We start from the raw sequence: 72,089 nt of genomic DNA on the forward strand, positions 1-72,089 counted from the left end.
ACAAAGATTCCTGGTGTAAAAGGGATTTTAATTAAGAATATGTTAACTGTAGGCTCAGGTTCAGCAAAAGTCACATTTCACATAACACCTACTGTATGTACAATCTGATTATTATTATTAGTTGTTGTTGTTCTTATTATGTATTTATTATTATTATTATTATTATTATTATTATTATTATTATTATTATTATTAATAATAATAATAATAATATTATATTCAGGACTGTTTGGCACATGCAATATGCAGGCCTCTTGAAAATGTGTCAATATCCATACTCTGTTTCATTTTATTCAGATGGACTGATATAACTACAACCTTTTATAGGTTCCATGTTTTATGTAAATGCTTTGGTTGTATATTTGAAATACCTCCACAAACTGCAAACCACCCCCTCGGAACAAACACATGCACACACAAACAGCCTGGAAGTACTCAAAAATATCCCTGCTTTACAGAAGAAGCAAGTCCCACCATTTTGAAACAGATGGCTGCACATATATTTCCCTTTTTTTCATCTCAATAAAGCCTGAGATACTAAAAACCCCATAAAAATCAAAGTTGAACAGATAGAGCTAATAATATAATCATTCAAAACACCTGCAAACCGTGCAGATGGGCAATTTCAGTGTGCAGAATCATCAGCGAGAGCCCGCCTTCCCATATGGGCAACTCCAGTGGCCTTGGACTGAGCGCTACGTCTGTCCCATTTCTTCAGACAACCTGCAATGAACATATGTAGTCTTTTTATAGTGTGCTAGTGGTGTCACTGCATATTCATTCAGCAGAATCATGACCAGGAGAGTGTCCCTCACCTCACCTCTGCCAAAAATATGTCAAGCTGTATTCATATGTTTCCTTCATCTCCTGCATATCATATTTAAAGGAAAAGAACATGCCAAATGCAGTGCTATAAAGTGCTGATATGTTTTTTTATGTAGAGAGAATATACATGACGTTTCAGAAATAAAGACGTTTCAATTAAAAGTAAAATCCATGATATTGATTAGAAGATAGAAAAATAATAATACATTTTTGATATTCAATCTTGATATTCTCACTTGCTGTCATTATTTGCATAAACAAAGAAAATAGAAGTCTCTAGCTGATTTTTTATTTTTTCCAGTGAGTTCAGTTTACAGGTTACAACATTACTGACCCTATTAAAAAGTTTTCCCTCCACAGTAACACTAAGAATAGTTTTGTTGCTGTATGTCTACTTTTTAGTCAGGATTTTATAACATCATTTTGTTTGTGCTCCTCACTCTGCAAGCTGCCATTGCGGTATGTTTTTTTTTTTTTTTTGAAGTGTAAATTCTCACTTCAGTCTCCTGGCCACTCAAACAGACCTCACGAATAAGGAATAAATCTCCAAAATGAGGAATGCTGTTTTTTGACAGCCTGTAACACCATTTGTCTTTCGTTGAGGCTTCTTTTAAAATTGGCTTAAAAGGCTCATGCAAGTTAATCTTCTTCAGATCTCAGTTCCACCTGATTTATAACTTTATTTAATCATCTTTTAAAAAGCAATTACAAGGTTGTTTTCCAATGTACAAAAAAGCTACTCTGAAGGGCTCCTTTGAAGATATTAGCAGACCGTACGCACAACTCAGGATCAGCATCATTTTTATGGTACAGCAATATTTTTTTTAAAGCGAGAAAGACACTCCTCACAGTCACTGTCACAATGTTATCGCTTTGGAATACACTCAAGTGTATCTGCCGAGGAACACACTTAAAAAGATCCAGTAATTTACAATCTTATAATCATATATCAAATTACTTAAGCAGCAACAGCCAACATACAGGGAATTACTGGAGATTACTGGACTTTCTTTTGCTGTAATAAGCCTGGCCCCCAAACAGGCCCTTATGTGTACTACATCATTATTAGCAGGCTACAGCTGTGCATCATAAAAGCAATAAAATGTGTATTTTATCTGTTTCATTACTACTTTTAAAATATATGAGTTTTTGTATATCTATGTCATTAAAACAAATTGTTTACTGTGAATATGATAAAATACATAGTGTGACTATGTTTAATGTCGGTAGGTAAATATATGCATACTTCTCCCATTAAGTCCTGCTAAGGAGATTATTATAATTATGTGATCTAGATAATCTGTAACTAACAAGTAAATCTACTATTTTGGGATGTTTTTCAATCTCTCTGCCAATTTTAATTAATAGAGCAAAAAAAGGTTTCCTGCAAATATAACCACATAACTTGTATGTAATTATTTTTGGTTTTACACAGTGGCACATACATAACCTGCAGTGTCCTTTTTCCATATTTTGTTTGGGAGACAATGAGCAATGGCTTGCACTGCCGTTTATGGGCCAGTGACAGGTGTACTTGTCAAAGGTGTGCTGTTCCTTTAAATCAAGTGACAAGAAAATCCAAGAGAAAGATAGTTTCTATTTTGGCTGCTACCGCCTGCCATAAATTTGCGATAAACAAGACCCTGCTCGAGTTTCCTTAACAATGCAATTAACAAGCCCGCCAAAAAAGGACCTGACCCTCAAAGGGTTAAGTATAAAAATAAACATATGTAACTCTTTTTTCTTTCTTTTTTTCCAAAGGGGAAGGAGGAAGTGTGTTTGAATCTGTTCCTTTTCCATTTTTGCCCTTTTCCTGGTGTGTTCATGTCTCTCACACTGGCCTTTTCTGATTGTGGGGCTTTACATAACTGCTGCAGCCCCTGCCCACCTGTCCCGTGTCTCCACTATTAGGACGAGCTAGTTAGCTGTAAGAAAGTGAGAACCTGTGGGTGTTGGAGCTGCCTAGCCAAGAGATTCCAAGCTAATTGCTAGTCCTAACAGGCACAATTAGCCGCTACAAGCCCTCTGAGATGGCCCTGAGCTCCATTCAGGTAGCAGCCTTCAGTGGAGGAAGGCTGAAATGTGCTCCATTTAGAGAGACGGTTGCAAGGAGGGATGTCACAGGCTGCCAATTATGTTCAGCCTGTACACAGTTTAACGCCCAGGAAGAAAAGCATGACACATACATCTGCGGATAAAAGGGGAGACGCTTTCGCAGTGCACTCTATCAGAATGGGTGCATTGACAGGCTAGCGCTGACGTTCCCGTCACTTAGGGTGCTGCGTCACGGGATGATGGTGCGAGCGCTGGGCAACTCGCCGTCTGTGATGTCATTTGCATTATTTTATGCTACTCCAAACATTCCCTTTGGCTATGGGAAAGGGGGATGGGGGGGGAGACTTCTAAAACAGCTTGACAGTTAAGAAAGAGACACAAACTTTGAAGGAAAAGCAGTGTGACCCTGACACTGAATTGCTCCATCTGGGGATAACAATGCGGGTTGTATTGTTAATTTTGAGTACTCTGTTATTTTTCATCACCTCCCGCCTCAAGAAGATCACCTTTGTGTGGCTGAAACAATCGTGGTTCTTAAATCATTCTATTTTGCTTTCTAACAGGGAAAGCATAAAGTTCTTTTTACAGTCATTATTTCATTTTCTTTTACCTGCTCTGTTCATTGAAATGTACTTTGTCTTCCAAGGAAATTAAATTATGAACACATAGTTCTCAACCCTTGGATGTGTAGACCATAGAATCAAAGGCAGAGAATGAGTTCTAGCTGAGAGAGCTAGTACAGTATGTTGTTAAATACGGCATTACGAAAAAGCAATTTACATTCCATCTAAATAACCCTGGGTTAGAAAAGACATTTCGCATTCACAAAAAGCTTTTGTTGATTTCTGTGAAGCAATATTTCAGCCACTGATTTGATCATTTATTTATGATTTTTTTTTTTTTAAGATTTGAATAGATTACACAGTACAGAAAGTTCTTGAACTATTTGCATATTATAATAAGAACAATAAAAAAAAAACTTAAATCTTCATGAATGTATACCTTAGAAACTTTGATTAATATATGTTTAATCAATCAGAGAATAGGAACTACAAAAGAGATTCAAATTCTGCCAGCAACAGAAATCAAGATTCAACTTTGCAATGGAGACATTTTTAGAAACACACCCTGTAGCAGCCTTCAGGTTATATTCTTTCCTTAATACAGTAGGGACCTTTTATATCCATCTCACAAGATGCTTGTTGCATAAAAGATCATCTTATGCCACCAGTCACATTTTAAATCAATGCACACATTAATGCTATAAACACTTGGTCCAATGCAAAAGTGCCCAGCTGAAGCATGACAGTGAATCTATTCATGAAACATACCAACTTCAAGAGGAAGGGGAAAAAGGAGAAAGGAAAAAAGAAAAGGTCAGTTTTCTAGATTATAAAAAGGATAACTGCTCCAATCGAGAGAATACTAAGATGCAGTGAAGATTTATTTTATGTTGATTGTTCTTTCCTATGCTGAAGGTGGTTTATGGCTGAAGGTGTTAAAAAGTGACATTGCGCAGGAAGAGTAATCTAGGTCAGGTTAGGGCTAAATTGTTACACTCACTCCTACAGAAGGAGAAGACAGGAAAAGTAGTCAAAGATCAAATAAAATTAACATTTTTTTGTCTTTGTTTTTTGCTACAAATGGTTTTCAAATCTGCACTGATTCACATGGTGAAGGAACAGGTTGGTTTTGGAGAGAGGACACTTAATACTGACACAGTAATTTCTCCTGTAGGCTTCTCAATTCTGAACGTTGATAATACATATGCTGAAACTGAAATATGGCCGTTCGTCATTTTGTAAAATAAAACAAAGCAAAACACCACCACAAAAAATATATAAACAATTGTGATATATCAGTAAATACATTTTTTTAAATAAAATAAAATAAAGGCATGCTTTTAACAAAGCTATCAAACACAACTGAAAGAAATGTGTTAAATGTTGCACAATTAATTATTAAACTCCTGACAGCAAAAATACAGAGTAAACCAAAAATGTTTTAAATGTCTGAGACTCTTTCCATAAACAGTGTCACATTCTGACTGTTATTTAATTTTTTGAATGGAATAAAAAATAAAAATAAACATTTTTTGTATTATTATTTGAAACATACCTCCTACATCTTATAATGTTTATAATACAAAGGCCCTGATGATCATGAAAAATAAAGTAATGAAAGACTTGATTGTTCCAAATAAAATTAATTAGTGTTCCTGCCTTATAAATATATGTACAAAAAGTTTCATAAAAAAGTTTGTAAATACTGTAACTCATTTAACTATAATGCAGAAAAAATTGGCTCTCTGGTGCATTATAAAATGTTTTATTGTAATCAGTGCAGAAGCAGCAGTTATAATATTTAAAATTAGACTTTAATATTTTATTAGTAGCAGAAACATTATTCTCATTAAACAGTCTGAGATTTTCTGTATGTTTAAATGTCAAGAGTGGAATATTTTAAGTTAAGCAGCTGCTATGTTGTTTATATCTCTGAGCAATATATTGGTTGTGCACACTGAATTTGTACAATGTGTATGCATGGAGCTAGGTACACACACTGCTTATGTCCTGCACATGTGATTAGAATGTTTAATTTATTCAATGTTCAACTTGAAACAGAAATAAATGTTGGTTATTATTTGTATGTATGTATGTATGTATGTATTTATTTATTTATTTATATTGTTTTCTACTTCACTAAATGCTTTATGTGTAGTTAAAAATGCATTAATTCCATGCTTACTACATAACTATTACATGCTCATTACATGTTTTATTTTACACAGAGAGAATAGACATTCTCCATACTGTGAAATAATATTTTTCCTAGTGCTAATAATTATAAAGCATATCTAAATATGATGCATACCTAAGACAACATTACATCGGTGCTTCAAGACAATATAGTGTACCACTGGCTAGACTAGATAAAAAATTACTTGCATGAAAATCCCATGAAAATTATGACTCATTCCCTAGCTTTTTCATGATGAGCTCTCTTTCTATGACATTTGTTTTCTGTTTATATTGTTTTTACTTTGGTTTATCCATGTTCCCTTCTCATCACAGTAATTAGAAAAACTTGAACATGCATTAATAGTGTACTGGTTAGCCTAAGATCACCAATACAGCATTTATTGTTTCTAATCAGGAACTCAGGGTCTCAGATCAGCCTCTAAATAATGCAGCTGTCAATAATGTCGGCCTTGTTAATCAGTTCTAAGTCTTTTGCACCATAAAGCTGTTCACTAATCATGCATTACATTTGAACTAGTTAAATCTGTCATGAGGTTTTTGACATTTTGGTGTGTTACAACCAGAAATTTTGATGCATTTAAATTGCAATTTACTTCCCTTAAAATGGGGGGTGAAAAACAAATCAATTAAAAATAAAAACCTGACATGTCTTTTATAGATAAGAACTCACCCCATTTGCTAAAACACTCTTAAATAAGCTCAGGTTCAACCAGTTGCCTTCAGAATTCACACAATGAAGTGGTTCAAATAATTTCAGATTAAATACAGCTGTGTCTGTAAATTCCCACATTTGGGTAGTGCATTCACAGCAAATATATTACTATGTAGACCAATAAAATAGGGGAAAGACACAGATCAATGGAAGGGTATAAACATATTTCAAAGACACTGAATATCCCTTAGAGCACAGTCAAGTTGATCACTAAGAAGTGGAAGGCTTACAGCACCACCCAGAATCTGCTTAGAGCAAGCCGTCCTGCCAAACTGAGGCGACAGGTAAGAAGGGCATTGGTCAGAGAAGCCACCAAGAGGCCAATGACAACTCTGAAAGAAACTACAATATTACCTGACTGAGATGGGAGAAACGGTCTATGTGTCAACAATAGCTCAGGTACTCCTGTGTGGCAAGAAATAAGCCTTTCTGAAAAAAGATGGTGTAAAAGCTCGATTGGAATTTAAAGAAAGATGTGGCTAAAGATTATGTGGTCTGAAGACACAAAAATTGAACTTTAAACACTGCATGTATACATATAAATAGATGGGGTAATTTGGAATTTCCCTTTGAAATATGTACTGTTCTTCAAACATTTTTTTGTAGATCCTACATCCTTCAATCTGTTCCTTATGAATTTGTAGGTACATTGTTTCTATATTTTCTCAATAAATGCAAGCACAAACAATAATTTATCATCTTAAACATACATTTGATTATAGGTTCATAAGTAGCAACATGTTTAAATATTTTGTTCTGACACAAACTGGAAACTTTATATATTTACTTTATTAATAAAAAACATCTTAAAGGGAAACACCCCCACACTGTACTGTGTAAAAAGACAATTTAAATAGAACTAATAAGGTCACAAGAACTAATCAATTTAGCTTTAATTTTTGTTCTATTTTATAGTCATATTTTTGCATAATCCATAACTGACATGATTGTCATGGCTCAGATGTTTCTTATTATTCATATCGTTTCTCCAAGACATCATATGAATCAGATTCGTCATTGCCATGTCCCTGACCATTTTACTTACTGAAATGTGTTTTTTTTTTTTTTGGAAGTATATGAATCCATGGACAACACATGAGTGTTATTATAGTTTGTATTCTTAGTATATGACTGGCAGCCATGCATTACAAAGCAAATAGTGCCCGACTGCATACACAAACATCCAAGGAAGAGCTGGAATACTAGGTTTATCTTTCTGAAATATAAAAAGGGTGGCTATACTGTATGAAAATTCTCAGAAGCATCCACTTTTATAATGTTTATTATTTATTTGACTAATTTGATAAGCTCTTGATATTTGATAATCTAAAATCAAGTATATCTAATATCTTCCAGGGACTATATATGACTTTGTAGGACAAAACACACAAGCTTTCACCCGTGCCAGCATACCTGTCCTCCACTTTTGACAGACCTGTAAATAAGGAGACAGTAAAAAAAAAAAATAAAGATAAAAATGCTGCTATGTGAAAGTGTAGCCATATGTCATTAGGAATAACATTATATCTGGGTGAATTACATGCAACTGTACTTTTAATGTATTTACCATGTCTGGATTCCATGAAAAGAGAAATTATCTAATTTGGGGGCAAAGCAATTCATTAACTCAGTGAACGTCTCCACACATGAGGTTTGGTTAAAAGGGAAGTGCTTCTTTATGCCTTTCACCAGCTGGGGATGGAAAAGGGTGTTTTGTAAACTTGTAGCAGCTTCCAATCATATAAACTGTAAACCTACATGCACAAAACTTACATCTTATAACAGGCTTGTTATGTATAAATGATTCAATTTGCTGAAGCTTGTTGGTTATAAGGGCAAATACTGGGATGTGCCAACTGGTAATATTTGTCAGCACCCATTTCAATACCTCCAATTTAATTTGAGAACTGCCTCTGCTTTCATTACTCTTTTAAATAAGGATATTGTTGGGTCTATCATGTCACATAGGTTTTATTTTACAAACACAATTAAAAGGTGAATAGTAGTCATGTATGTATCAATTCTATGTGGACTCCTTTATTTAGATAGATTCCACAAAAACGTAGCCACCGAATTTTGTTAAATAGCCCCCAACAATCACTTACTTACTTCTCTTTTTTGTATCATGTATCACTGTAAGCTGTTTGTCCATCCAGACCTTTGCCACTGTTCCATGGAGTTATTTGGTCTGGTGGCTGAAAGAAGTGCAGGAAGAACTACATGCTAAAGTAGGGTGGATCCAGCAAAAAGCATGGAGACTGAAAGCAATATATTGCCACCTGGTAATGAAACAATCATCTGACTTTTCCATACTATAGACTAATAAAGCAAATACAAAATATCCTTCTACTTAAATTAAAATGTAAAAACTGACAACAATATATTCAATATAAATTAGAACTTAATTTGTCCCTCCAGAAATCTGTAATTCCTCGATTGGGAATTTGCTGCTGAATTTGCCTTCTCACGCAGAATTCTGTTCCTCGTGCAGAATTCCGCAGAATAAGACACTTTTTGAATATAGGGAAAAATATAAAAAATTATAATAAAAAAATGTAGTACCATCTATAGCCACTAATTATCAATAATGTTACATAAAATAAGTATCGCCTATTGTGCATGTCATACACATATAACCACCTTTTGTCAATGATCTCCATTGTGTATTTTGGTTTTGTTTGACCTGCTTTTTCTGTCATAGGAGGGACAAAACTAAATAGCTTAACTTTGCCAACACGATCAGCTACCCATTGAGGCAGGATCAAAATGGAGTGATTTTTTTAGATCAATTATCGTTAGTTCTGAAAGTAAAGCTGGAAATGTATCAGCTAAACAGAGGGCATGGGAGTATACAGATCTTCACGAGGATAGCAGTAAGTTATATTGTACGGTCTGTAACAAAGTCCTTGATCACACAAGGAAATCAACAATTGATGATCATCTGAAATCAAATCAGAACACAAAGCAAAAGTCCTATAATGCTGGTTCCTCCTAGTCTGGACAAATTTGAAAATGCCAGAGGACAACATTAACCATACATAAAACGGTGGCTTCCGAACAGAGAAAAGGCACACACAGCTACCTAACGTTAACATGTTAACAAATGCAAATCGATTGCTTTCTAGCCTAACTTAGCTAAATCATTATCAGTCTGTTACGTGTTACAGTTGATGCTTAGTATTTCTGATTCCAAGCATCGCTGTGTGAAAGCCTTATGTCTCAGTCTAATGAAAACACCGCCATTTACTAACAGTGTTCACAATGCATTATCAAAAAAAGATTTAAACTGTAGCTTATGGTTTTCATTTGTTTTATTATGCAGTTACAATAGTCTGGTCTACTTTATAATAGACATTTAATTTGATTAAAAAGATTAAATAAAATATTTCAAAATTGAATAATTATATATTACAGCAATGCTGTCTAAAATATATGTTTATGCATTTATAGTTATTTTAATTGTATGCATTAAAATCAGATCATTATTGTTTTATCATTGTCATGACAAATATGTTAGCATTAAAAATGGCAATTGTAGTGTGGCATGTTCATTTTCAGAAATGGAAATTGTATAAAAGTGTAAGCTGCCAGTCTCAGTTTATGCCACTTACTTGTTCATTTCATTACACTAAACACTTTTTTTCTGATCTTAATCACTGCCATAGAATTCCACGGAATACCTTTTTAAATTGCAGAATTTGAAGAAAAAATTCTGCAGATTTCAATTAATTAAGCAAAGCCATGGTTCAGGCAGGAAAATCACCTAATCACACACATCAGGTACAAGTCCATTGGCTGATCCGAAAATGAATAGGAAAAAAACTGTATTTAACCCTCAAGAGTACTAACCTCATGGCGAATGCACTATGTGTCAGTACTAAACCAGTCACACAAATCACAGCACTTGGTATAGCATAGCAAATTACTTAATTTTACATAAAATATAAATGTTATATCACAAGAAACATAAGACATTGAAGTTTTTCATTCTTTCTATGAATTAATACATTTTTGGAATGAATACAGAAATGTGCATTAGCAAAGAAACATATGTTATACAGACACTACTTTTATTCTCAAAACAAAGCTGTTTTCAAAATTAACCGGGCTTGTAAACACATTCAAATTATATATATTATATATATATGAATCCCCAGCATGTTCTTTTTAAAATACAAAAAAACACAGATGTTTACAAATAGCTATTCAACAGATATCATCAGTTTTGCAAGGAGCACACATATCTAGAAGCTCAGCCAAACTACACGTCAAAAATAACAACAATAAAAACGTGTTTACCTTCAAAAGTAATTTCTTCATATAAATTGCTCACTATGTTTACCAATACATTTGCTGCATTGTTCCCATACCTTACATATGTTCGATCAAACTGAGAGCTATGAAATCTCAAGATTGTAAGCTTCAATGTAAATGAAGGGACACTGGTTTGCCTGTCAATTTAACTGCTTTCAAATTACACTTAATCTCATAGAGATTTTATACTAGATTAATAGACGAAGGGAAAAATAATCCTAGAACCCTTTTTTCTACTATTTGTTTCCTTTAAGATCCCGATAGGAGCTCCAATTTGGAGGAATCCACAGTTAAAATACAACACTTTACCTGGAGGTTTTTGACACAAAAATAGACAACATCAAAGGTCACATTGTACCTCATGATCACACTACCACTAATCTAAATTCACCTGCATAAAATGTTTCAGAGTTTGCCATGGTTTCACATGAGCAAGTCACCGTAGTGGTTAGAAAAATTAAACCAACTACATGCTCTTTAGATTCCTTTCTGACCATTTTCCTGTGTTCAAATGTGTCTCTTCTTTGCACAGTTCTCACACACATTGTTAATGATTCACTTGTCTGGGATTGTTGCTTAAAAAAACATTGCTGAAGAACTTAGATCCTAATATACTTAATAATTATTGGCCAATTTCTAATCTGCCTTTACTTGCACAAATACTGGAACGCACTATTGTCTCCCAAATTCAGATGCATTTAGCTGCCAATCATTTGGATGATCCATTTCAGTCCGGTTTTAGAGCTATGCATAATACAGAGACTGCTCTCATTAGAGTTGTTAATGATCTTCTAATAAATGCTGATTCTGGACTTTTATCTATTGCTGTATTGTTAGATCTCAGTGCTGTGTTTGACACAGTTGACCACAACATCTTATTGAAGAGACTTGAGCAGGTCGTTGGCATCTCAGGTTCTGCCTCGTCTTCGTTTAAATCTTACCTAGATGACAGTCACCAATTTGTGTAAATTGTGAAATACTCCTTATCACTAAGATCAGTCACCTCTAGCGTCCCACTAGGTTCAGTTCTTGGCCCAATTTTATTTAGCATCTATATACTAGTTTTATTTTATGTATTTATTTTCATTTTTATGCAGATGACACACAGATTTACATTTAATCTAAAACAGACTGTAGTCAATCAGTCTCTGATCATCCTGTCTTAGAAGATATCAAGACAAAACTTTTCTACTTCTGAATTCCCAAAAACCTAGTTATGCTTTTAGGTTCTCGAAAAAATTACGAAAGTGTGTAAATCTTAGTCTATCTATTGATGGTATTAAATTCTTACTGTGTGACCAAGTAAGGAAACTTGGAGTTATTCTTGATTCCTTACTTACTTACTTACATGCTCGAAATTTCACAAAAGTGTATTTTTTCCCCCTTCGCAACACTGCGTGCATTCCTTCTTGTCTGGCCTTACCTGATGCCGAAGAACTTGTACATGCTTTTGTTTTTTCATGGCTTGATTATTGCAATACATTACTTGCTGGAGTTACAAAGCAGACTTTGAATAGGTTGCAATATGTTCAAAATTCTACTGCTCTAGTCTTATCAGGAACATGGAAATATGATCATACTACTCCTGTGTTGGCACCTTTGCATTGGCTACCTGTGTGTTTTAGAGGAAAATGTAAGGTTCTTCTTCTCACTTTTAAAGTATTGCATTGATTATCCCCGTTATATTTCTGAATTGTTACACCCTCACACTCCTTCACGATATTTGTACTCAGCTGATACTGGTTTGCTATCCCTTCCCAACACTAAATGTTCTACTTTGGGAGATAGGGCATTTTCTTCCATTGCTCCAAAATTGTGGAGTGACCTTCCAACTCACATTAGATTGAATTTTCAATTTGCCTACAAGCAATTGCACATTACTGTAGTGACTGGTTTAAACCCAATGTAGCTACAGTAGATAAAAGCCTAACACTAAAGCCTCTAGTTGGTAGGGCTGTCCCAAAGTGTAAATTTTTACCTTAGATGGTTCAGACCACCTTAGCAAAGGAAGGTTCGAAGCTTCATTGGTGCTAATTTGCATAATTTTCAGATTATGTCACATTAGCTCCTGGTGTATAAATTTGACTGAAAATACTTTTTTATTATGATTTTTATAGGCAAACCATATAAACGAAATAAAACACCCATTTGTAGTTTAAAATAAGATTTCGCACAGTAATTACACGGTTTATGTACAGGTAATTGATTGTACTTGCGTTAAACATGTTAACCTTCCAGTAAAAGCACCTTCCTTCAATCAAACTACGCGCAGTGAGGTGTGCATGTTAACTTTAATTTGTATTCCATTCAATATAGTGGCTGAAATAGCGAATTGGTGTAAAACCCTTGACGAATATACCCCGTCATTTTGTAATGTGTTCTGTAAAATTACAATAAAACAACTATACTGAATGTAGTAAGTACTAAAGACACCAGAACACAGTAACTTTAACAGTTCAGTTGACTATAATAAAAAGGCTCCCGTTTACAGTTGAGTTTGTGTTAAAAATATATAACTTTCTATAATAATAATAATCCTAATAAATAATGCATCATAATTTAAACTTATGCTGGTCAAATTATCTGAGCCCAAACAGCAGATGGTTTTCGAGACATTTGTTTTATGTTTCCATTTATATTGCACAGCACAATGCTGTAAAGATGGTGGATAAATAAACAATAACATGCAGAAAAACACAGAGTGGTCCACATGCATGTTGGCAGGTGGAGGTTAGGGCTTGTTTTCAGAAGGAAAAAAATGAAATTATCAGTGTAAACGTATATTTTCAAAATACATTGTATAAATTGCATCTGGTCCAATGCCTGCTGATACAACAGTGGCAAATGAGAGTCTTGTTATAACTGTTTAGAATTTTGTTAAATCCAACAACTTTTTTTTTTTTTTTAAGTAATGGGCATTATACACATCAAATGTCTTAATTTAAATGAGGGACATCTGAAGCATGGTTTAGTATTCAAACATTGTCAGTTTCTGTTAACGAGAAAAGGAAAATGAAGTGATTGTCACATGACGAACCTGGATACGTTCTGGAGACAGAACTAACCATCGAACCTTCGAAGACAGCCCTGCTTGTTGGTATATTTTTGTTTTGTAATGTAGTAGTATGTTAATATACTACAGCTGAAAATGTAAAGAAAAATGTGTAACACATTCTATTACTTAGTGTTATTGATTAAAGTCACAAATAGATGCTGTGTATAGCTACATGAAATGCAGTAATACTCATAATTCAACAATGTCTGCGTTTGCTATAGTGTAATTGTCTTATTTTCTAATCATATCTATTATCTATGTTTTTGTTTTGCTTATGTTTATTATAATCATTTATGTTTTTTACATATCTTATGTGACTTCTGTAACTGGTGGTTCCATGTCCAACAATTTGGAGACATTTTACTGCTATCACTGTGCACAAATTGAACTACTTTGAACACCCTCAATCACAAAAAAAAATTACTTAGTATTTTTATGCAGTAATGAAAAGTAAATAATGTATGCAAATACATGTTTTAATTGCTATAAGTAAAATAAAAATACTAAGAAATGTATATGAGTGATACTATAATACATTTTATTTTTATTAAAGCATTTTATGTACTCACAATGTTTAGATTTTACATTTGTATTGCTAATAAAATAATTTGGTTATACTCTGCCAAAATAAGTGCTTTTCATCTTGTTTGATTTAATCAAAGTAAAATTTATTTAAAAACTTATATTCCTCTGACTCCCTTTAAAGAATGTGCATCTGCAAGCAAAACAACACCCTGGGTGAATTTCCCTCTTCTGAGAGTCTGACTGGTAATTATCTGGGGTATTAACTACAAACCGATGGATGTTTTTGGCCTGGTCGTCAATGTTTAACATTCATCTTTAGTAATCTACCATGTTATATAAGTCTGAGGGTTCCCTGTGCAGTTTATAGTATTAATTATCAGAGAATCTCTCATTAGCCATATTGGTATTGTAATTATCACTATTCCCAAATTAAATCAAAATCGAATCGGGAGATCAGTGCCGATACCCAGCTTATGGGAATGTTCTCCAGTTGAAGGAGATTGTGCCACCATTTCATCTATGTTGCTCCCTAGTCTTTGTTTAGAAATTGTTTGGACATGGAAGAATAGTTCAGATAGTCCCAGAAGGCCGGTTCCCCCACCCAATCTCTGATTGTTCCTAAAAAGAATGAATGTACACTACTGCAGCACAACCACCCAAGTTTCACAGGATTTCACCCCCTTCTCCAATGGAGAGTTCACCATTCCCTCTGGTTGGCAACTCCAGTGCTGTCCTTGCTGCGATTAAGGACATACACACAATGATAATTGGTTTCGCCAGCAGTCTTCAGGTTCTGAAATCTCAGAATACGCTTTCAAGCACTGCAGAGCTGGTCTACACTGCACCCAATGTCTTTACTTCCTACACACTATCAACCCCTCTACTGGATCTCCCATCATCCTGCCTGCTGCTGTTACCCGCTCGACTCCGCAGACAGATCACCTCAGGAATTGTGTTGTCTGTGCCCATACACAAGCCCATTGGGTTTTCCAAGCCTACCATACAACACTCTGATATTGGAATAAATCCAAGGCTAACTAAATATCTCCAGTCAGCTCAACAGTACATGAGAGTGAGCTTGGCTAATTTAACAATACATGATTACATCGGAAACACAAGGTACCATGATTCCTCATTAATTAACATATGACTACCACAGGATAAACACATCAATATGTCATGCACTTTATCAGAGTTCTTATGTTAATTACATGTATAACAGGGTTGGGGTTAGGCTAAGTGTGGGTTCATGTGTTCAGAACTCAGATGATTTATTGATGTTTAAATCCTATGGTATTTATATATTAAATCATGAGTAATTATTGTACCTTATTGTAAAGTGTTACCATTATGTTTCCACTTCGATTCAATTCAGCACCTCCTATTCATCCTTAGGGATTCCCAGAGTTCCCTTGGACACTTCTGTTGTCAACACTTTTTTGATACCCTGTTACGAACATTGCAACTTACACCCCTCATCCAAAGACTGGTTTCAGGTATCCAATTTCATGGCCGCTGCCTCAATCCTTCCATCCCAAGTCTCCTTAGTCATCCCTCCATCAGTTTGCTTCTCAAAGGTTTCCAAAAATCCACAGCTGCTTCTATCAACAAAAGGAAACCTTTAATGACCTATACAAACTCTTTTCTGAAACGGATGCTTTGACCGATACAGACACCTTATTGGAAGTGGTATGCCTGCTGGCTTTTTACGGTTTTCTCCAGAGTACACCTCCCGCACTAACAGCCACCCACGGACAACTTCATGAGATGCTGTCAGAAAGAGGGTTTCACATCTCATCAGCCTATGTCCAAGTCCTGATTTACCGCTAATCTCATTCACATTCTACAGAGATGTGATTTGTTTTTCTCTCCTCCTTGCCTGCAGGCTACTGCATTTCCACTCCCGTTTATCACCTAGTACAGTGAAAACTCTACTTCACTATTATGTACACTAACTATTAAGATACTATTTCTAGGCTCTAGGAGCCATACCACACATAAGTGAAGTCTAGGTGGTCTGATCGAATCAGGCCTCACTTTGGGGGTCAGACTATGAGCTGCAGGTATGGTTGCATTCTAGGATGTAGCGGGGACACCATGGTCCTCAAATACAAGTTGTGGGAGTCCCCACTTGTTTTAGGCAGGAGGTGGACATGCCACTGCTCTGCCTGTATCTCTGGCTACTAAGGTTGATCACTTGCTCTAGAAAATAACAGGAATCGTTCCGGACCACGGCTCACTCGGGGTCAAAAATAGGTACTGTTGCAGTCATCTGTAATGTACACAATGACAATGTCTATGTAAATGCTTGTTACAATCTACATAATTATCAGCAGGAACCTATATCAATCCACTGCTGGTTGAAGGCCTCCCCAAGATGTTTGCACTTGCTTCAGTATAAAGCTTGCCTTTTCCATTTCACACCTGCAAAGATTATTATTTAATCTTCCAATCTTGTATGTCTTTGAGGTCTTTTTAATCTCTTGGGATCCATTTGATAGCTTCCTTTGTCCATCTTTGATCTGATTTTCTTGCAATGTGTCCAGTCCAGTTTAACATTTTCAATCACATTTTTGTTTTTTCTCTGATGCATTCAGGTATTTTTCCACTCTTCTTGTTATTCCAATAATACATCTTTCTGAGCTTCTTTCACATCCACAGTTTCTGTAACATTTTTGCCTTTAGTGACCAGGTTTCACAGGCAGAAGCGAGCACTGGTAGTATGCATTGATCAAATGTTATTTTCTTCAGGCAAATGTGTAGATTTCCTTTGAACTGCGTGTGGTTTTGTCCTATACATATATCCAGTCAGATCTGTACTAAAAATTGTTTTTTTTTTTCTCAAAATAAAAAGCAATCTGTGTGTCACATCAGCATTACAGAGAGATCAGTTAGGTGCAGATCCGGGTCTTCAAAAATATATAACAATATAAAATGGGTTTTGCAAGGGACTGCTTTTCTGCTTTCCTTGTTTTCAGATTAATATTTTACATCAGTGTTTTCAGATATAACATATTTTTCTGTCTTTGTTATAATGTGTACATTGAGTGTAACAAATTCTGTTAACATATAAAAACATTTAACTACACTACCGGTCAAAAGTTTTAGAACACCCCCATTTTTCCAGTTTTTATTGAAATTTAACAGTTCAAGTCCAGTGAATAACCTGAAATGGTACAAAGGTAAGCAGTGAACTGCCAGAGGTAAAAAAAAAAAGTTTAGGTTACCAAAAACTGAAAAGTAATGTACATTTCAGAGTTATATACTGTGTTACTACATCATCTTAAGCATTATTTGGCAGTGTTGCGTGCAGCTCCTGTGCATAGAAGTTACACTGTATTGCTAAAACACGCACATTGTTTGAAAGCTTATTTTCTTGGCTACCAGTGTGTTTCATTCTCAAAAACATCCGATTTACAGTTTCTGTGTCGCCCGCTGTCATTCAGAGCCCAGGGAGTAAATGCTCAGTCTGCTCCGAGAGGGGTCTCATTCAATCGGATTTCTTTGCAAATAGGCTTGTTTTGTTCAGAACCTAACCATTAATTAATAAGATTAATTAACCAGTATATATTATTTGATGTTCTATCAAACACAGAGAAGTTCAGATCCAATTGTGTAAAATCATTGTGTATTAGTACACTGTAAACTGTTTTCCATCTTGACATTTTGAGCTCTCTACGGGTGTGTGTTGCTTCTACCAAAATGTGGATGGTCTTGCTTTGATCAGTAGACTGTCTGGTACCAGAATATGTCATAATTGTCAATTTTTTCTGAGATTTTGTATTCCTGCTCAGACCAAGTACCCCCACCCCATCATTTCAGAATGCAGAGAGTCTCAGCTTTCATGGCATACCAAACACTTGGAAAACACAACAGTGAAGAGTACACATGGGATTAAAGAGAAGCACACAGATTTGATCCCCTTTTAAGGGTACCAGAGTGGTTTGTCAGCTTAAGGGGTTACATTTTGTTAAACAAAATGATTCCATGATTTATTTTTATCTCCAATTGTTTATTTGTTCTGTGCTTTAATTTCAGAGTACACTGAGACATTTAACTGCGTAAATTTCAATAAAAACTGGAAAAATGTAGGTGTTCTTAAACCTTTGACCAGTAGTGTAGGCTGTTTCCTGTTGTGTGCTTTTGTTCTGTTTGGGTACCTACATAATGTTTTCATTTTGCATTTTGATATTGCAGTGGAAAATGTTTGAGTTAAATGTTTTATGGATATGTATAGATATACATATATTGGGGATGTGCATGACAAATATTTTGACACAGCTGTTGTCGACAACTATTTGAAGTCTGCAAATTGCAGTAAGTTCTGAAATTTATTTTAAAAACTTTGTTAAATAATAAATAAATAAAGTACGGAAGCCGAGGAGTGCAAAAGCAAAACAAACTCATTAATAGGACATTGCGGCAACCAGAGAAGAGAAAGGGGTGGAATAATTTAAAAAAACGTCAGCCAATCCACAAACATCGAGAGCGATTTTACCGTATCAAAACGGCAGAAATGGGAAACTACACAAACGTCTTGGAATATGTCTTTGCCCGCCACAGAATCCTATTTCCACCTGAGCTATTTCCGCCACGCGTTGCTGCTGTTTTCTCTGGGAAGTGTTGGTGTTTTTTTAATGCTGTTGACATTTTTCAAATGTTACCACCCCTTTCTCTTCTCTGGTTGCTGCAAAGTCCCGTTAATGAGTTTGTTTTGCTTTTGCACTCCTCGGCTTCCGTAATTAAGCAATGTAAAAAAATACTTTCCTATTAGGAGATGTACTGTAATGGCATAATAACAGCAACAATAAGCTTTACCTCTCATGCATGTCATGTCAGACTCGTATTTTGCAAGCAGGTGTTATTTTTTCTCAATACTGTCACAACCTTTTCCGTTAATTACAATTTCAAACTAACCATAAAGTTTGTGAAAAAGAATTTGAAAGCAATGCTTGCTTATACAATATGTGCATCTCCTGAAAATTAAGGCACAGTTGACACATGAGCATAAGAACAGAATAGTTTGCAATTACATCTGAAACCTGACCGACCAGAGTGTTTTTCTTTTAAAATTGGTATTCAATTATTTATTTAACCTTCATTCAATAATAATTTGACAATGTAAGCTGTGACACAAATGCCTGAGCATTGACCAGTGTCCTGGTCATAAAAACAGCGAAATACAAAATGTATTAGACAATCTAGCTACCTAATTTATATAATCCAATTAACTAAACTACTGACTTTTCCAAGATTTCCAAACTACACTCAACATATAGTCTATGCTAAAACAAATCAGAAACATACCTGTTTTTCCATTGAATTTCCATTGAATAATTAAAAAAAAAAAAAAAAATCACCAAGAGGCAATAGCTGTGTATGTATGTAGCTAGATTAATAGTATGAATGTTTGTTGTGATCCTCTTGGCTTTCCTCACATTGCTAGCTTCACAGAAGGGTGTTTGGCTTTTAAATGGGTTAAGATTGTGGATTTGTGGTAGTTTAATTGCACTGCACATATTTTACACTTTACTTTGTCAGAGTATTTCCATGCAGAACTATTCTGTGAGGAAGCCATCATTAGCCAAGGTAGGTTCAATCACAGACAAGAAATAACGAATCTCACGCTCCACTCAATCTTCATTACTGCTACATAAAGAGCCAATCGAGAGTATAGACTTTAAAATGACATCAATATATCCATTTTATTTATTTATTATTTTTTACTTTTGAATGTTAGATTCACTTTTTGATAGTGGCCATAGTTGAGTATTCGACTATTCGGTCTCATCCCTAATATATATACCGTGCATTAGCCTAATCTTTCAAACCAGCGCAAGCGAGTGGGATGATCCAAGTGATGAAAATGTTGGAATGCCCTGTGATCAAAGTGAAATCTAAGGATTGCCAATTTGTTTTTTCCTGTCTTTGAATGTGGGATTGTTTACTTTTACAAATGATCCCCACTGTCCATTAATCTCCTCTGTTGTTGGAAAGGAGAAAATAATAACTCCATCCTCACTTTTTTCCCACAGCTATGACACAGCAACCAGGCAAAGAACGTAGAAGTTACCATAATGTCTTGAACTTGTCATGCTATTTCAGGGCACCACAGAGAACTACAGTATACCTTTGATGTTGTTTGATATGTCCCACATAATTCATCAGGTATCCTAAAGCAATGCTGTTTTTAAGATTAAACCTCTGCTGAACACAATCAACCTGTTAAGTATAGTAAGCAAATCCTGTTTTTTGTGACAGATGTTTAGCAAACCTATACAAATTAAGACTACCATATTCATCCTAATAGAACAGCATGCCCCTATTTCAAAATCCGCCCCCACCCCCACAATATCCTATTTTGTTTACATTTTTCTTTGTGATTTTCAATTTTTTGGGTGCATGACCCAAGGTTATTGTTGCTTATGTAATGTGAACAGATTCAAGTAATGAATAAACACAATCTATTTATTGCTGAAGTAATTTTACTTAAAGTTGTATTTAAAGTAAGAACATTAAATAAACAGGAATACTTAATCACTGACTGTATCACCCACTGCACCAGGACTATCCATGCATGAACTACATATATCAGCACATTAAATGGACTAGAAAAAAGGCACTCCCTAACACTAACGTATTTAACATAAAATAGCACCTTTTCACCAATTTCTGGTTCCCAGGCTGTTTTGCAAACTTGATATCCTTGATATTGATATTCAATAGCGAATGTGCATGCGCATGTGTTGTCTTTTCATGATCAGGAAAACTCTGAAGGTTTCAGAGAAAAAATAAATATTGTCATAACATTCAAATGACGAAATACATATACATGTGCCAAAATACTGACATTGTGAGGAAACATGCTAATTTGGGGATTTCATACTTAAAGGGTACCTGTACTCAAAAACAACAAGGTGCTAGACATTTTACCCAGATCAAATGATTACGTTTGATCATGCTGGTATTGTCAATAAAGCACGAATGGTTCAAGTTTCTTTGTCAACTTTCCGGGTCAAGTAACACTTCAGGGTGCTACCATATTGCCATTTATTTACCCAGCTCAAAGGTCAATATGACGTATTGCCGTTGATAGCCCTCAAGCGAGATCTTCAGTGAACGATATGCATGCCGGGATAGCTGTCCGAGATATCCGTAAAGTCATGGTCTGTGATTGGGTAAAAATCTCTAGGCTAATGACATACCATAGCATCATCCTTTCCATTGGTCCATGCCCATGTTCCGCAGTGGCTTTCTAAAGTTAGGCAGTATGCAATGTGAACAAAACCGCACATGTTTCTTTTAAGCAGAATCTCATCTATGCAGCTAAAAAAATCGTCTTTATCACATATCGTTTACCCGTAAATTAATTATTAGAATTAATTAATACTAATTAATACTGTAATTCATGCCCCAATTTTGGGTGGATGCGTCCAATTCGTCCTCTGAGGGTTAAATATAATGCCGTGCAGGTTACTATGAGCGATTTTATGGTTAGTTTACCATTTGTGTCTGCATGCACAATTCAGAACTTGTGAAAGTCTACTAATATAATTAGACATATTGGATATTTACTACGTGGAAGTTTACCGATTTGATAGTTCTCCCGAATCATCACTGTCACCCTCATTATTTCCTACATTTTAAGTCTGCCCTTAAAGGTTCGTACAAGTGTCCAGCTGTTGAATCTGAATGTATTTCTTCAACCATATTATGCTAGTTTTGTTTATTTTATCACAGTCTCAGTACATGTCAGTACTTTGTTTACACTAGTTTCCATATACAGCATATATACATGTGTCAAGGACATGATATCACAGCACCGGCACCATTTTAGAGCTCCAGTGCAGCAAAGCTTAGCAAGCTTTAAGGACTTTGAACAGCTTAAACTATGCGTTGTTAGTAAATAGTAGGCTGTTATTGGTTGAATATGTATCAGGAACACCTGATCTATTGACTTGGCTATACATGATTGATCACTACAGGTACCCTTTAATAGACGCGCATGCAAAGGATCTTGTCTTCGCGCATTGGCATCTATTAGGGCTAATTTACAAAATAAATCTTCTCTCTGGAGCCTCACAAAGTATCTTCTATACCAATGCATTAGATTATTAACTGAAGAAGTCCCTATTTCTCTGTTTATATCCATGTCATTTGAAGACAGGATGTCTTGTTGCTCTTGTTGCCTCTCACCTTTGGTGACCCATCTTGCATAAGTGGCTGAGCAAGCGTAGTTCTGATGTTATGTTAGAGCTTGGTCTAAGGTCTCCCATCTGTTACAGTGGGTAGCTTAAAAAGGCAGCTCAGCTTCACACAAGCCATACAAAATAAATCACATAACTAGTGTTACTTTTTTAAATACATAAATAGTATTATTGAGAAGCTTCTCATCTCCCTGATTATAATCAATCTTTTCTTAAAGTGCACACAAGTCTAGAACAATGTAGCTGAGTTTGCCCCAGTTTCTGTCAACATATAATTATTGACATATACATGTCTATGCATTGCCTGGGAACACAGTTAATCAGCATTATGTTATGTTTAAGCCCTTGATGTTTCAAACACAAGCTCAATGCATCTTTTTGTAAAGAGCAAATGATCAACATTTTGTCCCACATTTGCGTAAACCCACAGGGCGTATTACTTATAATCCATGTCCTCAAGTGTGAAAAGTGTACTTTTCTCTTTAGTGGAACAGATGGATTAAACGTGAGATTTAATACTGCATGCATACAGAAATTATTTTTCAATGAAATTATCATCCAAATTATATGTAGAGAAAACAGAGAGGATAGCAAGATACAAATAACTGTTGATTGCCAGTTTGCCCAGGTTCTAGTAGTGAAAGCCATGCATACAGAACATGATGTTGGGGCAGTCTTTTCAATTAAATAATTGTTGGAATAATAAGTGTACTATCACTGGAGTACTATCCATTTATAATTCAAAGCAGTCCTAAAATAAAACACCCCCCTCCCACTGCAAATAAGCAAACCAAAAAAATACAAATAAAATAAATTAAAATAAAATCTGATCATACGATTGAAAACTATACTGAATGGAACCCAATGGTAGAACTCTGAGGTGCCTGCAAGGAATAAGACACAGGAGATTACAGCCGAAATGCAAACTATTTTACGAGCTCTGAGAAATGCTTTTTGATCTGTGATGATGGAATTAGCTATGGTTTATTGGTAATTTAGACCTGCTTTTAGAGCCATTTTTGAACAAATGTGTATAAAAATGTATATATGCTTTTTTTTAAAGAATAGTACTATTTGCTATACCACTGGGAAGAAGTGGAAATGCAGTTACTGGCTCATTAGATATATGATTGGAATAATGTGCTTTGTGCTACTGTAAGGCAGAAGAAATTGTTTCTCTGAGATGTTATTTTCGTCTAATAATATGCAGCAATTTCTCCTAAAACACTGTGTTTGGACTTAATAAAAACATATTCAGAAGTGTGTGAAGGCATGGAAACACAATGCTTACACATTAATTGTCAAAAAATATATTTCAAGCTTCAAAATATCGCACATTCATAGAAATTAATAATGACATAAATTAAACCTAAAAGGACTGCAAATGAACCTTGGCCTTGAGACATTTAAGCTGTATCAAATAAGGTTTTATTCTGAGGCTGGCCCTGTATTTCCATGTTATTCAGATTATTGAATACATCTCACACCATTAAACTGTTCATATTAGATTTCTTTTTTACTCACAGATATGAATGTTGCTCTTCAAATGCTATCTATTCATTTTTCACAGGACTACCAAAATGTTATATTTAATTACATCTCAAGGACCTTTTGAACCACAAATCTACATACTATTGGACATGCTCTAAAATAACATTATTTTTCCCATGACAAACTGTTTCTTTCTCCTTGCAACTTGTAATAACATTCAGGTTCCAACATAAACTGATGTTTTGATTGGTCTCCCTCCATTTGGCAGGGTTTTGAGAAAATGATTAAATCTAATGGTGTCTTCCAAGCCTATCTCTAAGACTAATCTCTTTCTATAATTAGTTATTCTCCACATCATGATCTCATTAGTTTTTAGCCTGCTCAATGCTATGGGGTACACTTTTAACGGCATTGTTATTCTCATTGTTTTACTCCAGTTGTACCCAGTGTTAGCTTGACTTGAGTGGCCTGTACCCATTGTAATGATAATTTCTACTTTATTTCAAGTGGTTTACTTAACACATTGAATACAATGATGCTTCTATCTTTATGAGAAACAGGTTATTGCCATCAAAGGTGAAGAAAGGGCAATCAGGTACCTTATTCCTACCTGACCTTAACTGTTAGAAGAAGGAAACATGACCCACATTTTCTGAAAGGAGTAATTAAATTGATTGAATGTGATAGTTATTATTTGAAAATAATACTAAAAGGGTTTTGTAATAGAAAAAAAACACAAATTAACAAACAAGAATTGCAAACGTTTAATACGGAAGGAGTATGACAAAAGAAAAAGTATAACCATCACTCTTCTGTGATATTAGTATACATTTTATCCAACAATTTCCAGATGTAGTTAAAAATATCCTACCTTGTATTATTCCTAATGTAGAATAGTACTACATTCTAAGATAGCATTTCAGAGTCATACAATGCAACAATTGGCATACGTGATATGTTCCTGACACTATAAATTGATGCATTTATTCCACAAAAAGTCTTCCACTTGAGGAAGTTAAATCAATGACTCTACAAGTAGGCTAGTGCTTAATATCCATGAAATGAAAATTCTGAATGCCACGGCCAGTGCCATGAAACATCAAAATGGTCATCTGCTCTAGGATCTCCTGCTGCATCTCTCTTTTGACCAAGTCAGGTCACAGCCAACATCAATTAAATATAATATCTGCAGAGAACATTTCACTTTTTAAATAACATCCCACAGGTGCTTTGCATTCATTGCAGAGCATTGGGGTTGTAGTAGTCAGTTACAAAGTCATTCAAAACCCTCATTGCTCATGTTCTTGCGAAACATTTCTCTAACCTCTAGATAAAGATCTGTGCATCTCCTTACCCTTTAAACAAAATGCTGCTGTTATAGCATGTAGAGAGATGCATGGTGTGCATACAAAAGCATGTACATGCACTTCTAAACTGTTTAAGTATGGAAGAAGTAATGTCTAATAGCATCAGGAAATGGAAAATTTGAAAAAAAAATCGTACTCACTTATATGATGAGAATTGGGCTCCTGACAGGTGAAGCAGAAAGTCATTTTTCAAGTTAAATGCCAAGTGGTTATGTAGCATAATATTCAGTCAAAATTAACCACTTCTCCCCCTGAACTGACAATAAGTATATACGGTATTTTTGGGAGTTAAAATACAGCTCGTCTGAACAATTTTCAAATACCCCGCGAACACATACATAAAATGTACATTTTCAATGCTTAGTAATAAAAATATATACACTTTGGAAATACATTTTAAATTTGATTCATGTTAAATATACCAAGGTGATATATTAAAAAAAAAAAAACGTATGTTAAGCATTCAATATTTTTTTAAATGCCACTATTTATATCTTCTTGAAATGGACTGGATACTTAAAAACTTTGCAGAGTACAGGACCAAAAGATAGATAGATGGATAGACAGATAGATAGATAATCAATATAAAATGTGAAACTATACTGAAATATTTTAAATTAAAACAAATGAATTAAGGCTGAAACCACAGAATTAGAACATCTAAAAAATAAAACCTTCATAGCAAATACACAATTGTTTTCCAATTGTGTATATCCTATTCACAGCCTAATTATGGAATAAAAGAAACTGATTTTTTTTTTTTCATTAGTTATATCTTGAATCTGTGTTTAAATAAAGGTACAACTCATAACCAATGCTGCCCACTGCTGGATTTTCTTACAGGACTGATAACTCATATGCCAGTAAGAGAAGGTTACCTTTGAATTTTTCATCCCTGATAATGTAAAATCTTACTTTTAAAAATTATAATTGTGCTATTGTTTATATTAATGCAATTTTTTGTCTTGTATATATTATACTATTATACTTCATGCACAGACAGACTTGAAGTGGCATTGTTTGTTGGTAAAGCGCCTTGAGACTGTTACGAAGCAACAATTACCTGACATTTGGAAAACAAATAACGGTTAGTCCCTCATTTAGATCTCTGAGATTTGAATTGCCACCAGCAAAGTCATAGCAGTTGCTATTTTCAAGTATTTTATGTATTCACTCTTTAATTTCTCTGTTTCAAAATGGTAAATAACTTCTTATACTGGCCATGCGTAACTTATTACTGAGACTAAAGTATGATTTTATGTTGATGAGGACTATGGCATAATAATGTCTAACTAGGTTTGCGTACACACAACTAAAAAGGACTAGAAGCTTTCCTTCTTGTTGGTTAATTTCCAGCTGAGGTCAGTAGGGATTGAAAGTACCATTAATCTATGATTGTTGGAGGACTGTGTTAAGTGAGCTGCAGTTTGTTGTCGAAAATGTTTTAGCTAGCCTGGTGTTCACTACTCAGAAAAGCACCACCATAGTTTCATGTAAAATAAAGTCCAGAGAACAAAAATGACAATCTTGAAAAGACAATCTATCCAGCACTGGCATGTTGGTAGGATAGTTTAAGCTATCTTAAAATGACACTCTGATCTACCTGATATTTGGATCAATAGAGGATTTCAGCTCCCTGCGCCATCAATCCTGTCTGTTTAATGAGCGCTATAATTCACATTTGAAAATATTTCATTCTCAGTTGTGACCTTTCTGTCTCCCTTATGGCAGTTGGGAAAGACGTCAATTAATGACATTTAGAAATTTCATTTCATTTTCGATCACTTGAGGAAGTTACTTTGGAATGGGAAAAAAGGGATGCAATTCAAACCCCATAAGCATCACACATGTGTATACTATGCAGTTAACATTAGTTCATGCATACAGTGCCATCATTTTGAACCTCAGCTTCAGCAATATCAAATAGTCTGAAAATTCATCACCATTGCCAAGATGGATAAATTAGTCTTGATTTAAATTGGATGCACATTAGCCAACTGTGACTGGGATTCCTCAAGAGGTGACACCCAACTGACTGGGTGATGTCAAGGTAAGGCGATTTCCTTTGAGCGTGTAGCACTATCAGGGAGAGATGCAGCAGTCATCCATCTAGTGTGAGAAGAGGTGGATCGCTTGATGTCTATATCTCTATTGTGCAGAGTTGTAGCAGTTAGCCATGTTGGTTAACTATTGGAATGTATTGGAAATTAGAAATTTGTACATATTAATCAACATTTAAATCACACATTAACAGTAATTATAAAATCATATCTACAACCAATGTTACTGCTAATATACATACAAGAATACGCTTCTTATTCAATTACTTTTCAAGGTGAAAATAAAAACTAAAACCAAACTCCTGTATATTGGTCGTGACTAGAAAGATCCCTGCATGCCACAGCTAATATTTTGATAGTGTTTATAAGATTTTTCTCAGACTTGGTTAGTGCTCATGTTTAAATGACAAGCTCAGGTCAGCGGCAACACAAAGTAATTTAAAGCAAACTGCACTCCAATCTTCCAGATAGCCCACAGCTACACCTTGCAATCATCCTGTTCATATTTTAAGCCCCTGACATAATAGTTTCGTAGTGTTTCCAATTCGGCGTTCCATGTCAGTGGTTGACTGTAGAGCTGAATATCAGTCCTATTTAAATCTGCTGGTAAATAGCTGGAGGTGACATAACCTTTCATGTAGTACCACTGTGTACATATACAAATAATTGAGGCCCTTGACCTTGTCTACCTACATACAACTGTAAGTACAAACTTGACATTTTGATACTGCTTGTAGCCTTTCCAGTTGTTATTTTCTATTTCAATAATCTATGCTAGGTAGAAAAATGAAAGAAGGAAGCATGAATGATTAATGCTGTCAACCTAAAATAATGTATTTGGAAAAGACTATAAATCTGTTTTTGTGACATTTTCGAACAGAATATGATGCACTCCGTTACCGTACACTATTTGTTTTGTACATAGTAGGCAGGTTTCACCTTTTTCTATTTGTTCTCACTTGGATGGCAGTAGCTCAGATATTAGAAAGATGCCTTATGAGAGACACACAGAACAGTTAGACAAGATGGTCAATACGTAATACGTTTCAATTTGCTAGCTACAGGACTATAATACAAGAAAACAAAAACAAACAAGAAAAAATAACAGACAGAAATATTACTTGGCAGACATTTGCTGTTATTAGCACAAGACACAGGCCCCATTTCAGTTGAGAAACTTATGGGATAGTATATAATGCTTTTATGCTTTGAAGAATCCCCCCCCCCACCACCACACCACATCACACCACTGATTGCATTTGTAGGTGGCATTTCTTTTTAGTGGCAGTGCTTGTGGTTCTTATCTGCTTGGGATTTTGTGTAATTTGCTCTCTACCCTACAGCTTTGTATATTTTTATTTCCCCCCACAGTGTTGTGTTTTAATCATCACCGCATGTTGGGTTGGTGTCACGTTGCTGAATTTATTCGCCATCAGCTGCATTTGCATATTGCCTAATATGGATATTTCCAATTGAAGGTGTCACTGATAGCCAACATGTTTCATTGCCATTACCCAGTACAATATAGTGATAAGAGCAATGAAGCTAATTTGTGACCTTAGGTTAAACCATCACCTAACAAAAAAATATATATTTTATTATTCCTTCAGATGTCTTGTCCTTTTACATGAGTACAATACAGATGGCCAATTGAACATTCTTTACAACATTGTAATAGATATGTGTACTCAGTTTTGTGGTATGTTTTAGAACATACATGTCTGCTATGTGCAAATGTGTAAATAAAAGCTGGATTTTAAAAAGGCGTAAATGTACATCTAGTGTAAAGGTGTGCTCGTCTCGCCTGCGCCCAATCCCACCGAATGAGTGCAAACTGTTGATTCAAATATGTTCATGAGAAGCGCACGTAGTCTGCATTGGTAGTTTCAATTTTAAGCACGACGTATCTGGTTGCACTAAGGGCTGGATTAAATCAAAACTTTGACCCACCCGCTAATAGCAAAATACAAACCTGTACATAGCAGTTACATTTATGATTAGAAGAAAGTGGCATTTTACAAAAAAAAAAATGAAGCTGCAACTGAGTACAGTTCTGTAGTTCTCTATTAGCGGGTGGGTCAAAGTTTTGATTTAATCTGGCCCTAAATCAAGGTAATAGCTGGCGCAAGTCCAAGCTGCGATTCTTGATTTCTACTTGGTTCCTACAAAATGGCTTTCCAGATGCTTTGGTGGCAAAGGCATCGTAGACTATGTCCTGAAAAGAGAATTAACAGAATACGTGAAACCTTTATGGATGCTACTGAACAGCAAATACTGATTTAACAAACAATCCATTTTAGATATGTGACATTGTGCAAAATCTAGAATCTCCCACCAGAAGGAATCATGCAATTCCTGTATTGACTATGAACTCAGCACTACATGTTAATGCCTACAGGCTGTCACAGACCTCTAAGTCTAACAGTGACCGACAAAGTATTTCACAGTCCTCAATAGCAAAATGTATCATGGAAGTCACGGATGCTTTAATGTACAGACTCTGAAATCAGAAAGCAAATGTATGTGTCATTCGGTTCAATACATTACGTTACCCACTGGCAATTTTGTCAAGCTGACCCAGAACCAGGCCGTGAATTGTTGGCCCTGCTCCTTACCTAGTGCCGGCCCGGGCCGAGCTGTGCCGGGGGAGGAGTTAACTGAACACGTCTTCACGTAGCCTACCCGATAACTAGGTATACATACATTACAAATTCTTAATACATTAATGAAATTAATACTACTGCTATTTATATACTGGTAAATACTGGTCGTAGGATTGATCTACACAACAAGTTTAAATACATGAATTTGTTATTGTTTTGAGCGATAGCCCTTCTTCATCTGTAAGTTAGGTCTTTAACCTCCAACATCCGATAACTTTTTTAAACGAATTCGCTAAACTAAACTCACCTCTCACAATGTACAAAAGTTTTAGGCAGGTGTGAAAAAATGCTGTAAAGTAAGAATGCTTTCAAAAATAGACATGTTAATAGATTATATTTATCAATTAACTAAATGCAAACCGAGTGAACAGTAGAAAAATCTAAATCAAATCCATATTTGGTGTGATCACCCAAAACAGCATCAATTCTTCTAGGTACACTTGCATAAAGTCAAGGATCTTGTAGGCATATACAGTGAGGGAAAAAAGTATTTGATCCCCTGCTGATTTTGTTTGCCCACTGACAGAAATGGTAGGTGTATTTTAACAGTGAGAGACAGAATAACAACAAAAAAATCCAGAAAAACGCATTTCAAAAAAGTTATAAATTAATTTGCATGTTAATGAGTGAAATAAGTATTTGACCCCTTCGACTTAGTACTTGGTGGCAAAACCCTTGTTGGCAATCACAGAGGTCAGACGTTTCTTGTAGTTGGCCACCAGGTTTGCACACATCTCAGGAGGGATATTGTCCCACTCCTCTGCAGATCCTCTCCAAGTCATTAAGGTTTTGAGGCTGACGTTTGGCAACACGAACCTTCAGCTCCCTCCACAGATTTTCTATGGGATTAAGGTCTGGAGACTGGCTAGGCCACTCCAGGACCTTAATGTGCTTCTTCTTGAGCCACTCCTTTGTTGCCTTGGCTGTGTGTTTTGGGTCATTGTCATGCTGGAATACCCATCCACGACCCATTTTCAATGCCCTGGCTGAGGGAAGGAGATTCTCACCCAAGATTTGATGGTACATGGCTCCGTCCATCGTCCCTTTGATGCGGTGCAGTTGTCCTGTCCCCTTAGCAGAAAAACACCCCCAAAGCATAATGTTTCCACCTCCATGTTTGACGGTGGAGATGGTGTTCTTGGGGTCATTCCTCCTCCTCCAAACATGGTGAGTTGAATTGATGCCAAAGAGCTCGATTTTGGTCTCATCTGACCACAACACTTTCTGAATCATTCAGATGTTCATTGGCAAACTTCAGACGGGCCTGTACATGTGCTTTCTTGAGCAGGGGGACCTTGCGGGCGCTGCAGGATTTCAGTCCTTCACGGTGTAGTGTGTTACCAATTGTTTTCTTTGTGACTATGGTCCCAGTTGCCTTGAGATCATTAACAAGATCCTCCTGTGTAGTTCTGGGCTGATTCCTCACCGTTCTCATGATCATTGAAACTCCACGAGGTGAGATCTTGCATGGAGCCCCAGACCGAGGGAGACTGACAGTTATTTTGTTTCTTCCATTTGCGAATAATCACACCAACTGTTGTCACCTTCTCACCAAGCTGCTTGGCGATGGTCTTGTAGCCCATTCCAGCCTTGTGTAGGTCTACAATCTTGTCCCTGACATCCTTGGACAGCTCTTTGGTCTTAGCCATGGTGGAGAGTTTGGAATCTGATTGATTGATTGCTTCTGTGGACAGGTGTCTTTTATACAGGTAACAAGCTGAGATTAGGAGCACTCCCTTTTTTGTTGTTATTCTGTCTCTCACTGTTAAAATACACCTACCATTAAAATTATAGACTGATCATTTCTATGTCAGTGGGCAAACATACAAAATTAGAAGGGGATCAAATACTTTTTTCCCTCACTGTAGTCAGGTGTATGATTAAATAATTATACCAAACAGGTGCTAATGATCATCAATTCAATATTGTAGGTTGAAATACAATCATTAACTGAAACAGAAACAGCTGTGTAGGAGGAATAAAACTGGGTGAGGAACAGCCAAACTCAGCTAACAAGGTGAGGTTGCTGAAGACAGTTTACTGTCAAAAGTCATACACCATGGCCAGACTGAGCACAGCAACATCAAGGTCAGCAAGGTCTCTGCCAGGCAGAAATTTCAAGGCAGACAGGGGTTTCCAGATGTGCTGTCCAAGCTCTTTTGAAGAAGCACAAAGAAACGGGCAACGTTGAGGACCGTAGATGCAGTGGTCGGCAAAGGAAACTTACTGGAGCAGATGAAAGGCACATCATGCTTACTTCCCTTTACAATCGGAAGATGTCCAGCTGTGCCATCAGCTCAGAATTGGCAGAAAACAGTGGGACCCTGGTACACCCACTACTCCATCTACTGTCCGGAGAAGTCTGGTCAGAAGTGGCCTTCACTGAAGACTTGTGGCCAAAAAGCCATACCTCCGACGTGGAAACAAGGCCAAGCTACTCAACTAATCACGAAAACACAGGAACTGGGGTGCAGAAAAATGGCAGCAGGTGCTCTGGACTGATGAGTCAAAATTTGAAATATCTGGCTGTAGCAGAAGGCAGTTTGCTCGCTGAAGGGCTGGAGAGCGGTACACGAATGAGTGTCTGCAGGCAACAGTGAAGCATGGTGGAGGTTCCTTGCAAGTTTGGCGTTGCATTTCTGCAAATGGAGTTGGGGATTTGGTCAGAATTAATGGTCTCCTTAATGCTGAGAAGTACAGGCAGATACTTATCCATCATATAATACCATCAGGGAGGCATCTGATTGGCCCCGAATTTATTCAGCAGCATGACAACGGCCCCAAACATACAGCGAAACTCATTAAGAACTATCTTCAGCGTAAAGAAGAACAAGGAGTCCTGGAAGTGATGGTATGGCCCCCACAGAGCCCTGATCTCAACATCATCAAGTCTGTCTGGGATTACATGAAGAGAGAGAAGCAACTGAGGCTGCCTAAATCCACAGAAGAACTGTGGTTAGTTCTCCAAGATGTTTGGGCCAACCTACCTGCCGAGTTCCTTCAAAAACTGTGTGCAAGTGTACCTAGAAGAATTGATGCTGTTTTGAAGGCAAAGGGTGGTCACACCAAATATTGATTTGATGTAGATTTTTCTTCTGTTCACTCACTTTGCATTTAGTTAATTGATAAATATAATCTATCAACATGTCTATTTTTAAAAGCATTCTTACTTACTAAAACTTTTGCTCAGTACTATACACATTTAATTATAACAGTAAACACTGATAGCTTTTTAATTACGAATTAAACCATGGTAACAAGAATAAATCCAAATATTTGCATGTTGCAACACAGCTTTTGAAATAACTAAGCTTCGAAAATGTATAGCCTTCCCTACACCCCCTAAGATGTTTATGAGCGAGTAGATTTCTCACAAGGTGTACATTTTGAGGTACTGTCTCTCTGAATAGCTTGTCTCTGCTCTTTTCAAAGTCGGCACATTGCTGGTTAAACAAGTTTTTAATGGATTCTTCAAATACAATTATTCGTATAAGTAAACTAATAATACACGTCAATTCTACCTACAAGGGAACATCAGAATATTTCATTGTACTGAAATGTCATTGTCAAAATACATATTTATATAGTTTCCTTATTGTGAGATTTTATTTTTTACGTGATTCAATCTGTATTTTATTTTACGTCAAAAGCAAGAGAGTTAAAATGCTTAATGCATCACGTAACATACCTTCATGTGCTTAAGTGTGTAACCCTAAGTTACCAATAAAAGATGGAGACAATTAAGTAACATTAACAATCTAATAGTGACTTAAAGTGTCTTGATGGTGTCAGTCTTGTAATTTGTGAAGTTTGGATATAATGGTTACATTCAATGCACAGTAAGCCACGTTAAGCAATTTCTACATTAAGCGTTTTAGACTCTCTCGTTAAAAGCTAATATTTATGTTCACAATGCTATATATAGATCGATATATTTATACATTATTATATAAATAGATTGTTTCAGTGCATGCTGGAATACTTTAGGGTGAGTAAACGATACTAAAGCCTAACAAATAGAAATTATCATTATCAACTTTCATGTTGTTTGTGTTGCATTTAAGAATGTTTTAATGTATGTCTTTGCAGCTTCACTATTACAGTTTGGTAGCCAGGCCAGCTGGTTTTCACTTCCATTTAGCTAAAAATAAAAAGGCAAAATTACAGGTACAACACTCTCAAGCTACTGCATTGGTGTTATCTGAAAAACCTTTTGGTGTCAGGCACGCAACTCTCGACATCCACGGCATCTGACGTTATTCACTCGTCTCGGGTATTGCAGTGGATACACATCCAAGCCATGCCAGGCCAGCAGCTTGGTTCCGGCACGGCTCGGATATGCCAGTGGAAAAGGGGCAATACATTACCAGCGGTACTATTCACATTCTTAACTCAAAACATTTTCATATCCAGTTAATTCATAAATAAAGTGTTAATCCTTGATAGTGTGCATTAATGTACATGAACTGTATTTACATTCATTTATGCACTTAGGGCTTGCAAATGATTCCTGAAAGTAGTTCATCTGTATGTTAGTTGCACTGTTCTTGAAAAGAAATAGAAACCCCTATTCATTCACACATTACTCTCACCCGGAGACAGTGATTACAGTATTTACCCAATATCTCCAATGAAACAAAACATACACATCATAATTTGTCGTGTGGTGTTTTGTCTTCACTTCCACCCACTGCAAACCTGAGCGCACACCTCATTTACTTAGCTAAATTAATGAGGCATACATTTAATTTAATTCTACCTGGCGGAAGTTACAGCTGCACTCTGCTGCGTTGCCAGGCGTAGAGGTCTGCGATCTTTTAAAAATTGCCGACTTAAAGTGGAGCGCAAGGCAAGCGTAGCATTTGAATGCAAATACGCCAAGATTGTGCCCTTTTTAATAGTGCCTTTCTTGGGCAAAATTCCACTGCTGGTAAAATAATCTATTACTTGGCCCTGGCTTAAAAGTTTCCCCTCTACCTTCTACAATAGTTGACTTATTCTGTTTAGGCCTAGCTTCTCTGCTATGTAAACATGTATTTGTGCATTGGGTTTCATAACTGTATATCTCTATTTGCCTTGCTATACTGCAGCTCGAATCCTGCCCCCCTTCTGTTAGATTTCTACATTTTAGTTCTAGTCCATAAGCCAGCATGGTATTTTGATTAAAAGGGTTTTTATTTTCAAAGTTAGCAGATTTGGAATATCAAGTCATCTAAAAGATCAAAGCATGGCATTACAGCCATATGCTATACCCTTGGAACATCATCTTTTAACATAACAAATCTCTATAGATTGTAGGACATCCCTAAAACTGAGACTTTCCCATTTGTCCAATCTTATTGAATTCATGTTGGCAACATTATGCAGTATAAGTTCTGCATCTTAATAGGAATCAGTGAGGGTCTTCTCTTATTCAGTGTTGCGATACACTACTACCAAACAATTGAAATATTAATAGATGGTTGATTTGGGATGTCAAGTAATGTCATTGATTTGCCTTTTAATCTTCCAGAATAAAAACAAATCCTCCATTGACTGCCAAACTCTTCAGCTTCCCGTAGTCTCTCAAATGTGACAGTTCACTTTGTGCATGTGTGACTTGCTTGGTTAGCCATGGACCGGTTACATTTTTCATAAAAGTTTAATTCATTACAATGATTAAACGATCCTGTTATTACAAAAACATTACTCGTGTTTTTGTGAATTTTCAAATCACTAACAAATTAGAAAAAAATAACTGTCAAATGTGGATTTAAGAAACTGTTGAAAACAAATATAAATAAGATTAATATTTTGTAGTTTATTAACAGGGGATAACTGTTTGTTAAAAGTTTAATGTTATGTATCCATCATGGAAATCTTTGATTTGAAATAATGTAGTATTCTTATTAAAGTTACATGTTTAAGAAGCATACTTCCCTGTAAACTGTAATTATTGTGAATGCACATTATACAAATAAAAATATTTTTCTTTTGACGATATTTATTGAGTATGGATTTTTGAAATGTCCACATTGGACTGTAAGTAGTTCCACCGAGTGTTTGCATAGAACTTCATTAAAATAACTGTGCTCCAGAGAACTACAATTCCCAGTGTGCATGTTTGACCCTTAAGCTCTGACAGCACTAGAATTCGATCAGACATGAATGATGATGGGTATGGTGATCGTGTTCACCTATTGTAAGCCTTTTTGAAGGACTATTAGTCATTAATAAATGAATGATGTCTATAAAGACTTCAACAACCAATCAGAAAGGTTTTATTTAGTTGGGGCGTTAACAATTTGATGGGAGAGTGAAAGGAGGGGAGCTACAGCACGGTGACAACAGTGACAGGCGCGGGTCACAGCAGAGCTCCAGTGAAATCCACAGTCTGTACATATTCTCAAATCCACAGCGTTTAGTTTTGTTACGGTTTCTTCATAGTTTTATATTTGTACTATTTTACCTTGTTATAGTTTTTAAATGTATTTTCATATAATCACGTTTTGTTTCTGTAAAATTAATACTTATACATTAATTTATTAACAAAACAATCATGCAAATCACTTGTTTGAAAAATAATACTAATTGTTCATGTTATTTATTGTTTTTATACTTTTCATTTTTATGTTATATTTTGCACTTTTTTGCCATAAAGTGCTATTTTTTATTTTACCGATTTTATTTATTTCCACTGTATATCATGTTTTGGGTCCAGATGTTTCACTCATAACTTTTTGTTCACACATTAATAAAAATAAATGTTGTTTTTTTTTTGCATTGTACATGTTTTTGTGGTCATAACACTTTGTTGTTTACAACTCTACCGCCCCCTCGGAGTGTCCTATCTATCTTACACTAAAAATGGTTTACATTCACATTAAATTTCAATGTATATCTCAGAAAGTTCTATGTAAATTTAATTAACAGACTTATGTTTTTTTTTTTTATTATACTCAATGTATTTTTGCCAAACTTTGTTTTTGGAAGTATAATTTAACTGTTTGCAATGGTTTCATGATGAAAAGAAGCAATACATCAAATCGAAATACACACAGAATCATGAGGATCGTGTAAATCTCAATACATATCGTACCAGCATGTAAGTATCGTGATATCATATCGTGAGGCCCTTTGCAATTCCCAGCCCCAATTAACATAACAATAACTAAGTGTACATGAATTTCAGTAGGCCTAAACATAAATATCTTATGGCCTATACATACGGTAGATTTATGGATCGAATACAACAACATGACATACAAATAGACAAAGAAAAATGGTATATAGGTTATAGATAACTATATGAATGCAAGCCTACCTGTAAATATATTAAAATTATATTTCAACCACACTATGTTTCTCTCCTGTCTTGTATTTATTTTACTACTGCGTCACTAACACATTCTAGTGAAAGAAGATGTTGCTCTCTCCATCTGCAGGCAGGAAGCTAAAACAACACAGTCAATTGTGCCACAGAAACAACTTTGTGTATGTATGTGTAAATATTGGCTTATCCTGGTCAGTAGGATTGTGTGCATTATAAATTAAATGCAAAATAAATTGATGACAGATAATTGAATATTGACAAATATTTTGAATAGAAGTGAATAATGAAGTTGAACAATTCCTCCCAATTGCTCAACAAATTTAACAGTAGTGTTTACTGACTAGAGCGTCGGGTAATATTTGAAAGTAAGTAAATAAGAATTAGCTTCTCATTGGTATAAATTAACTTGAATAATTGTGGGATCATCAAAACCATTGGGTAAAACACATAGCAATTTATTGGCCTCACACCTAAATCCGTTTTATTCTGAAATGGTTACTCCACAATCAGAGAAGATGGGTGCCAAGAAATAAATAATAATAATAATATTAATGGGTGGCACAGAAGAATGATTCAGACATTTTACCAATGACTGTAAATAGGAAGTGGAAAAATATAAGATGTATAGAACAAGATTTAAAATCTTTCAGAGCCTCCCCCACCTACACTGGTCACTAGTTGTCAATCTTGTGCTGTCTGGGTATTTTAACTTTGAATCACCTTCATTTTTAAAGTCTTTTGATGAATTCAGTACACTTAATTGTCTTGCTATCCATTAAGTAACTGTCTCAGACAACGCAAGTGTTTTAATAACTCTACTAGAGGTCACAGATGCTACAGCACAATTTTTGGAGAATGTTAATTGTATTGTTTTTCCAAATCTGCACCCTGAGTGTGTAGGAAGAACACCAACCTGAGAATGGTAAAAGCTTTGTTGGCAGTGAGTAACCTAGCAACTGCTTTATTTTAACATTGAGTTTATGAACAAAATGTAATTATTATAAAAAAATAAATTTAATCTTCTGCCACCCACATTCCAACAGTTCTACCCTATTATACATGATATCACAGTGAAGGAGTCTAAAGACATTGAAAAGACATTGGTAGACACACATTTGAAGGAGAATCCACTGTGAAGTTGATTTGTTTGGTTTTGGAAAGGAAATCCAGTATCTGCAGTTTTACCAACAATAAACAATCACCTTTTGAAAGCTCTCTTTTTAAGATGAATTAGTATGAACTTAATATAATGAAGTGTTTTAGTTATTATAATTCCTTATATAATTGTGTCAAAAAATATAGTTTGAGAATGATAACAAATCATTTATCAAGACATATGAGCAATGGACAAAATGCTCTTAAAAACATGTTCACTTTTACTAGAAGTTTCTAAAAGCTTATAATGAAGATGTCTCTGCATAGATACCTACCTTGTGAAAAAAAGATTTACAGCTATATTAGACTCTAAGAAAAATATGCTGTTAGACTTTATAAGCTCTTTAGTCTGAGATTTAATAAGGATATCTAATTAATATTTATGGCATAATTGCTTTTTGCCATTTTTGTTGGAAATTTGTACAGAGGAATAATAAGGCCAAAATACTGTTGTTAGTAATTAAGACAAATGCATTAATTATTAAAGATGCAAACATGTCAAGCAAGCATAACTAATTATTTGAGCATGTTAACAGTTGTTTAATGTTAGCAGCCAATGAATTATTTAACATGCGTGTGCCATTTTTGGACTGCTCAAAATGTGAAATGATAAGCAGGGTTGGAAGTCAAGGTTTTTTGTGAGAACAATACTGGCAAGTTTTAGTACTGAAGCCTACATATGAATACATATTGCAAATTTACAGGTGCTTTTTTGAACCCTGGGATAATGTTAAATAAATTTATACCCATCTCGACTCTCTGTTGGTTTTAGGAAGCTATTAACATGCATAGAAATGCAACACTTTCATAAGCCTCTCCTGAACAAAAGCCCTCTTTTGTTCTGGCCAAGGGAAAAGCAATCAGGCTGCACATGTAAACGGATGCGACAGTTAGCAATCTATTTTGTTATGTCTTAATTGTCACTTGTTGTGTTAGCAATCTGGGACTCTGTCAAACTAGGATCTAACTTCATTCGCTAAAAAGTAAGATGTTCTGTTTGACAAAATAAAATTAAGAATTTTAAAAAGTGTGCAGCTGATTAACAGCAGAACGGACTGGGCTGAGAACAGAAGATGTGGCCTTGATTTGACTGTTGATTTGTTTTTAACTTCCTTCCTACCCTGTCTAGATGATGACTTCTTGTTTATTGTGACAACTGTGCTTAATCTAAGATATGAAATTTGACGACAGTTGTTTCTTTGCTTTATCAGGTATTCACACTTTGTATTTGCACCTGCAACAAGCATGTCATGGTTAAAATATTTAGTATCCACAGCGACACTAATTTGGATTGCAGATGGGGAATATCCTGTGTCAAGAAAACAACTTTCCACACGCAGAATGGGTACACAACACAGGTAGCTGTCTTACTAACAATCTTTGAAACTTTATGGAAACCAAACCACTGACAATATAACTTCTTATACTGCAGAGATATTATAGGGAGTTTATATGATGCGTTTCTATTTACTTGTCATGTGAAATGTTCCTATTCAAATATGCTGTAACTGAACAAACTGCTTCAGCTCCTACACAGGTCTGGTGACTATGAATTATCACTACTGCTATATGGCCTTTTGATGAGTAGAAAGGTCATTTTTCCAGTGTTAATTAACAAGGAAACCATCTACTTAAATATCAGATGGACTTTAAGAGTTTTTTTTTTTAAATATGCTAATTAAAAGATAATTAGACGCTCTCAGAAGAAACACCCACTTTGTTAGCTTTGGGTAAACATTTACATAACTAATATATCCAATGACCCAGCTAATCTTCCAAAGATATTCATTGACATTTTTTTTTTAAAGGAAATCTTTATCCTTATGTGTTAATTAAACTATTTGTTCTGCAGCAAGATACAAAGCACTTCTTTGAATACAAACTTTCAAGATCATAAACTGATTCAGCATTATAGAACAGAAATTGTTCAAAAATATCTACAAAATACTAAATACGAAATAAGAGACCACCAATACTTTTCCATTACTATCCAATTTCATTTCTCTAAACAGTTTTAAGTAAACCAACATTAAAAAGTAGTCATCTTTAAAATAAACAACAAAATTAAGATCTTACTACCCCATATATGACCACATATGTACCTTGTTGAATAAGGAAGGTTGCATAAGCTCACAAAATCATTAGTCTTCTGTTAAATACCAACCATGATTCTTGTTTTGATTTTGTTGGATCAAAACACCACAGATACCAAAATTAAACAGAGGCAAATGCAACTGTTTTTGGTAGCGACGCATTAACAAAAACTTCAGCTGAAATGTAAGGAATATTGCAGATTTACATGGGAGCTATAGCAACCTGTAATACAATATGAAATTGAAGGTTAGAAGGTGTGCAATGTGCTTGGAATACAAGTTTAATTATATTGTTTAAATCACAAACTATGCTGTGCTTTTCTGTATATGCAGTTATGTGTTTTTGGTGGCCTCCTAATAAAAAGGAACAGAATTAAAATCAAATCAAATAAAAAGGGCATTCCCCAATTACTTTAAATACAAGGCGAGATTCTCTAACTAAAAGAGAGCTTGCACAATATCTTATGGGAGAATGATTGGCTTCAACCTTTGGGGAAACTTAACGCAGAGTCTTTCTCCCTAACTCTCATATAAACAAGGCTCAGTGGTCGTAAGGGTTAAAATACCCAACACCTTTTCTTCCTCATAATAACCCCTTAGGCCCCCCTCTCCCTGGGTTGTGCTTGATTTATGGCGTGATCTGTCCCTGTAGGGAGTTGACAGTCGCTTTCATTTTCTTATATATATTTTTTCCCTCCCTGCCAAGGTCACAGCAGAGTGGGCCCTCCAAGTTTTCAGCATTCGTCCTCCTTCACCCTTCCCCGGGCCGGGGCTCATGAATCATTCCGTCTTCACATTGAACTCCTGACGCTTCCCCTTCCAACAAACCACCCGACTTCCTCAATTTTTCTTCATTCTCACTAACAATTTGGTAATGAAATATTGATTTTTAGTTAGATTCAAATAGATGTTATTAAGTTTGCATTGATAAATCGTTCTCTTTCCCAGGCTGGAAGTACCTCAGTCAAATCCTAACTATGCATTCATACCTGGTGATGTATTAATTTGACGTATTTGTCACCCTGCTGCCTGATTCAGACAAAGACAAGGGTGTCTGTCCTAATTGCTGCTATTTCAGGATGAGATGTAATTTCAGCTGATTTATTTTAGAATTTCTACCATTAAAAAAAAAAAATATATATATATATATATATATATATATATATATATATATATATATATATAGTTACTGGGAGCATTTTATTAAGTGGTCCATACCAAAAATAAAAAAGCAGACAATGGTGTTTGACATTGTTTTAGCTTGCTGACATTTTATTTAAGTTTAATTTCACAGCATTTTAAAAGCCTTTGACAGCTAAGTGATGGTGACATCTACGACATACTAATTGTTTACAATAATAAATATTCTTTCCCAAAGGGTAGACAACCACTTTCAGATTGGGTTTCATGTCTGTCAAGGATATCCCTGGCAAAATAAATTTAAAAGTTTTTCATACCAGATCTTTGTTTTGAATCTTTTCAGGCAGTGTTTTCATGGAACTGACACAAAGTAACAGAAAAACTGTGGGACTCCCAAACAAGTTTTGAATCAGACAGGTTTGTCCAGGACTGTGTAATGTGTTTCAACACAATAATTACAGTGTATATTTACATACTGGTGGCATTTTGCTACATAGTTTAAAACTTAAAAAAACATTCCCGGTGCAATCATTCATTCTGAATTTCTCTGTCAGTCATCAAGGCTTGTAATTTAGGAATATAAACAAAGACATAATTTCAGAATATTAGCATTTTGTAATGTTTTCCATCATTGATGCATTTAATTTAAAATATGTAAGTTTAACTATACTTAACTATACTTCCCTCTTTTAATTATACAAAACTGATATGGACAGCAGTTGTGTCGTTATTTGTGTTTTACCATGGTATTTCTGTTCACTCCCCAATTGAATTACATTTTTAAATCTCCATTTTTAACAATCACATTTCTTCAAAGAAACTGAACCTGAATGGATGGCTGTTTTGTTCAACACCAGTGAATTTCTCCAGGGAGCAAAGTCCCATCATGTACATAGGTCCTAGCGTGACATTGATAAATGTCTGGACAAGAACTCCAAAACAAAACCTGGACACCAAGTTCTTCTTTCACAACACATGATATTATGCATGTCACTGGTTCAAACAAGCTAATATTCTCTAGTTTGAATGTATAACCAATTTACATTTGCCAAAATGTACAAAAATGTGTGTACTCTAATCCTTATCTTTATCCATTCAGTCAATGCTACAGAAACGTAGAAGAATGTGCATACCTGGCATTCAGAGTAACTAATGGAAACAATGCTTGCAGCTTTGGTACCAAGAAACATTTTCTATTACTTAGTATTATCAACAGTTAATTGTATTCCAAGTTCAAGATGGTCAAATGCAGTGGTAGTTTTACAATACTTTATTGCTGAGACTATAAAAAATTTGAAAGGTGCATTGTTATACTACCCAGGAAGGCAATCATTGTGCTTTTTCAGATGTGTGTCTTCCACTGCTGTTTTAACCGTGGTAGAAAAGAAGGGAGTGCATTGATTCGAAAGTGTGTGGGCTACAATTAAACAACTCTCCTTCCTCTTGGAGTAAGCTCCCTTACAGCAAGTACCTGCCAATGCAGACCTGATTTGCAGTGAGCTGTGTAATTGGCTGTTAAGGATCAACAGTAATTTACCATTTTCTTTCTCCTGCCTGGCTACTGCTGTAGTGATCTATCCAATGTGCAGCACAATCAAATCTCCTGTATTGAAGTCAGAACCCAGTAAAGGAAATTATAAAAGGCTTAGGTTGTTGCAACTTTGGTAGTGGGCGAGCCAAATAATACCCCACCCACTAAACAATTATTCATTTAATATATAACATCTTATACATCAAGATTTAATCAAAAGCCAGCAAAGTAAATCAATTTCAACCGCCAACGGATGTAATGTGTCTGAAAAAGAAATTGTAGAGAATTAGAATACTTCAAATCTTAAAATACTTTAATTATTAAAATGAAAACATCAACATCATGTGTAAATTAACATTTTATGAATCATTGCTATTCTCAGCTATCAAAACTTTTAAAAACAGATAGATGTCTTAGCATAGGACACACAATTTCATTGTTTTCAGCATTGAGACTCTACAACATATTAAATCTTGATACTAAGAACATATTGAAAACAGCCTGTGTCTAGTGCTATAAGGAGATAACCCATGTTATTAGCTACCTGAGGTCAATCAATAATTCACTTCCTTAACTGAGTGGGTGAATTTTGCTTCTATAGATAAGTATCTTTTTTTTTTCTTTTTTTTTTTTCCCAAGATGCAATAATTGGTAGCTCCTCAAGCTCTGCATTGTGGATAGAGCATATATATTTAGAGAGCATTTCTCTGTCCATTTTCCTAAAAATGTAAATACAATGCATTTACACTGATTGGGATTTTATTTTAAAAAAATAGTTTCATAGCATTTGAAGTCAGAGATAATTATTTTCCTTATTAGATGCATTCTCAATCTAGATGTTTATCAGTTATGAAGTGGATTCAGCAAAAGTGAAGTGCACATTATAATCCCAAAACGCATCTCTCTGTGGAACTTGATTATCTACAATGCATAGTGTTCCTGATGCCTGCATATCCCCGAGTGGTTGTGTTTGAAGTGTAATGATGATGTCAAAACAAACAGCCCCTCTCCAGTTTCCACAATCAGTATATATATATATTTCTTTTTTTAGACAGAAAAGATAGAAAAATAAAAGCTCCACAAAATAACAAAAATAATGCTGATGCCTGTTCTCTATTGTATGTTACTTCATTTAATACAGTACATATAAATAAAGTATGTGATATTTCTTTAGGAGTCATTTCTGCAAGTCTTTGAACCTTAACTGCTGGACGTATTCCTTCCGTTTTGTTCAAGTGTTAATTCTGCTGCACCTTCATCATCCAGGTGACCTAATTAAAGTGAACATTTGCTAAATTAAATAATGCCTACTAGTACATAGGCAACATTCAAGCAGGCAAGAATGGCTCATTGCAGCACACAACGGGACTGGTGGAGCCTTGAAAGGAAAACAAAAGTCCAACTAATCCCATACATGTATGAAGTTTTCAAGAAGTAAATATTTTCAATTTTTGCACAACAGTATAACAACTAACATAACAGTAAAACATATAATAAATTAGAAGATACCGCAATGACCAGGCGATACAGTGCTTCCAGAAAGTATTCATAGCGCTTCACTTTTTCCACATTTTGTTATGTTACAGCCTTATTCCGAAATGGATTAAATTCAATATTTTCCTCAAAATTCTACAAACAATACCCTATGATGATAACGTGAAAGAAGTTTGTTTGAAATCCTTGCAAATTTATTAAAAATAAAAAACAAAAGAAGCACATGTACATAAGTATTCACAGCCTTTGCTCAATACTTTGTTGAAGCACCTTTGACACCAATTACAGCCTCAAGTCTTTCGGAGTATGATGCTAAGCTTGCCACACCTATTTATGGGCAGTTTCTCCCATTCTTCTTTGCAGGACCTCTCTTCTGGAGCAGGTTTTCATCAAGGATGTCTCTGTACATTGCTGCATTCATCTTTCCCTCGATCCTGACTAGTCTCCCAGTTCCTGCTGCTGAAAAACATCCCCACAGCATGATGCTGCCACCACCATGCTTCACTGTAGGGATGGTATTGGCCAGGTGATGAGCGGTGCCTGGTTTCCTACAGACACAAGTTCAATCTTTGTTTCATCAGAACAGAGAATTTAGTTTCTCATGGTCCAAGAGTCCTTCAGGTGCCTTTTGGCAAACTCCAGGCGGGCTGTCATGTGCCTTTTACTGAGGAGTGGCTTCCATCTGGCCACTCTACCATACAGGCCTGATTGGTGGAGTGCTGCAGAGATGGTTGTTCTTCTGGAAGGTTCTCCTCTCTCCACAGAGACACGCTGGAGCTCTGTCAGAGTGACCATCGGGTTCTTGGTCACCTCCGTGACTAAGGCCCTTCTCCCCCGATCACTCAGGGTGGCCAGCTCTAGGAAGAGTCCTGGTGGTTCCAAACTTCTTCCATTTACGGATGATGGAGGCCATTGTGCTCATTGGGACCTTCAATGCTGCAGACATTTTTCTGTACCCTTCCCAGATCTGTGCCTCAATACAATCCTGTCTCTGAGGTCTACAGACAATTCCTTGGACTTCATGGCTTGGTTTGTGCTCTGACATGCACTGTTAACTGTGGGACCTTACATAGACAGGTGTGTGCCTTTCCAAAGCATGTCCAATCAACTGAATTTACCACAGGTGGACTCCAATCAAGTTGTAAAAACATCTCAAGGATGATCAGCGGAAACAGGATGCACCTGAGCTCAATTTTGAGTGTCATGGCAAAGGCTGTGAATACTTATGTGCATGTGCTTTTTTTGTTTTTTATTTTTAATAAATTTGCAAAGATTTCAAACAAACTTCTTTCACGTTGTTATTATGGGGTATTGTTTGTAGAATTGAGGAAAATATTGTAACATAACTGTAACAAGGCTGTAACATAACAAAATGTGGAAAAAGTGAAGCGCTGTGAATACTTTCCGGATGCACTGTAGTTCAGATATTTAGCGAATCGAAGGTTCTGGCAGGAAACTCACTGAATCATACACAGACTGAATAAGCCCATTGGCTACCACAGAAAAAGCACATTCAAATAAATGGCAAGGCTAGTGTATTTAAACCTGTCCAAAACAGCATCTCCTGCTGTGCGTTTGAATTCTCCTCCACCTGCATCTCCTGTCAAGAGAGGGGGCAGTGCAGCTGCCACTCCCGCCCGCACCTTGACACTGGACAGGCATGCAAACATTACAAAATTACTGGCAAACAGGGGCCCCTTGAATATGAGGCCAAAAATCTATGTCATATAAATGTAACACATTGCTAATAAACTTCACATTATCATATGACTTGTCCTGACTGTTTTTATTCCTCTGGTTTTAGTTTGCTTGTTTGTTTCTTAGTTTTCCTTCACTCTGTCCTTTGATTTCACTAGGTTATAAAGCTTTCCCATGAGATTTACCAGAGGTAATATTTATTCATTTATTTTGCTTCTTACGTTTTTATACCCAAAGTATTAATTTGACAAGCCTGACAATTCTGAAGTCTTGCTGTTGAAATCAATAATGATAAATTATTTCATTGATACATTCTTTCAAGAGTTTGGAATGTTTCCTACATGCCCACGTTTGATATATTACCAAAAATATTAGGACAATAGACACTAAAAGAAAACTATTATACATATATTTCATATGACCATATTTGTTATAGGACACTGGAGAAATACTGTTCCATTGCTTCCTCGGGGCAGTTTCTAGTGCAGCAAGAGAAGTTGGCCATGCCAGGCTCCTCATGGTCAACTGTTCATAACCCCCCCTTGAACATCTGAGTTAAACTCCAAACATCGTGACATTGTGCATTATTGTGTTGCTACATGTAGGTTCACCATCTGAACTGTTTCTCATAAATTATTTATTTTGAATTTAAAAAAAAAAAGACGAAATGCACAAAAGACTCAGACAGGAGACAAACTTTGTTTTTGATCTCCACTTTGTAACCGAATGTCTAATGCAACAACTGACATTGAAACACAGAAATACAGCAGATTTGACAGAGGTTTTTTCTTTTCTTTTCTTTATACGCCTCTCCATCACAGACGTCCTGCAGCAGAAGCACCGTGGGGACAGGCAGGCTCGGGGCAGCTGCAGCTTCACCCACAATAGCGGCTGTCAGAGCTCGCCTTCGGATCAGTAGCCCGGGCATCTTTACTGGCACAGTTCATCCTCCGACTCCACTGGGAGCCTTTACTAACAGCACAGTCAGAGTACTGCTGGCATTTTGCATCTTCTCATGCATGGACTGACAGGCTTCTACACTGGAAACCACTCCCCTTCAGAGTCTTGGCACTTTGTCGATGAATCCATGAAAAAGTTAAAACTATTGAGCTTCAAAAGTCGCTGGAAGTGTTTGAACCTCAGCCCCATGGTGGAGGCCCCTGCCCTTTCTACAGACCAGATCCCTGGAGAAAATCTGGAATACTGCTCACAAGAGGAATATATATATCAAAACACAAGAGATTGATTGTTTTATGCAAGAAGAGAAAAAAGCATCAATCTATTAATGAATGGGCGGGGGGGGGGGCATCTTGCTGTTACTTCCTGTTAATTCCATTTAGGAGACAACACCTTATATACACTGTAATACTACTACAATAAATAATAATATCACCCCCAATTATTATTTGAGACAAATGCATTTTATTTTTTGAGAAAGAAAATGACCATATAAGTGTGTGACATCAATCTTAAGGTACATCTTGCTTATAGGCTGGAGAATCAATGTGTGAAGGGATTAGCAGGTAAAAGGGCTCTGATAGCAGAACCAACATAGAGGTGATTAATTGGAAATCTGTGACACTTTTATGGTTCTCAAACCAATAATGCAAGAAGAAACAGCAGACAGTGAGCCCTTGGCACTGATATTGCCTTCAAGGTCAGTAAAGCACAAAAACCTATAGTCTTCTGATAAAACAGTGTCTCCTACACACAGATGCTTCATTCCTCCTCAATAAGACCCTGATTTGGAAATTGCAGGTGCTGAATACAGTGCAGATTTAAACATTCCCACAGCACCATTGATTGCATTATGGGCCTTGAATTATGAATTTGTAACAGTTATAATATCTAGGCAGTACTAATAGTAACACAGCTCATCTTTGTGTTAGCTTTCTAGTCCCAGTTCAAGGCCAGTGATTAAGGAAGAGCAAGTAAACACAATCACAAAATGTTCATGAAGCGGCAAAATAAAATAAAAAAGCGAGGGGGCTTTTGTGATTTGGACAGTGTCACAGAATTGCTTTTTTCAAATCGCTGCAGTTCGTGGCAACCTACTGTTTCTGCTGCGAATGGAACCCATGGAGCAAATAGTGCTGGAGTGTGATTTCATCAGGGGGAAAAATGAAGAAATGTACCCCAGCAGGTTCATTTTGTTGCATGATATTCTACTGGTTTTGGGGAAAAGAGTAACAAGCATAAGGAGAAAAGTTTAATGTTTAATCTTGTGTTTACTTTGAGAAAGTAGAAGTGATTAGATACAGTGCAGATCTATTATCAAATCACTCCTGTCATACAAAGGAATGCCAGACCACTGTACGGCACAGAGCGAAATACAAAACAATAGGTTTCAGGTGCAGGGTGCACTCCAATTGCACAGCAGCTACATAAAAGGGCACTCAGAGAGATAAGGTTACAGGATTGGTTAACATACGAAATGAGACCAGCTATCTGCTGCTTAGGAAAAGCTTTTGTTGATTATCAAGTAATATACTTATTGATAATAATAACACAATACTATTCAGTAGAAAATAATATGACAACTAAGACTAATATATACAATCATAGTGTTGTTTTTACAGCTGACCTTATTATGTTACATATGAAATGGCAATTTTCTACTGTGAATAAACAATTACTGTGAAGAGAAGCACAATCTGTAGCTTTGAAGAGGTTGATACTCAAACTTTTGTTGCAAAGTGCATTATTGCTTTCTTTTTTGTATATTAACATGCATATTATTCTTATCACTGTAAGAAATCAAAACAAATTAATGATTGTAAATTCAGAAATAGGTTTTGTAATTCTGTCTGTATCATCTTCTCCTTCTGTATCTGCACAACAACAAATCAACATCTCAAGGCTGTTTCGCAGCTCCTGGCCACTCTTTACCAATCCCCTCCCTGGGCTTGATCGGCCCCGAGTCCATAAAGCTGCCTGCTGTCTTGTGTCATGAGAAGAATCAGCTTTGGCTGGGAACGCCATTACTGGGTAATGAGGCATGCAGCAAAATATACCTTCAGCAGCCACTTGATGAAGGCTCGCTGACACACTAGACCAGACAGAAATGTTTTTTTGTGTGTTCTTCCTTATTTTGTCCATCAATCACGTCATTAGTCAAAGCAGACAGGCCTGTCAGGAGGGCACAGGCGCAGACTGGCATGCGATGAGCGGACAGGTGTTAGCGCTTTCCCAAAACAAGCGCTTCAAATGAGAAACCGAGTCAAGGCCTCATTTCAAGGACTGGAATGTCAATAACAAAGAAAAGGGAGGGAAATGTTCTCCCAGTCAGTGAGCCAACAACCACAGAGCCTCTTAAAAGTCGTTAATTAAAAAAAAAAAAAGGCCTTTTACTTCTTAAAATGGCTTGACTGCTCAATTTCATTAGGTTCGTTACAACACAGCTGTACTTTGAATGTTTTGGCCATGACAACATCTGACATTTCTCAACTAGTAACTATCATAATTGTTTTATATGAAAAGCAACACAGATTAAAAGAAAAGGGGAAAGAGAAGCAGACAACATATCCAGTGACCTCAGAACAGTGATTATAAAATATATTTGAATGATGGAACGGATTGTGCAAACTCTCTTTTGCTAAGGAGAGCATTTAATGTGACTTTGTTGCCTATGATGTTATTGTTGTTCAATCTTATCTTGTGTGCAGGGCTCCCTCAAAACATCATAAAACACATCACTTCCTCTGTTGAGAATCCTGTGTGATCCTGTACAGAAAGTCACGTCACCTTCCCTTTGTGCCTTCCTGTAAATGAACCCTTCAAGTCTTATGGATATACTGTGCACGACCAGCTAATTACAGCACCTTGCATATTTGTGTAAATTTGACCGTGCAAATGAAACCATGGCTTTTTGCTCACGGGGCTTGCCCCTTTCAATAAATGTCCTGGAAGATAGCCCTTTCCAATAAAATCAGCATGATTGTGCTGAATGAGATCGGAGAAGTTCCTTTCATATCCGTCTTTTGTCCTTTTTTTGTATCCTTTATATTTCCTGCGGTATTTATCATGCTAATAGGTTTATTAATAACACGAAATGTTAGAAAGCCATTTAAATAATGAGCAAATAAATCCCTGCCAACAATTCAACACCTGCCAAGCCAGTTTCTTGCATATTGGTTAAATATTTTCTACTTTATTAACCTGATCTAATACTTCTTATATCACAGTTGCCATATTTCCTTTACCCTGTCCTTGAGGGGCTTTATAGTTCCCTACAATCTGTTTTTTTTTCTCACTCAGAAGAAACTGCCCTTAGATCAGCTGCCTTGATCTGTAATCTAGCAGCCATTCCTCTGCCCATAAACAGTGTACATTTAAAACTGCACTGCTCATCTGTCTTCATTTGAAGACTGGGTTAAAAAATAAAACTAATGATTGCTATCAGAGAGAAGACGAGCGGCATCACCAGTGAAAAGTAGCACTGCCACATTTTGCCAAGGCTAACATTTTTCACAGCCTGGAAATGGCTGGATATACTTGTAAACATTATTAAAAATAATAACTTAATGTTTCCTCTCTTTGACTTGGCAGCATTAGTGAGGTATTTCCAATTAGCGTTTCTTCCAAGCATTGTGGCTCATGCACTTCGTTTTGTTTAAAAAAAAACAAAAAAAAAAATCTAATGCTGTCTCTTGCTATTGTCATTAATAGAACAAAATATTGTCTACTTGGTCCAACAATTACAGATGGTTGCCACACATGCTCGGCACAAATGCAAATGTTTATTAAATCTTCCATGGTTTAATAATGCAGTTAATAAGGTATGAGTAGGATTTTATCTTTCTGTGCAACAAATGTACAGATATCAGGCCTGAACTCCATTTGTAATTTTTTCGAGGAAGAAAATAAAAAGTATAATCTTAAATTGCATTCACAACTAAAAAAAAAATTTGGAAACTGTACAGTTTATAGTTTACAGTCACAATGTCCTGCTAGGTTACATGTAATCAGTGGTTTCTCTTAAAACTACAGCATTTATATCATCTTGAAGGAGATTTCTTAAACATGTCCATATCTAATGTTTCTATTCTATTGAAACAAGACCTGTAAAAGTCCTTTAAATCCTTTGTCAAATATTTTGTGCTGGAAAATCAGTGTTACTATAGTTCTCTTGCTATAGGTTAGTTCTTTTGATCTTACATACTCTGTGATGAAGGTCTGATACCTCTCTGTATAAAGTGAATTCCCAGTATGTTGCTGATCACAAAATAAACTTAAGCTTTTCAAAAGCACACTTAGTTTTTCTACAGTGCTTATTTGTGTTCTCTTCACGTTTCTGACTTATCTGCTAATGTCATGCAGAGCTATGGTGTGAAGGTGTCCCCAAATTCGATCAGAAGGTATAACACAATTAACATTTTGCAGGCATATAGTAGAATTTCCAAAGAAAACTATTTAGTTGTTTTTTACCTTGTGAAACATTCCTTCCTCAAGGCTGCTCAGCTGCACCATTGTGGCAATAATAGGATTAGTTCAACAATACCGTAATACCTACACTTTACTTATCACTGATAGGTAGTATGTGAGTACTGTACAGTAAATGTTAATGTCCAAAACACACCCTTCTTTCTGAGTATACACATTCCTATTTTTTATTTTAAACCATGGGGCTACCATTTTATCAGTGTGTATATATATATATGTATATGTTTTTAAATAATTAAGAAAAATCTTCATATATATTCCTTAGTATATAAATATATAAGTATTTACTCCACACAAATATTGTACATGTTTGAACATTCAACAAAAAAAATAAACTAGTTCTGTTTATTAATCCTTCAATAAAGTAGAACAGCACGGGAAGACTTTTTCCCCTGTGGTAATATAATTACATTGAAAAAAAAAAAAAAAACTTGAAAGAAGGCAACAGAAGGAGAAGTTGAGTGATGCTGCCAAATGCTTTGAGGGCCACCTGTCTTTTTTTTTCCTTTTTTTTTCTCAAATTAAAGTAAGAATGATCATAATGGTTTCTGGTGAAATATTGTACCTTTTTGTTAAACAAAGTATTACCTGTTTTAGAGCATCATTTGTTTTCAGCTTTAGTGTTCATTCAGTGACAAGTTGGACTACGGACGAGGTCAACTCCTGAATCTTGATTATGCTTTTTTTATTCCCTCGAGCCCCAGACATTGATTTGCACATCTAGTTTACCTTGTTTTCTTATCCATTTGTGACACTCTACAACAGCTCCCATCGAAAAAAGTGTCATATAAATAAATTACAACTTAGGACGTATACATTAAATAATTTTATAAATGAACTTTAAAAATGTGGGAATAAAAAGGGCCTGCCTGGTTTCTGTGGTTGCACCGATTATTCTGATCATGTTGTCATGTGTAATGAAGCACAGTCCCATCATTAATCAGAGGAACCAATCGGATAACTAATTTAGGCAATATTCTTTACCACAGGACATGTCGGTCAGTGAAAATGCATTAAAATAGCAAGGGATCAATAATGCACTTCAGGGTTTCAGTTCAAAATCAGTTTCTAATTTGGCATATTAGAAGCATAATAGCAGTTATGGGCCTCATTCAGTTTGAAACAGGGAGGTTAATTACACGGTATACTTGAGGTTTGTAATGCTAGTCTTGTATTTTTGTTTTAATTATAAATAAAATAAAATGCTGCGTTAATCCTTCTCTCAAAATTTTGAACAGTATCAGTAATTCATCAGTAATTAGAAGCACCTCAGCATTGAACATAACAGGATATGTGTGTGTGTGGGGGGGGGGTAATTAGATATGCACTACAGCAAAACTCACTAGTAAAACATGGATAATGTATTTTTAAATCTAAAATGTAATTTTCTACAAAATGTCTCTCTTTATATTCATGTGTTTGTTTGCTTGTTTGTGTGTGTGTGTGTGTGTGTGTGTGTGTGTGTGTGTGTAAGTACAAGTTCATAACGAGGGAAAATCATGTTTTACAATACCAGCTATCCGGAATGCCAATGTTTCCTACAGTTTTTAATACAGACAGGATGGCATGATATATATTGTGTCGTTTCATAAATATCTGAAGATGGCTGACACAGCGAGCAGTTCATCCACCGTAACTAGGTATACAATTTATTGATAGAATGCAATAGAAGGTGGGAGTGAGAGAGCTAACCTGGTGGGAAATGTCATCACTATCATGTTTCCAGACAGCATGGGTGAGAGCATTGTATCGTCGCTAGTTGATCCATACACGCATCACATCAAGAGACAGCAAAGACACTGGATTATACCAAACTCACTCACAAATCCTACTTTTTGAGGAGCTGTCTGGATGTGTTGATTGCTTTTTGTAATCGTTGTCACGATTGTTGAAAGCTTCCAAATTGGAGAGTGTGAGGTGGGGCTGAGCTTAATATGGAACAGTCAAGCCATATAACGACATCTCAAGGGACTATGTAAAAGTGGGTTTAATAGACAGGTGATTTTACATAGGAAGTACAGTACATTTAAATGAGAAATCATTAGAGGGTTACTCTCTCTGCTTGTGAAAAGATATCTGAACAAACCTGATTGAGATTACAGTCACCATTCTTACAACTGCCACACAGATAACATTTCCTTAGACAACAGTGTAGTCCTTGAACATGGCATCATTTATGCCTAAAAAATGCAGACGTGCCCAAAAGGGAATAATTTGTCTCACCACCTCTTAATTTAAGAGATCGACTTATAACAAACCGAAGCTGATGCCAGAGATGTCTCTTGATGGAGTCTAGGCTTCTTCGGTCTACCCAAATGGACACCAGTCATCAATAACAGGTTTTGAGATTAGGGAATGGAAGGTGATATTAAAAAGTTGTTAACCTGGGAGGTAGTTTTCTAGATCTGATCTGATTTTTTATTTTATCAAGGACTGAGTAAGGGCTGATGAAGTTGTTACAGATTACAGTGATCATTGTTCAAAGCATCTTCCAACAATACACTCTACACCCACTCCTCTCTCCACCTATTCAACTTTAAAGAATATTCAGGAATATTTATTATTATTATTAATAATTATAAAATTAGTTAGATGTATTATATAGATTTATATCTATATATTGTGGAACGGTGTGGCTGTCGGTGTGGGATGTGGCTGTCACTAATTATATATATATATATATATATATATATATATATATATATATAAAACATACAAATAAAATAAAAATATATAGGATGAAGGTCCATATATCATGATCTAAAAGAAAATGTATTATGTTTTGATTTAGCTTCCAAGTTTACATATTCATAGTGTGCAATATTGTGATACTAAGCATGCACAACTTTTAATGTTAATTTTGAATATTTTCATTGGCAGTCTTTGCTGCAAAAAAAAAACCTAAAAAAACTAAAAAAAAACACAGATTACAGGAAAAGTTGTATAGTTGGATGATGTTAGATAATGTCATTTATTCTCATTATAGCAGTTGTCAAATTGTTTCCTTAACTGATTAAGGTTCATTGGGTGTACAAGACCTGCTACTGCAGAAGCCAAGCCTTATTCTAATTTCCAAGAAGCATACAAAGTAACCAATTTGTGAAAGAGATAATAAGGAAAATCGAGTATCTTGCGACAGTGTGTAGATGATTTTCACATTCTGCTGAATCCAGATATAAACGTGAAGCTGCAAACGGGTTTTATGATAAAGACTTAGAAGTATGTGCTGCCAAGTAACAAACACTGCATTTCTTTTTTTAGTTTTCAAGTACAGCTTGATTCCTATTGACTAAAAAAAAAAAATGTGTCAGCTTGCATACATATACCATTGTTCAACTGTAATTGATTTGTTGTGGCAGTTTACGATTTACCTTACTTAATATATTTATTGGACTTTGAGAAGAAAAAAAAAAAGCTATTTCTTGATATTCAAATGAGAACAGAAACACAATGTATAAGATTATAACTATACTAAAGTCTAGCATTAATGGGCAAGTCATGTTTGCAATAGGCAGATAAAAATTAAATATGTTGTATATATAATATATATTATAAAACAGTGATATTCATTTGGATGCACAATTCTGAACTTCCGTTTTTTTAATTTGCAGACACTGGAAACACAACTGCAGCTTACTTGGAACACACTATTTCACAGAGCATTGCTTAAACAAGTACAATATCTCTGTCACTGTCTCATTTTACAATTAAACCCTCACTGTGCAACGTGTAAGGGGGATGCCGTCCTGTACATTTATCATTATTAGGTTTAATTAATAAACCTGAAGCGTTCATTAGTAAAATGCTTTAAAACTAATTCCATTTAATGAAGAACACTCTGTGACAGCCAGGTGATTTATGCAAGGGGAAGTGACAGTATTTATTTGAAGACACCAGTTTCCCCCAGAAACTTTTCTTCCAGGTGCCCTGTGCTATCTGCAGGGTATTGACAAGTCTGACAAGACTTTGATTATCCAGTCAGCAGGAGTCTGAGGGCTGTCACTTGTCAGGTGTGAGGAGCACGCCGCTTGGCTGATGAAACAATCGAGAGGAGATGGGGCTGAACGAGAGGGAGGGGGGATCGGGGTCATCAGGCACCTGACAATAAACTGTCTTGCCATACGGAAAGGCCTGGTTTGAGGTTTCGAGTGTCTCTGATTAACAGCCCTCTAAGCACCGAGGCTGCCAAGGTGGGGAAGGAAATATGCATAAGTGTCGTGTGCATTGTACTTAAACTGCTTGAACCCATATGATAATGCTCTGCTTTGAATAATTACGTAGCAGATCTCTGTGAAACACCCAGTGACTGTGATAGGCAGACAGACTGACAGACGGACAGAAACAACAGATAGATGTGAAGTTTTCTGAGGGGTTTTCTCCACGGCACACACTTTGTGATTTACATTTTCTCTGAATATTAAAATGTCCTTTCAGTTTCGTCACTCAGCCCATTCCGGGGGAAAGTGTAATAGCATGCATCACATTCAAGTAGCTGGCTCACATCAAGAGTGCCTCTCAAGCAGGAGGACTGGCATACATATAATATTGAATGCCTTAAGGCAAAATAATATTTCCAAACATGTCCTTGAATCAATCCTTCATCCCAAGCCTTTGCCTCCAAGAATGCAGAAATCTGCCACAATTTCCAAGAAGTGGTTTGGAAGGTTGGATTGAAAAGGAGTCCATAAAGAAAAAATTGCCAAGAGGGGTACTCAGTACATTAATCTTGGCTGGGGTGCAGCATTTAATCCATAGGTTTCATAATTGGTCCGAATATTTAAACACCTAATTGTATATTTGTTGGACTAAATATAAATATATTCCTATTAATTTCAGCCTCTGGCAATAACATTTCATGTGGAACTATGAAGTCTCCAGGCATCCAGTAAGAAGGTATTGTTTTAGACTTCTGCAAGAGAATTTCATGGTTGTGTTCCTGAGCATACTCTGCAACACTATGAATGTTCAAAATGCTGAATTACTGTGCCCAATATGGTGTGCATACATATGAGCCTGGATGGAAGTTCTACATATTTCAGACCCCTCTATACATATTAAACATTACACATGCTTCACAGTGTATGGACTACCATATACTCGGAGAAAGACATGCAAAACCCTCTGCATGACAGGAGTGTTGGCCAAGAGGTCATCTCAGACCAAATCTAGACACACCGAGGGACAATATCTCATTCCTAAAACGCTTACAAGATTTTAAAAATCTTTTTGGAAAGTCTCTGAAGAGAAGCATTTCTGTAACTCTCCAAACAAAAGATATGTTGGAACCAATTAATTTCCCCTTTCCATAGGTTGAGAAGGGTCATATGTTCTTCCATCTCTTTAGGTTCACATAGATATCCCATTACTCAAAGTACACTCGCCTAGAGAACAGAAAAAAGGTGGCCTCCAAATTTTACACTACAAATAAATTCATCCTTTAAATTTTCCTCCTTTAGCACTTCCCCAGTGTTAATCCTGATTTTGCTTGTTCAGAATAAGTTGAACTAGCCTTGTTTTGTTCTCATTCACTTACACTCCAAAAGTTGCTGCTTTCTTATCTCAGTGGAGTTCTGAAGTGAACTCAACCCTTCCTCTGTACTCAGCCACTTAATCATACACTTCCCAGGACTCAAATCAAGATTGTCACTTGGATCTGCCCAATCAACTGCAGCTCTGAGTGACATTCCACACATGGCAATTAAGAGATAATTATTATCAATTAAGAACCATGTGTAGACCTGTTCTCTTCATCAAGGAAGCAATAGCCCTGACAGAGATTAAACAGGCAGAGATATTAACCCTGTACATGCCAGAATGTTACTCTCTTGCTCTGTTTCAAAAACATTTACAGAAATGTTTTATTTTCTTTAAATATATATCTCTTACAATGCTATATTCAGTTTACCTTTTGAATTTGCTACATATTACTACAGTGATAATATATATACACATACTTGACAAATACAACATATTATTATGCATGTATTTATTTTAATTCATTAATTAATGTATTTGTTTATTTTATGGTATGGTTTAGTTTATATATGATTATTCTGAAGGGCATTTATTCAACATTATTATTAGCAATGTGGATGATGATCAAACACAAGCTGTAATTTCAGGATAGATGGTAGTTTTAGGGTTCTAGGTGGTAGAGATGAGTGTGCTCAGCTTGTCATGTGAAACGTACAATTATTCCTTGGCGTCAGGGAACATCAAAACACAAGTCTTTTGTCGAAGCCTTCAAATTAGATTTTAAAAGAAACAAATGATCTCTCGGCTAATTCCCCCTGCTTCCAGCTGCAGCTTATTGGTGGTGCTAATGCTGATCTGCAGCGCGGCTGTAATACGGCGAGGGAGATGATTTGGCAGCACAAAGCACCTAAGCGGCCTGCGCTGTGATTGGCTGTGCTGGTGGAAGCGCAGGGTGCCAGCGCTGATCTCTAGATCTGGCCTGCTCCCTCTGTGGTTAATGAACGGGCCTGTCAGGAAGAGTGAGAAGGAGCTCGGGTGGCACTCACAAAGCTAGCCAGCTTGCTCAAGATAAATGATTGCTTGAGCTGGAAGTACATGTTTTTCAAGGACCTCTGATGGGCCGCGATAATAAAAATTATGTCAGCCCCTGGAATAGTGTTTTCTCTTCCCCTCCCCTGCCATATTATCACCCCTCCTCAGCCTATTATCCTTTTACCCAGCACTAGCAGAGTCATAATGGCTCTGAGAGAACTGAGTGGTTATCGCATGCTACGTACAGGCATTGCCATGAATATTGAATCGGCCTCAATTTGTCAGCCTTCAGCCATAATGCCATGTAAATATGGTCAAATGGATGCTTCTTTCACTTTCCAAGCAATTTATTAAAAACTGTTATAAGTGAGTCATACCTTCACGTCTAGAGAATTACAACAAAATATTGACCTAATTTTTTTCTCTCTCTTCATTTTACTGAGTTACTATTACCATAGAATACTACCTATTGCTTATTTTATAATTATGAATATTATAACATCTTGTTTATTCATGCATTTTAGATCACTTGAACCAGACTGCTGTAAAACATATGCCACAATTGCAGAAATAAAATAGATGCCAACAACAAACATTGTACAAGCTTTTGAATAAGAAAAAGACAAATAGACAAATAATTGCGTGAGATAAACCAACTTCTGAAAACAAGGTTATACTGTGTGTTTGGAGGCCTGGGAGAGAAATGGAGCTGTTTCAGGAGTGCCAGGAGAGCCCCTCCCCTGAGGAACAGAAGGAGGTCATTGGATGGTGAATGGAGAGAAGCGAAGCACTGGTAGAGTCCCCTCGAGTATTGAATTGGCAGTGCAAGGCAATATAGGACTAGAAGCCAAATATGTTGATTCTCCTCTGATCTAAGCAGGTCAAAAATCCCATTGTGCCTTTTTTGCAGCGGGCAAAGTTCTACCTAAATACCATTTCAAAACATGACAGGATGTTTTGCTTATGTAGTACACAGTATGTGGATATTAGTTTGTGTTGCTGGCTTGCCCTGTGTTTCTCTCTGCAAGCTGATATATTGCAAAGATGAATTATAACAGGACAAAATCTAACGTGATGAAGCAGTCGACTTACAGCGGATGTTTTTGTTGGATTCAGTTTGAAGAATAAGAGTAATTTCCAATTAATAACACAGACCCTGAAATTTAAAACATATTGCACAGTGCTTTTGCATGCCATTAACCCTGCAGTGTATTTCATCTTCAAGACTACACTTTGAAATTGCAGTCCAGATGGTGAATCTTAACAAATACTCGATGAAGCGTGCTGGACACTGGAATGACGAAAACCAAGAAGGTTAATTTGAGGAACAGCCAGGAACACTTGATCAATGTAGATATTAAATATATGCATTAATATATATGCAGCTTTGAAATATTATCTGACCCCAAATGGAAAATAAAGAATGAAGAAACATAAAATAAGAAAAAATGTTAAAAACCTAAGGGCAACATAAAGAAAATAAATAATTATATTAAAGTTACACTTAGTTTGTGAAGCATTTGAAGCAGTTAAACACCTAAGCGAGGAGATAGGTGCCCTCTCAACAATTATAGAAGTAATGTTACTAAACACATAAACACATATAGATTCTGGCATGAGTACAATGTTGAGCTTGCCATTAACATCACTTACAATTGATCAGTGAAGAATTATGTGATTCTTTGTTTCAGAAAGAGAATAAATAACACAAGCTCATATGATAAACTTTTTCACAAACTGTACGATGGCTGAGATAAAATATATTCAAAAACTCTGCATTTCTTGGTGTCTAAAACATAAAAAACACAGATTTAGTTATTAGCATTTTTTCAATTATGTATAAGACAGAGATATGCACATTAAAGATGAAACTAAAACACTCATTAAATTTACATAGAATAGCATCTAAACAGTGTGTATATAAATAGTTTAATGGATTCTGATAAAACTGCATTAAAAATCAAGAGCTAATGTATCAGTATGCACAGAAAATGCTTTATCTTGCTGAATCACCCATCAAAACCAAAATTAATATAATTGACTTTTAATTAATCCCCTTGATATTTGCATCAGCACATCTGAGCAACAGGTGTTCTATTTTGAAGTTTTGCATTATTAAATAGGTATTAAAATGCTCATAATATGGGTGTTATTTCTCTAGTGCTGTGTCTGATAATAAAGTTAAATGTAAGGTGCAACTTGCTTTTTAAAATGCTCAGTGGATCGTTTGTTTTCCCAGTGGTATGTTAAGAGTGAAAAAGAAAGCCAAGATTCCCATTGGAGACATAAAGGCAAGCTTAAGAGCCCTATTAATTTGGTATAAATTCTCTGCAGCTATATGAATATGAAATTTTAGTTATCCTTTGAGATTCTTATATGTTATTATACACCAGAGCAACCAAAGTGGTTTTAACAACAGAAAATTCTGTAGAAATTACAGATTTTTTCCCCCTACTTCTGTAACTGCTTTATATTAGTTTATCTTTCTCAGTTTCCTAGTTTTGGATGTGAATTAAAACACAACTCTTCAGTTCGCACCACTGTGAATATTTTAAAGAGCAATTTACAGACAGCTAATGGATGCATACCGGAGAAATGAATGATTACTGTTGCTGGATAACTTTTAAAGGTAAGAATTGCAAGTGAGAAATTAATTTGCAATTTTTTTCTTTAAGTTCGAAGTGCCTAGTGAATGTATTTATGTAGCTGAAAGTGTTTATGATGCTAGCCTCAAAAAAGATTTGAGAATGAACTTCAAGAAGACTATAGTGCAGAGAAATAAGGTGTTCACAAGGAGACAGAAGAAAATGGAATCAAGCTAGAACCTCTGGACTCAATTTGTATCAATGACTTATAAATGATCTAAGATATCCAAGATTAATAAATCCAAAATGTGTTGAGTTGCTATTGTAAAATGATATATTGCTCTGTGGGGGAAACCATTTCCGTGGCTTATGTGTGAATGCTTGACACTTATGAATATGAATGTATTGATTTGGTACCTGGACCCTGATCACAGCAATGATACAAAAACTGACCCAAATGAGCATGGAGACAACTAAATAAATTAATTGGCTAGAGGAAATGAGAGCATGTGACAGTAGTACAAGAGTGACATGACAACATGAAAAGACCAAGGAAGTAAATCATCTTGGAAGATAAGGTTCAATCAATAAGTTTTTAGGAGCAAGTTGGATGGGTATTTCCAAAGACATAAGGTGTTGGAAGAAAAGTTATACTGTAATAATAATTCATCTTATGCAGCTTGAGGCACAGATGACAATTACAGCTCTGTCAAGAATTGGAAATATATAATATTTGATTAATGTATTAATGTAGTATTTGATTTCAAGCAAAGAAGGGAAAAAAAATCACAAAAAAAGGGAGTGAAGCACTGAACGGGAGAGGAGCTGGGAAATATGGAATGTAAAAACTAAAACTGAAACCCATTTGCCATGCAAAAGCGAACGCAAAGAGTTCGAAAATTTGGAAAAAGGATGAGGCTGGAATACAGAGCAGTGCGCAAAAGAGCCTGAATTTTTCACAGACACATTTCAGATGGGCTGGCAGCTCTGTCAATAGCCTCAGGATGGCTTTCTGATTGGCAGCTAGCAGGTGGCTGGTGAATGAAGTTGTCAGACTGGCTGCTGATCAGCTCCTAGTCGCCGTAACAACAGTGGAAGGAGCGCAGCTGCCCAAGGTGATCTCTTGTTTTACAAGCAAAACATTACAGAACACCCACTGTTACTGAAAACACCAGCTTACCACTAGGATACAAGCTCTCAGAAATGTCTTTAGATTGCTTTTCATATCTGTAAGAGGGCTGTTACCTTTTCTGCAGTAAAGGAACTCCTTTCTTTCCTTCGTATTCTGAAAAAACAGAGTCAAAGACAACTTCCTATGGTTTTCTGTCGAATTAGAGGAGAGAGAGAGAGAGAGAGAGAGAGAGAGAGAGAAAGAGAGAAAGAGAGAGAGACCCAGCATGGAAATCTCCTGCTTGAAATTGCAGCATCTGCAAGCAAATTAAGAGACAGTTACTTCATAAAGAGATAATACGGGTGTGTCTGTTATAGGAACATGCCACACTTCTGTTTGTTTTAAGATCTCTGACCACTGTAACTGCTAATTTGTTTCATTTTCACAACTGAAAATACTCCAAGGTGATATCAAATGTGTTGTTGTTGTTGAGGTTGATTTTAAGAATATATACTGCATATATATAATTTATTTCTTCATTTGTTTCTATATCTCAACAAGTATACCTAATTTTAAAGACTAATTGTTTCTGACTCGATTAGATGTGTTAACTAGTTCAATAATGAGTGCATAATTACATGTTAATTATCGGTACTTAACATAGTGTTAGAGTTACATCTGTTTGAATTATTTTACATAATCGCAGGATTTTGGATCTTCTGATGTGACATCTTGTGTTGTAATTTGCACTATTTTCTGTTTGAATCTTCTCTTTTGAAACCCTTTTTGTAAACGTAGGAATGTGTTTGCATTTCCAGGATAATGTGTGTCAGACTTGAGCAGGTCACCTTTTTCGTTGACTCATGGAGTGCAGAGAGAGACATCTGAGACTGAGGATTGTTTGTTCAAATCCTGAGTTGCCATTCCTTGAAAGGAAGGAAGAGAAAGTTGGTCACAGAACTTCAAAAGGCAATCAAGGGATGACAGTCAAGGTCGCTTTGGCCAACGTCTGTGTTTTTAGACATGTTTTTCATTGACTGATGGGAGAGAGCAAGCAGAATGGAACATATTCTCTTCAAGATGGTTTCTTAATGTAACCAACTCCCAGCAGTTGAGGGATGCACTGACATTTCTTGGTTAGAGAGCAGTTGCTTTCTTTATAAAAAAAAATGCTGTCATACATTACATTTTGGTACAGCTGTTTATGTTAAGTGCCTGTATCAAGTTTTAAGTCCTCTGTGTTCACTTTCAAGATGTCACCTTGTACTTGGTGCAGCAGGGGTTTCTCGTGCGGTTCTGTGTCTGATGTCAAATGCAGCTGCTGAAATAAAGCCCTTATGGTGCTGTTAAATACAGTCGCATTCATTGCTTCAAGGTTTGTTTATTTTTTGGCATTTTTTTTTTTAAGTGTCGCAAGTGACGTCAGGAAACTCCACTTGTGGGAACATGTATGTGCATGTATACAAATGCAAATACTAGCCATCTCAGAATAAAATATTTACATGAAAAAGTATCAAAAAATGAAAATATGAATATAAAATAGACAACATACTTACAATTAATTTGCTGTGAATATCAGAATATAAATGACTATAGTGCTGAAAAATAAAGTTGTTTTTGTGTGTTGGGGGGGGGGGCAAGAATGCTTGGAATCTTGTTTTCATCCAGTGGAAAAATGCTTTGAAGTTTTCTCTTTTTTAATTCAATGCATTACTGAAGCACCATGGGCTTGCTGCATTGCTTGGAGCCTGTATGGTCCACATTATGCATAGTGTATAATGAACCAAATTTAATTTAATAGTCTGTTATTGAATTAAAATCATTTCAAAGCTTTTTTTTATGTAGTCAATTTCATTTCTACTCTTGTTTGATGTTTTTTTGCCTAAGTATCCCCATCATAGCCCACTGAATTTCATCTACAAGATAGTACAACAATAGGTCAGTTTTGGAAGGACTTAGTACAAAAATATACTGTCATTTTCTGTAATGTACTGTAATACAACATTATGAAGACTGTATAAGTATCATTGTATCTTTAGTTTATGATATCAATGTATCAATATTAATATGCGTCTGCTTGAAGTGCATTTAGTGCTTTTAATATACATACTTGGTAGAAATATTTCAGATTGTTTCACTAAGCAGAAACATACTATAGTCATATAAGCAGGTGTTCAGAGAATTTCTAATACACATATATAATATAGGTTTTGGCTTCCATTTCATTTTAAAATTTTGAGGCACTAATTTTCTTTTGCAACCTATAGTAGGTAACCTTTGTAAATAAAACAGAATTAAAATGGATATTTAACTTTAGAGCAACAACTGGTCTTTTGTGCAAAGCAATTCACCACATTTTCAGACAGTCATACACATTTCTGTTGCCTCTTTTTTAGTCTTCAGCAATGATAGAAAGGCTTGTGTGTGTGCTATATAACAGCCATGTCTGCTGATAGAGAATCAAACGAGTTTTCACAGCACTCTTTTCACAAGATAAATAATGTTTTTTAGAATGAGGTGAAATCATCTCCAGATCTCTTAATCAGGGGGAATTTGATGTCATTATTTTATAACCACACCCCACTGCGGAGTTCTGCAGTGAAGTGTGTGGCAGTTAAAATAAGTGTGGAAAGGCTACAGTTTTTTTGCATTAATTAAATAAGTTTTCTCCCTTATTTCATGTCCATTAGCAGACTCTACTGCTCTCCTAAGGAATGGTCATTATCACAGACAGAAATAGGAACATAAATTTGCTGTTAATGAAAATGTCAATTAGTGGCACAGTCTATCATGGGGGAACTGATATGGCCATGGCTTCTTTACTGCCTGATGTCTGTGTCTTTTAGCACAGCGTAGAAGTCCCTGTATTAACAAATGGCTCCTTATAATGTACACATACAGTACATATAAATTATTTTAAATCAATTTCATTCTTGCAGAGACAGTTTGGATTATCTTATGTCTTTGTGTGTGCGTGTGGGTGCTTTTGCTATGAGAGACTTCAGTATAACATATAAGTGCATTATCTATCTATTTGTCTATCTGTGTGTCCATCTGTCTGTCTTCTCTCCGTTTGTCTGTCTGTCTAGTTCTGTTTATTTTCCGGCAGCTGCGAGAGACATGAAGTAGACAGCCGCCTCCAGGTCACACCCATTGTATGAATGCAAACTGACGTTCTGAAAGTGATTTTGCATTGGACTTCTTATTTATAAGTTTCAAAGACATCAGGAAGTGCACAAAGAAAAGAGAAATTATAGGCATGTGACTAAAACAGATCTTCCGATTGTCATTATCTGACCAGCTTTTGCTACAGAAATGTAATTCATATAATGGTAATGAGTGATTAGATTTTAAACACTATTCAGCTTGTAGCAGCACACACATTTATTTGTCGTTATGTTTCCCTTATTAAATATGTATATTCAGTATTCAATGATTTAATTATATGCTTTATTTGTTATCCAGAAAAAAAGAAGTAGGAAAAAAAAGTGTTCCAGATCAACATGCCTAGAACAAACCCATTATTTATCACTTTTGTCCCTAAGCTGTTTGCAACCCTTGCTATCTCTATTTGAACAATGGTTTTGATATTTTTATTCACGTATTTCGGGTCATTAATCAACTGGGGAATGCAGCCAAACACAATCTATAACACATCTTCTCTGGAGCTTGGATCAATCTGAAGTGCTATCCAGCTGAACATCATATCCTCCGTGTTGTATTCAAAAAATGATTACCATTACCACTGGGCCTCGGATGGATTGTGTGTAAAATAAATACTAGAACTCACTTCAACTTTGCACCACAGTGACAGAAGTAACAAGCCTGCAATTTGTAGCAAATGTCAGTATGTGGATGTTGCATTGCATTTTAAGTTTTATTTAATTTGTCTTCCCAGTTCTATGAGTATTACCTGTATGAATGTTTAGTGGAATATTTACATTAATATAAGAGTGGAAGTCAGTACCCACATTAGTAATAATAAATCTACATTATGCTTTAGAAAGAAAATGCTGCTTCCATGGCCCTTGTCTTCAAAATGAGTTTAGCTGTAATGAACCTATTACTATTATTTAGATTTCCCATGACTAAATTCTAATAAAATAACTACCAAAAAAAAAAAGGTTAATTTACAAGATTTTTATAATCCCTGTAAAAATGACCACACTAAGAAGTTTGTCATTAAAATTGGCTCTGGCTGGAAATGACTTTGGTGACAACTGTGGACAAATGACTGGAGCATTTCTAATTATTATTGTCTGCAAAACCTAAAAACTAATGCAACTGATCAGGGCCACTCAACATGGGTCCCCCTGATGTATTTCACACACAATCACCTTGTTCAATATTCAGCTGAAAGGGAATACAATCAGCTATGTAAAATACCTTTTGTTTTTGTTGTTTTAATGTTCACAACCCCTTAGTCATGCTAATGATTATAAATGTGGTTAACTGATGTATTGACGGACAGATGGAAGGGCAAACTAAAAGCAAAGAGATCGACAGAGCATGGAGAAAAGGAACATGTGTGTGTTTACTTATAGACTGTGTTGTTTCATATAGTGTTCTTCGTATGCTCCATTACAGCAGCTGACGTGCCGTTCTCTATCGCACACCTTTGTTTTTATGAGCACAATATATACTTAAATTACAGGTCTTTCACAAAAAACATTGTTGAGTGAATGCACTATAGGAAAACATGCAGTTAATGGTTGTTTTTATTAAGTTGTGTTCCGCTGAAAGGAAATAAAACCTGAGTATTAATGGGGTATAATTATATATTTAAAATCTTTTCCCTTGTGCAGTATACAGAATTAATGCCAGTAAAGTCACAAACTGCAACATTCTACTCCATTACATCTGCAATGATTAGAGATAGTTTGAACATCTGGCATATAATCTGTGATAGAAAACAGCATTCTGCACTTTAATGGATGTCTGGAGGCTAAACATATCTGATATTTTATTTCCAACTGTTAACTCTTTGAAGCCTGATACCAACTAATTTGTACAGAAAGTGCATTCTGTTACCACTTTATTGTATTCCTGCAATTTAAATCCAGCATTTGTACATTTAAATGTTACAATATTTATATATATATATATATATATATATATATATAAAACACTCTGTGAAATTTTAGATTCCTGACCTTTAGAAAACCATTAAAGAGGATATGGCAGGACTAAAGATGCAGAAAAGGATGCTTATGCCAGCCGCTGTGTATGCATACAACTCCAAATGGTTTAGATTTTTCAGTCTTAATCTGGTCTATCTAAAGGCAGTATTTTACAAGAAAACAGAACAAAAATAGTGCCAAGTCTATTAACACACAGTTGCTAGATTAAGCTCTGAAGCTACAGAAAGCAGAACCAAATAAATTGCTGCTCACTGCTCTCTCTCCACAGAAACTGAGCTATTGTCAGCCTTTTGTGTGCCTTTTTTTAGCTTGATTTTCCATCTTTTAAACAATTTAGTTAAGTGTGAGTAGGCAGGGAATTTTAAATTGACTGGCACTGACTTTCATTGTAGAAATAAGATGATTTTCTTCAGTGCATGCAAAGGGGAGTTTGACTGCCCCAAGCAAAACAGACTTAGTGCCAGCCCTGTGGCTTTCTTGAGGGAACCTCAATACTGGCTCATTGAATATACAAAAAAAAGAGAAAAAAAGAAAAGGCTTGCAGCAATCATCTTTCTCTTATCTATTGAACCATGGCTTAGTACCAGACACCGAAGGAAACCTTGAAATTTGACTCCATGAACAGTAATTAAGTATGATTTAGAGAAGTCCTGTACCTGTAAAATTATATGCCACTAGTGAAAGGATTAAGTAATTAAAAAGGCCTGAAACATGAGTCCCCCTGCTGTGCGTGTTTTAATACCATAACATGTGTAAGAAAATGCCAGTGTTTGGTGATTTTTAAAGATTATAATTGGGCTACTGCAGGGTTGATGACGGCTTCGCCAAGTCATGACAAAATAGGCATAATTAGGTGGCGCTGGCTAAGAGAGTCCTGATAATTAACTGCAATAAAGACATTGAAAATAAATGCTTACAATGCCTATGGTGCACTTCAGATAGAACAAAGAGCCCCCTCCTGCAGACACTTCTAATAACAGACACCTTCGAAGGTTGGGAAGATGTGCCATCCCCCTCACAAATGGTTTAAATCAAGTTGCGGATTGTATATTATCATTATTCATATTGTTAATTTCAGTAGTTATTATGAGGGAATGTTGTCGTGATTTTTTTTTGTATGAATAAAGGTGTCTGAAAGTCCAGTTTCTTCAACTTAGAGTATAGCAATACAAAATAAAGACATGCCATTGTCAATTATGTATACTTGGTTAACATTTGCTATTATTATGTATATTATCATCTGAACACCATGCATGTTTTCACATTGGTAATTATAACTAAAAGGGGCAAAATATATACCAATAATTAGTTTTACTATTGTTTTTGTTAAAGTATAGTACATATAGTACAGCAACATATAATTCATATAATTATAAATAATTCAAGTCTTGGGCAGTGTCTGATAAAATCATATATATCTCAATGTGAAAGTATCTATCACTGACAACAGACCCAAGCCTTTAATTTTGACTTTACAAACACAGGGGTGCTCTCAGCTTTTTTATTATTATTTATAATTAATTATAATAATATAATTATAATTATAATTAGAGCTGCAATCTAAGCTGTAACAACAATTGATCAATCCAAACCTCCTAATGTTATATTTCCTTTACTTCCAAAAAGGTGTTCTTTTTTCATTTGAGAGAATTCAAAAAGTATAATAGTATATTTCTTTGACTTGAAAAGGTGTGTGTGTGTGCGTGTGTGTGTGCGCGTGTGTGTGTGTGTGCACGTGTGTGTGTGTGATATAATCTGAGGGTACTGGGGCTGTCTCATTACTGTAAGTGTTTTGCTAGACAATGTGAATGTGAACCTGAAAATGTGCTGGCGACAAGAAGGAGAAGAAGGGGTATTATAATGTATACCCTCGAAACCCCCTCCCAACTCCCTCATGTTTTGCTTAAGAATGTTAGACAAAGGAGGAAGTGACTCAGGAAACACACTGAAGTGAAATTAAAGACATTTTTGAAGTCGGGAACCCTAGGTACTGAAACTAGTTTGCTGTTAAGCTTTGGAAGTCGTAGTGATTGATCTAGATGCTAATTGGCTCTGTGTGTAATGTATGGTTGAACGGAAGTCTCTCTGTCAAAAGTGGTGCCTTTGTGGCTGCTCAGGTTAGACCACTACAAGACTCACTGATCCATGGGGGTGGCCAATCTGTAGCTCACGGGCCAAATACCACCTCTAAACTTCGATACTCCTCCCCTAAAACTCTCCACCATTTACCTTCAAATCAGCATTGGCTTCCCTGTATGGGAAGCTTCATCAAACCATGGAATGTTCAAATGGAATTGTGGAGAAAGAATGTATCTGTTTGGGGCCTATGATTAGAAATTGATTTTCACAGATTTTATGCTGACTTTTAGGTTGTATAAACCACATTGTGAGGCAGTGGGTATAGCAAGATCTCGCAAAGGGTCATAAGAAAGTGAGTGGAAGAGAGAAATAGTCCTTATTTACAATTAACATCAAATTAAACCGGGCTTCACAAGAATGCTACCATAAAAGCGTTGTTGTATTTTTTTTAGCAGGATTGGATTTTACTCAGGTATAAGTAGAAAATATTAATCCCAGTTTGTCAATACTCTGAGATCCTTCCTTTGTGTGTGTGTATATAAATATTGTTCTATTAATAAATATTGTTAAATAAAAGTCACTAATGTATGAAGGATAACTTTTCAGAATTTGTTGACATCCTTTTGGTGTCTTAACCCACTGTTTTAAAAGTCGGTTGCTGCGGCTTTTCAGTGAAATAATGGAGTATTACTTATGTCACTGGAAGGAAGGAACGGGTGTTGAGCTTGTAGCATAGTGTTATATGGATATTAATTTCACTAGTGATGAAAAAGAGATATTGAATTTTATTTTAATTTTGAAAGTATAAACGGGTTACAGCAGACCACCAGCCAACGAACCAGAATCAACCAAATATTAAAATTCTTTGCTTATAAATATTTGCTGAGACCTTATAATTCCTTTGCTTTTATGTTTAGTTCTGATAATTACCTATAAATTGATAAAACCTGACTGTAAAGGTTTATTACTTGTGATACAGACCTCAGAAACTTTATAAAAAGAGGGAGGGGGAGAGGGGGGGTAGCTATACAGAACAATCTCTTGATAATTAACAGCTAGATAAACAAAACATAAATTTCTATATTGCATTTATTTGGACTACCACTCAAATATGCGTGAACCATGCTATTTTAATTAAAAGATAAATCTATGTGACACTTTGCCTCAGAGTTAATTATTCAGTATAGTATAATAAAAATAAAGCCCATTAAACATGCCTTCCACTGTATTTCTCCATTAACAGTAAAACTGCTCACACTGGGAACATTTAAAATTCTGAGGGGTTTTTTCTTTTCTTTTTTTCTCGCTCATTGTTCCCATTTCCCCCACGCTTCCTGGCCTTTCTTCTTCAGTTTCTAACTCTCTTCCTAACGTAAGCAGCTGCTGCGAGCAAAACTCCTGTGAAGAAAACATTGGATACAGATTTTTTTTTTTTACCAGAAATGAAATGACAGCTAGAGTATTCCTACTGAGATTAAGTATCCATTAATGACCCTCCGCAAACATATTGTTACAGGTGGTGTCCATAAGAAAGGATAGCGGTTTAATTTAGTTATTTTTTACTACGCACCACTTATGTGTTGCGAAAAAACTGAAAAGACTCTGCTGGGGAAATAATCCAACTTAATTTAATATCATTAATCTTAATGGTTTTCAAAACAGGTCTTCATAACATTTACAGAAATTAGCTTTACATAAAGTGTGCACAGAAGACTTCCACTGTGGTTTTTTTTTTGTAGGTGATGTCATCATTAAATATATGATACCAAGGAGAGTTATCTTTCAAGTTGGAAGCACTGACCAAGCGGGAGGGGTTTCTGCGCACTTCTGTAGAAACCCAATCGAAAATGTCACTCTATCAAAGCTGTCATTGGCCCCTGGGCACGTCACTCAGAACAGGTTCCTTCCCGTTTCTATAAAACATGACGTCAGTGCAGGTTTGTCCTCTTTTGCCATTTCGCTGGACCCAAGAATGTGAACTTTCTGTGTCTGTGTGTTGCATTAGACCTTAACAATTGCGTATTTCGGCTGGCTGGCTTCACTAATAGTGTTGTTCACCACCGTTTCGCTACATCTGTGTCTCTATTGTGTGTCTTATTAATTATATTTATAGCTAATTTCGATCCTGTCTGTCAACAGACCGGAGCTCCAGGTGCGCATTCGGTTTCAGTTTCAGTTCACAAATAGAGCATTTAAAAATAATAATCATGTTAATATAGTGCCATGTATTATCCAATTGCTTGCTGTGTAGGTTTTTTGTCTAAAGGGGTTTTCCTGAGGTCCTCTGCCCATCTGTCTGGGCACCGACAGTGGGTGTAAATTGGCCACGACTTCCGATCCGCTACAGCTTGCCTGAGCCCCAGCCTCCCACCGGGCGCCACCGCAGTCGCCGCCATGCCTGGAGATCTCCCACTCCGGCGAGTGACAGTTGGGGTTCGGTGGCTCTGGACCATCGCCTCTCCCCGAGCCCCTCCATCTCCTGCTCCAGAGACACAGCTTCGGAGACAGCCGCGCCTCCTGCACCCGCTTCTCTGTCTGCATGTGCTGCTGCACCTGCTGCCGCGACCACACCTGCCACGGCAGCTTGCCCACCAGGGCGGTGATTCAGAGGGCTGTGGACTGCTTGCACATCCCCTGGCCCTCTGACCCCACCCCTCCACACTCCAGGTCCGAGAGGGAACACCGGCCGCACCAGCCCACAAGGGCCCTTCCGCTGCTGCCAGACCTCTGGGACGACCTGAGAGCCACCAGGCTTGGGCGGGGGA

The sequence above is a fragment of the Amia ocellicauda genome, chromosome 9 (genome assembly GCF_036373705.1).
Source record: "Amia ocellicauda isolate fAmiCal2 chromosome 9, fAmiCal2.hap1, whole genome shotgun sequence".
Taxonomy (NCBI): Eukaryota; Metazoa; Chordata; class Actinopteri; order Amiiformes; family Amiidae; genus Amia; species Amia ocellicauda.